General features: G+C 37.0%; 3 protein-coding genes across 3 annotated transcripts; all 3 read left to right on the top strand.

The window, feature by feature from the left end:
• Positions 1–24,024: 24,024 nt before the first annotated feature.
• Positions 24,025–25,473, top strand: LOC118279277 (serine protease inhibitor 77Ba). Its single transcript, XM_035598920.2, has one exon. It carries the CDS (start codon positions 24,074–24,076, stop codon positions 25,259–25,261), a length of 1,188 nt encoding a protein of 395 aa, XP_035454813.1. The 5' UTR covers positions 24,025–24,073; the 3' UTR covers positions 25,262–25,473.
• Positions 25,474–29,383: 3,910 nt separating this feature from the next.
• On the top strand, positions 29,384–59,858 carry LOC118279161 (ATP-dependent RNA helicase DHX30-like). Its single transcript, XM_035598703.2, has 22 exons — positions 29,384–29,718; positions 30,258–30,416; positions 30,928–31,126; positions 33,269–33,489; positions 33,994–34,083; positions 34,743–34,793; positions 35,398–35,542; positions 41,831–42,026; positions 42,348–42,465; positions 43,024–43,180; positions 43,946–44,105; positions 44,794–44,948; positions 45,615–45,778; positions 46,234–46,314; positions 46,633–46,705; positions 47,282–47,418; positions 48,745–48,933; positions 49,787–49,951; positions 50,634–50,835; positions 51,590–51,782; positions 52,702–52,769; positions 59,600–59,858. Exons 1-22 carry the CDS (start codon positions 29,616–29,618, stop codon positions 59,820–59,822), a joined length of 3,249 nt encoding a protein of 1,082 aa, XP_035454596.2. The 5' UTR covers positions 29,384–29,615; the 3' UTR covers positions 59,823–59,858.
• Positions 59,859–68,328: 8,470 nt separating this feature from the next.
• LOC118279162 (serine protease inhibitor 77Ba) lies at positions 68,329–71,653 on the top strand. The gene has a single exon (XM_035598704.2). The coding sequence runs from the start codon at positions 68,757–68,759 to the stop codon at positions 70,005–70,007; it is 1,251 nt and encodes a 416-aa protein (XP_035454597.1). The 5' UTR covers positions 68,329–68,756; the 3' UTR covers positions 70,008–71,653.
• Positions 71,654–72,011: the final 358 nt, after the last annotated feature.

Consider the following 72,011-nt stretch of genomic DNA (forward strand, 5'->3'; position numbering starts at 1 on the left):
TCCTAACCTTGAAATGTTAAGGAGGATTGTTAAATGAAAGGTCAATTTATACTGGTGGTATAGTTTATATTTTTTTTATATATAAATGTTAACAAGACTTGCATTCTGATGTTTTTGAAGGTGATGCGTGGAATGTTGAACTATTTACTTATAATTTGTAGTTTATTGCACAAAGTTTGTTAATTTTAAAGGGCAGAAATTTCAGTCACTTATGTTATTCCTGGATTCTACGAAATAAATCTCACTAATATCAGATTTGCCATAGTCACACAGGTGTTGCTCATAATCTTACGGTCCCTGCTGTGAATTGAACCTAGGCTAGTTACCTATAAGAACAGTTACATGTAGAGTGAGCTTTATAAATATTAATCGTATAAATAATCCTTGATAATTAAATTATTAAATACAATACGGGCCGTGTACAGAAATGCTGCTTTCTGCAACAGGCCCTTGACCCAATCATCTCTTGAACGTTAACCTATTTATTATTACGGAAATAGAACGAAAATGTCAATACATATTACATGGATAACAACACTTATGGCTTACCATCAAACTACCCATCTGTTTGCTTACCACCTGTTCCATAAAAAAATGTAATACAGCCATACTAAAAACCACAATATCGATAGGAATAAACCCTAACAACCAATAAACTCGACCAATAAGGTAAACATAATTATGTTTACAACGGAAAACATGATAAAAATATATTTCGCTTTACTTAATATGCCAAAGTTCCGGAATCCGCATTCAAAATATACTTAAAAGTAGTTCAATACATATAAAAATAATGACATTCTTTACTTAATTAATATTTCCTACACAAAATATTTAACCAAAATACCTTTTGAATACGTTTACATATTCAAAATTGTGTATGTCTGTCTGCTACGCTTTTACGCTGAAACAACTGGATTGGTTTTGATGAATTGTGTCATGGAGATACATAGCATATAAGGATGGCTAACTATGTAGACTTAAGCGCTTTCGCGGAATTGGTATATTTGCCCAAGCGGGAGGATTTAGGAGGGGTAATTGGGCTAGTAACCTCACTCACACAACGAAACACAGAGCAAGCGTTGTTTCACGTCGGTTTTCTGTGAAGCCGTGGTATCACTCCTGTCGACCCTTCGCATTGGTGCCGAAGCATGGCTCTCCCACACATAAAGTACAGACTCGAGCATAAAAACTGCTTAAAACCATACAAAAATAGCAATTGTATTATTATTTTTTATTTCACACACGAATTACATTAGGTATACGTGTTGAAATGACGTCATAATATTATGTAGGTATAAAAACTCCGTTTATTTTTAACAAAATTATGTATAACGCCTTGAATGCCGGACCTAAGAACTTATATGAGCATTCTACCTAAGGATTTTTGTAGAAATACCCATTATTTGTTTTATTTTTTTAGTCTAATTTAATCGCTGGTGCTAAGGAAAAAGGATAATGTATTTTTTTTTTTAATATATAATAGGTACCTAACACAGAATTAACGGAAAAGTCATTCTACTACTTTATTATGTCGTTTTTGAGCCATTAATGGAGATGAGGACGGGAAAGATGAAAGAGGATTATTCAATTTTTACTAACTTAAAGCTATTCAGTAACCTTCTTTTTTGAGGTGGGAAAATCATCCAATGACGTCTCCCGCCTTGGACGAGGCGAGAGGGAGTGTCAGACTCTTACTGACTAAAAACCACCCCGTTCCTACTCCTGCCTGTCGAGCCTGAGCCCCGGTAAACCCGCTAGTTAGTCCGCAGCTTCGGATTAGGCATTAGCCCATCTGTGGTGGTCTTATAGCTCTTTGAGGCGCGCGCAGAACGCAAAGCACCGCACGCACGGGTCTGGTTCTGGTCGGGCAGACTATCGACAACCAAATCAATGGATGACGTCATAAATATCCTGCATCGGTTAGAAAATCCCAACGAACAACAGTTGGGCAGAAAGCCCACCAGCCACGATCACCTCGCCTGGTCAGAGGATCCTTCTTGTCTTAGGGAACTTTACTCTCTGTTCCCTAAATAGGTTTATAATTGGCAATATCTTCTACACACTAGTAGGTATATCACAGTAGGTAGCGCGTGGCATTATACAGTTTTTACCGACCAAAAACACGTGAGTTTATGCAGGTTTAAGCTAAAAACAAAACTAAATAATTTAATGAACATTCCGTCGTCGTCACGCCTTTAATCCCCGAAGGGGTAGGCAGAGGTGCACATTATGGCACATAATGCCAATATACACCCACATTTCATAATTTATGTTGTAAGTCCCATGTAATAGGTGGTGAGCCTATTGCCATATACCGGGCACATTTCCAGACTCCGTGCTACCACTGAGAAATTTTCAAAAAACCGAAAAAAGCCCAGCAATACTTCGCCGGACCCGGGAATCGAACCTGAGACCCCTTAGCCGGCAGTCGCACTTGTAACCACTCGGCCAACGAGCTAGTTCCTTCAGTATAAAATCTCGCAAGCTTGCAATAAATTGATGTTAATATCAGTACATGGTCGTTTACATAACAATAAAAGAATTTTATGATGACGAGGACTATACATCGTTTGTTATTGTATTTATCACGTAGGTATTATGTACAGAGACCTATGTAAGATTTCCTGTATCGTATAGACGTGTTATATCCGATATGTTCTGCTAATAAGTGCTAGCAAATGCGAAGTTCTGACGTGCCTGATTTTTTTGAGGGTGGAAAATCGTCCAATGACTTTTTCTGCCTTGCAGCAGCTAAGCTATTCTGTAACTTTCAAGTCGCATGATCCAAGTGTACTCGATTGCGGTATAGTTATAGAATATCCTAGCAACAGTAAGAACAACATGGTTCTTAGTCAGTAAGAGATTGACACTCCGTTTCGCCTCACGCAAAGCAGTAGGAGTCATTTAATGGTTTTCTCTCTCAAAAAAGGTACCTGCTGGATGCAGGTTACTTTCAGCTTCGATTTACACTAATCTGGAAGTCGCAGGGGAGGAAGGCTTATATTCATCATATGATGGTGATATATGGGGATATGATAATGATATATGAGGTTTATATGAGGTTTACATGAGGTCGCCGCGTCATGTGTCGACAGTCGCATCGACATAATAATTAGTTTACTATGTCTCACCAAAGTTATAATATAAAAATAACAGTGTCTTCTGTGGGAGAGAAACCCTTCTTGGGTAAATCCTCTGGTGTTGCGAGTTGCCTATGGACGCCGTCGATTGCTTAATATCAAGCCCGTCTGTTAGCTAGCCATATAAAATTGTAACAATATTTCTTCCCATGTACATTACAATACATAGCAATATCGTAAACTATATTGGACCTACTTATTAACAATCACACATGACTGAACATCGAGCTATACATAACCAGTTTATCATGGACTCGCTTTGTATAATCTTTTCAAACATTCGACGGTCAGTTTATACTGGTCAATCTTAATATGTATGTACATAACCAATTTATCATGGTCTCGCTTTGTTTTTTTTTTTATGAAACACGCCGGTAATCGAGTAGACGTATCACCTGATGGTAAGCAATCGCTGCCGCCCATGGACACTTGAAACACCAGAGGCGTTACAAGTACGTTGCCGGCCTTTTGGGGGTTGGGTATTTAAGGGTAAGGAATCGTAGATTGGGAAGATTGGGAAGGGAGGAATTGGGCCTCCGGTAACCTCATTCACACAATGAAACACAACGCAAGTGTTGTTTCACGTGGACTTTCGGTGAGGCCGTGGTATCAATCCGGTCAATTCTTGTATAGTCTTTTAAAAAATTCGACGGTCAATTTATACTGGTTTTGCTTAACTTGATGTGTATGTGTGTGTACGTGAAACAAAGCTATCTAAACGTGCATATATCTTAAAACAAAAGCCATGGGATTTTACGAGGGTATTATCTTTCAATTGTTAGCCGTTATGGTTGAGGAGGCCGCGTACTAAATTGAATTAGCATCTTTTAGAGTGATGTAAAAAAAATTTAGGTAGGTTAAGATTTTTTTGTCAATGTTGTTTCGTTATGTAATGGTACCTATTTATATGTAGTTTTATGTGTGTTTGCTCTGTTTCCATGTTTCGTAAATTCCTTCTTAGCTTTATTCTAGTTACCTACTAAAATGATAGAGTGTAATCATAGATCATAGTAGTAAGTATCATTTATCAGTAAGTACCTAAATGAATTTATTTATTTTATTTAATTCAAAAGTTACAACGGTAGACAACCAATTAAAGCAACTTATATACATAACTAAAACATAATTAAACAGGAATTAACAGCATTCATAAGTTCGCCTCGCAGTACTTCAGGCATTCCGACAAAATCTCCTTCCATCCATCCACGAACAGATCATTTGTTGGATTTGATGATGAAAGTCATATCTTCCTTGTTATTTAAAAAACACTTTAATACATAATTAAACTATAATTGATAAGTAATGTAAGTACTTATCAATAGTTATGTTATTATCAAATGCCAACGCAAATAAATAAAATCTAATTGAAAAAAAAAAACAAAATATCAGTCTTTAGAAGAAGAAAATCAGTTTGCTGTTTATAATATAAAAACATTTGCTCATTTTTATAATACCTTTTGGACTTAGGCTCCTAAACTACACGCCACACATAATGCCATTGAAAAGGGAACGGCTCCAATTTGTTAAATCGCGATAAATGCCCGTACTTACACCGCAGGCGTTTGAGCAATGAGTTCCTACCATACAGACACGATGGTGAACACAACAGCTATTGTATGGGTTTTGCAATGCTTTTTGTTCTTTAAGAAGTTAATAAGTAATTGGTTTACCTTGGAAAATCACTTGTATTTAAGGATAATACTTGGAATAATTTGTATTCACTAAAAATCCGATAGTTTCCTTCTAGCTGATTTTAATTTGATAAAAACCTATAAAAGTAGCGTAGTTGAGAAAATATTGTATTTATCCATGTGTCGTATTTAAATATTTTCAAAATATTAATTAAAACGTGGACTATTTAAAAAAATAAGTGATTGAGCTTACATTAAATTGTAAATAAATAATTGCGATCAACGCCATCTATTGATTATATCATGAACTATTCTGGAGGTGTGAATATTGCTAATGAACTTTGTAGTCTAGACTTCGGATGTGTAATTAGTTATTATATTATTCATAGATGTCGCTGTTAACGTTAAATCGTTTTACAAATTATAATAGGAGGCGCTTGATGCTTCTAGCGTAGCAGGTGTACTCAGACCACGGTGACGAATTTCCACTAGGTGATCTGATTAGTATAGTAATATTTTTATTTCTTGCTTAGATTCTTTGTCCTACTCGTAGGTCTGTATGAAGAAGAATTTTTTGGGGGCGAGAAAATGTATAATGTTTTTGCATGGACTGGAAATCGAACTCAAGACTCGGCTTGACAGTCGTACTCACTCAACCAATGCGGCAGTTTCGGCAAAAATACATTATTGCTTTTTCTGTCAAAAATATCGTTGTGTGAGTGAGGTTACCGGAGGCCCAATTACACCCCTTCCCAATCCCCGATTCCCCAACAACCCTTAAATTCCTAACCCCCAAAAAGTTAGCAACGCACTTGTAACGCCTCTGGTGTTTCAAATGTCCATGGTCGGCGGCGATTGCTTACCATCAATCAGGTGATCCGTCTGCTCGTTTACCGGCTTATTCCATAACGCGAGAGACACTCTGGACGTCGGGGATCGCGAGACAATCACCGGCCACCGTAAGTATGGGCCTAGACGCAAGTAAGGGTAGCTCGCCGCCCGACCAGATCCAGACCCGTGTTTAAGTTACGTCGCGTTTTGCGCGCGCCTCAAACAGTCATCAGACTACCACGGATGGGGCCCAGTAGAGCTGATGCCTGATCCGAAGCTGCGGACTACCTAACGGGTTTACCGGGGCTCCGGCTCGAAAAACAGGAGTAGGAACGGGGTGGTTTTAGTCAGTAAGAGTCTGACACTCCCTCTCACCTCGCCCAAGGCGGGAGAAGTCATTGGATGAAGTTCCCCCCCTCAAAAAAAAATCCATAAAAAAATCACAGATACGATCTAACACACACGTTTTTAAATACCAACTTCCACGCGGGTTTTTCCGTATCATCGAATGTAGGTACTTATAATAGGTAACATAATAACAACAAGGAAATAACAATTAATATTCTAAAATTATGATTAGGTATGAGAACGTGACTGCATCGATGTTTTAGTGATTGTAAACACGATCAGCTGTGTGTGTGATGACAGCAGTACTTGCCCTTCTTAGTACGATTTTGATTAACGTTGAACGAAAACAAACTGAGAGCGCGTTCGGCGCTCTGATAGGTTGGTTCACTCACACCGGCCAATCACAGTGCCGAATGCGATCTAACTAAGCTGTGAGACTATGTGACTGTTTCCACTGATACTAAGCTATGTAGCTGTGCGAATAAGATGCGCCGCCGCTAGTAGGTGTGCGAGGAAGATGCGCAGCTTGAGTATCCGATGTATCGATGTATGCCATGCCATCCCTAGCACACATCTAGGTATAGCACGCATTCATACCACACACATTTCCATATAAAAAAAGGTATCTTAGTGGCGCCCATTTTCACCAGTGCTAAGCTATATGTACTAATGAATATGATTGGTGGAAGCCAAACGCATCCACAGCAACGTAGCATAGCACATATTTGGTGGAAAAGCGCTTTTGAGTAAAGGAAGCCTATTATAAGCCACATTGCGCACCCCCTATTCCATGCGACTTACTTATAACACAAATGGTGAAAAGTGTGTGTACATTGTATAGCGGCATTACGTGCCGTAATGTTCACCTCTGCCTACCCCTTCGGGGATAGAAGGCGTGACGTTGCTTAGATTATCACAGTTAATGTTGCAACCACTCAGACAACAAGACAGTGTACCTATTATCTTATATGAACATCTCACCATAACCTCATTAATTATGTGGTCGGTACTGTGACTGTCTTAATACTTACCCATGTATAAGTACTATATTTGGGTCAAGATTTCTGTAAAACGTTTGTAAATAGACAACAAAGATAAGTCTATATGTTGCCTCACCAAATAGTACTTCTATGATTGTTCTTTTTTCATGGTATAAGCCTGTAAACGAGCAGACGAATCACCGAAACACCAGAGGCGATATAAGTTGGTTGCCTTTTGGGAAGTTAGGAATTCAAGGGTTGTTGAGGAAACAGGGATTTAGAATATCTCCTGTATTTGGGCTTCTTGTAACCTCACTCACTCAACAGTTTTCTGTGAGGCCGTGGTATCACTCCGGTCAAGCCGGCCCATTCATGACGAAGCATGGCTTTCCCATACTTAAAATTTAATTGTGTTTCTATGCTTTTGCTATTATTCAGTTGGACGGAATGAAAAATAGGTAATTACACCCTTAGCTTATAGTTTGTTTACAAATATTTCAATCGAGATTTAATGAATTTATACCCCTTGTTCGAATGAAGGGGCTTCAATTATTCTCCGGATTGATTTCGATCATGGTAGCCAATCTGTCTAGGTAGATCGACTTGCTACGACGGAGATTATTATAGTGCACAAGTGTGTGCGCAAACATAGATGCACTCGCTGTTCTATCACTCTCTAAACCCGATGGGACGAACGGTATGACCAAAGAGAAGTCAAACGCAGGATCAGCGGCTTTAAGTGGTTTCCGAGCCACGGGGGTGAAACATGTTAGATGTCCAGTGTTGCATATTCATAGCACGCTTATTTCCATAGAAAAAACTTAGCTGTGTGAAGGAGCATAAGTATCAATCTACTTATTTCCTCAAGGCGGAGTAGTAGGTTCAAACTAATAATATTAATATGTTATCAGGAAATATCACTCGTCACTGTCAACTAAAAACAACTTTGGGTTTTACCAAAGATAATCCCAATCCCAATATACGCTTTCAAAAAACCTTTTAAAAACAAATATCTACCTACATGAAGAGCCTACCTACAATTTTATTTGAACACGTTCTGTTTATCTGGGGCGGACATTGCACTTTGTTGCAACTTTCACAAAGAATTTGCATACTGAAAGCGAAACGAATGACAGGAAATAGTTAATTATATTGTTTATACTTTAATGTTGTATATTAGAGTTTTGTTGACCCTATTTATTTCAGTGTGCAATAAAATCGGTCACTATCATACTCAGAATCATTTAATAATTACTTAACCCAGTCCCTAGTAGTTTTTACTAAGGAATTGTTTAGGTTTAAGTAATAATTAACTGTCTCTGACAAGGCAGGAAACGCCCGGTTTAGACACGGTAGAGCATACGGTGGTAGTGTACCCTGTGTGGACTGAGCACCGCCGTGTCCTCAGGGATGTGGTCGGCGACGGCGACTTCTAGCATCCAATCCAAAGTCATTGAATGATTTTCCCCGATATTTTTTGGCGTAATGTCAGCTAAAAATTCAAGGGTTGACTTGTAACCAATACATGTCTTGAGACATTTGCGCCCTAATGTATCCTTGGCTTAAACTGGCGTATCATGCAGTACACACAATCTTCACGGTAAAATCCAAACTGACGTATTGGTAATACCAGCAGAAACCCCTATGTCCCCAATACATGGATTTACTTATGTGACGCGGTTTTGGTTTAAAGTGTATGCATAGGTATGTGTACATTGTATACATAACACTTTGTTGTTAAAAATTGCAACAAAATAGTTTAAGTTCAACTTGCACTTGAAAACATTTTCGTCAGTTCCCATATACCTATCTATTTTAACCTCTCGTATGCCGTGTATAAGATAACAATAGAAAACACATTGTGTCTCGCGTGAATCCGCGTTTGGGCCCTCGAAGGCTTAAAAAGAATATGAGTTTTATGGAGTACTAGTTTTTGCCAGCGGCTTCAACCACGGTCTCATTGGATAAAACGTAACCAGACTATACCTACGCCTGTTCCAAATTACACCCTGATCCCTTCAGCCATTTTGACATGATTGAGTAACAAACATACACACAAGCACATAAACACGCAAACTCACAAACATTCGCATTTATAATATTAAGTAAGATTTATAATTAAATATCCAAGAAGACATTATGTAACAGGAAAATTAAACTACAGGTAACTCAGAAACATTAATGAATGATTACTTAAACTATACCTTAGTAACGATTTTGTTCCGAAAACAATTGCTTGGGTTAAGTAATCATTTAATGACTCTGAGTACGGCAGATAAAGATAAATATCTGGTTTCCAAAACATGTTTATAGTTTAAAGGTCGAACGTGCAGAAATCTAAGATCGAATTCTACTTTTTGGATATCAAAATATTTAAAGTACACAAAAAAATCTTAAAGATGTAATTTGTGATCGTTTGTCGAGATGGCTCCTTCAAGGACGAAGTTTTATGGAGATCAATGGTTTTTAGTACTGTATTGATTATATAGTATAGTCTTATCATAGTCATATTATAATAGTCGCGAATCTAATGACAAACAATGATTGTCATCAGATTGAATGAAAACATCGCGTTATCATGACGCACAGTAATTTCTCTGCGTAGCCTGTAAAGCTCTAAAAAAAGATGTCTCGTTCTATAATAATTTCTTTCGAGTCTTGCATACAAAACGTACCTACTTTTTTCTGGAAGTAAAAAAGGTAGTTGACACCCATTAACTCAAAGGAAACAAAAATGGTAAGAACTGTATGGCAAGATCGTAAAATTCGATCGCCCAATGGAAATAATTCCTTTTATTATCCTTCAATGATATCTTTAATAATTTCATTGCGGGATACAAGAGAGTGGGTAATTGTAGAACAAGACAAGAATAACGGGCCTGTCCCAAAAATATCCATCGCAGAAACCGATATATTTCCAAAAACCACGATGCAGTAATATTATTACTGTTAACATAAGTCAACAACAATAAATGAACGGAACGTTTAAAACATTAATCGACACAGTACATTTACATGTTACGATTATTTCTTACGAGCTACCCATATTATTATACACATACTACATAAACACAAACTTAAATATGCAGTCCACAGCGGCGCTAGTTTCTTCACAACGGATTAAGAGTGCTTTTCCACTAGAGATGTGCTATACTACGTTGCTGTGGATGCGTTTGACTTCCACCAATCATATTCATTGGTACACATAGCTTAGCACAGGTGGAAACGGACTCGGCTAAACTATGTTTTTTATATGGAAAGATGCGTGCTACGGATGTGTGCTATGGATGCGTACTATGAATGCGTGCTATGGTTGTGTGCTATGACAAGGGACTCGACTAATTTCAAGCCATGCTAGGAGTAGCAGTGTGACAATCGCCGCGTCGTGTGTCGCAGAATACTGCTCATGAATATGAGCCTCTAGCATGGCTTGAAACTAGTCGAGTTCCTCGTCAAACAGTTACGTGAGTAAGCCGATAACATAATAATTAATTTAGTATGTCTCACGAAAGTTATAATAACATTATCAAGGATACAGGATATACTTCGTCAATCCATACATAAGAGATGTACTGCCTGCTTTGTAAGTCCTTCGTGACTAATATTATAAATGAACATGGATGAACAATACATTACGAGTATAATGTAGTCACGACTTCATTTTGTTTTAATCTAAATGACTAAGCTATATTTTAGTATTATTTTGCTCTTCGTACTATGGATGGACCAAAGTTCTTGAATGAGGTAATGAGACTTAATGAACTGGCCTTCTGGTAATTAAGGTTTTCCCAAAAAAGTCACTATCAGAATTTGGTAAATACGTACGATTGTATGTTGTATATAGGTGAGAGAGAGACGACCAATCTAATAATCATTAAAGAAGGCTATATAAAACAGGAGACGTCTTGAGGCTGAGATGATAGTGGTGTTACTTTTTGAAGTCCTTCGTCATGATCTTTGAACATAAACTGGTGGATAAATCAATAAATAAATGTAACTGAAAGTTTATTTAATAGATGAACCCCAGAACTGTTTTATGCAGTACTAGCAAACCCGGCGAACTCCGTTTCACCACCAGTGATTTTACTCGTTTCCCTGCCTTTCTCTTAAATTTTTCCTGAATTTTCTTTGCTCTAAACCTCACGTAGCTCGAGACATTTAAACGAATGCAAAACTGTAATTTCGGTTCGTGCGTTCTGGACTATTTTTTTTTTTTTTTTATTGTTAAATGGGACGACGTTTGGCCGCTATCTCACCTGATGGTAAGTGATGATGTGGCCTACGATGGAGCACGTCTGCCCATTAGCAACCTATTCACTCGGATATACTTATGACGTCAGGAAAGAAAATCCGACTTATTTTTAAATTATAGATAGAAGATAATCCCCTATAGATATATGTCCCTAGATAGATTTAGTCCCTATTTTAAATGAGATCCGGAGTGAAAAAAAAACATTTGAATAATGCCAATTGTTCTCATAGCTTAATGCACGATTCCGACACATCTCCGTCGGTATAGGAGCAAAAAAACTGAATTTCCACCTCGCATCACGACCATGACCTTCGAATAGCATATGCAAATATCTCAAGGTTAAACTTGTTACGAACAATTTAACATCCTATTGTAATAGTAATAAACTTGATTTTGGTTAATAATAGCAACAAATTCAATAAAAACATAAGAATCTGAACATTTGTTTATCAAGTGGAGTTCCACAGGGTTACATCGTTCGTCCAACTTTTTTTTTGCAACGTCACGCCACTTATTCCCATAAGGCACATTACGGCACGTAATGCTGCTATACAATATACACCCATTTTTTACCATTTATGTTTTAAGTCCCATGTAATAAGGGGTGAACCTTATACCGAGCACAATTGAAAAAAAAGCCTGTAATTCTTTGTCCGACCCGGCAATCGAATCCGAGATCCCTTGTCCGGTCGCGCTTGCGACCACTCGACCAACAAGGCAACGTCTCAGATTTTCCACTGTACTCATATTTTCTATTTATAGCCTATTTACATAACAAAATAACTATTGATTCAACATTTCCTTGAACTTAATGTTGAATCCTTAACAGGATATAAATTATAACTTGCATTCGCATGTGATAAAAGATCACCACCTTGGATAAGTAGCAAAAAATACTAATATTCAGCTATAAGTATAGCTGAGTAGTTTGTTTATTCCGATTTGAATAATTATTGTGTGTTGGATAGTGCTTAGAAAGGCTATAGAACATCACACTATTCTATAGGTCAAGAAGCTAAGCAGTGGGTGATAAATTATGGAAATACAAATATAACTCATGTCTCGGTCTCTCATTTACACTTAAACCACTGTATCGATTTGAATATTTATATTTGTGTTGGATAGTCTATTTATTGACAAAGCAAATAATGTATATTACATCACGCTACGATCAATAGGAGCCGAGGAGAGCGTGTAAAACCGCATGAAAGAAGCTAGTGGCTTATAAACTTCGAAAACCAATGCCATTACAAGACTTTAATCTAAAAAAAAAAAAAAAACTAGTAGACAGAGGTGCAAATTACGGCACGTTATACCGCTATACAATGTACACCAATTTTTCACCATTTTTGTTCTAAGTCTCATGTAACAGGGGGTGAGCCAATTGCAATATACTGAGCACAATTAAATACCACTCCGTGCTACTACTGAGATATTTACGAAAAACTAAAAAAAGCCCAGTAATACTTTGCCCGACCCGGGAATCGAACCCGAGACCCGTTGTCCGGCAGTCGTATCATTCGCGACCACTCGATAACGAGGCAGTCTTTTAACCTTTTCAAGATTTTAATCATATTGACCGTAACCTAATTGGCAGAAAGCCAGGAGAAATACCTTAAGAGAATACAAACGACCAAGGAGGTCTAAAGCCTATCCAAGGTCTTTGCAACAAAGAATGTTTCCTCCCATACTTAGGCCGATCATTTACGTTATTATAAGATTGCTTCCATTGTGTTTTTCTTAGATAATGAATGAATACAAATTGGTTTGTCGACAGATTAATTGGATCACGTTAAGGTCAATGATTTCTTTAATGTGTATCTTCCGATTTTGGCTGTTATATGAATGACTGTAAGTGTCATTTTTAATCTAGGTGTAAGAAGTGCGAAAGTGGGATGTTTATGTGTAACTCTTATCTAAATTATTGCATTTTATTTAGTGGCTTCTGCCCGTGGCTAAGCTCGCGTTCCCGTAGGATGGGCTAAAGTAAAAGATGAAAAAGAAGTAGCCAATGTGTTATTCCAGACCACAAAGGTTAACTATCCCTGTTCCAAATTGTATAACGATCCTTGTAGCAGTTTTGACGTAGACTTAATAACAAACATGCACACAATCACACAATTAATGGATTTTTGGTATTAGTAATATTCACTCAGTCAAAATATTTGTCACTTAAGACGAAACAGTTTAATCATAGCACAAATAGAGAGGTCCCGGAGCTCCGGCTCAAAGCAGGAGAAGAAACGGGGTGGTTTTTAGTCAGTAAGAGTCTGACACTCCCTCTCGCCTCGTCCCAGGCGGGAGAAGTAATTGGATGATTTTCCCCCTCAAAAAATAAATACAGCTAGAGGTAGGTATACATTTTATTATTAGCCACAATAACACATAGAACATATACGGACAATCGTTTTATTTCTGTTTAACTCGGCTCGTAAAAACCGTGGCTAATATTAACACTACATGGAATCATAATTAGGGATTCCAGTTCATTAGAAATACTCAAATTGCCGTGACGTGAGCGACGGGCGCGAGCTCACGTTCTACCTGGTGGGCAAAACCAATGCAATCATTATTATAAAGGTCATAGCAGTAGGGCCATAGGGCTGACTGTAGATTGAATTAAAAGAAAAGATACATATCAACAGCCACTGTTAGTTTCCACCGCTGACCGAAGGCCTATTCTCACAATAAAGAAGGTTTGAACATTAATCACCACGCTAGCTCCATGCTCCATGCTGCATCTATGGGTAATAGTAATAGCGGTAATAGCGATTTCAAACTTATATGGCTTTTTTAAATACACGGTTTCCTCGCCGTTTCTCTCTGGTGTCTAAATAATTTTTAAAAGTACATATAGCTGTTGGTAGGTTTTGAACTCGCACCTTCATGCTTAAGAAGCAGTCGCCATCAGGACATTTTTAAAAAGATAACATGACGTGATTTCTTTTTAATACAAGCTCTACTAGTTTCGAGTAACAGAGGGACTCTTCATGAACAGCTTGTGCAGACGTCGTACATCGTCAGTAGGCTGCGCGACGTCGCCGCATCTGTGCATTACTCAACCGTGATTTTTAGTTGACTATGTGAATCGCTTCAATTTGCAAAGTAAGTAATTGACGTAAATCACGTAATAACACTTGCGTTTCCGCGAATGCTATTATGACTACACCCTCATTTTGCAAAGTTATTATGAGTCCTATTGTGATTAGGGACAAACCTACCACTGGGGTATAGTGCATGAGTAATCGCCACGGGAAACGTTAATACGAAAATGACTAGACTATTTATGTATGACATGTAGTAGTAGAAAAAATAGTTCGACTATCTTAATATATGGGTTGAAAAAACCAGTGGCCTGAAGGTTAAGTTGCTCGCTTCTTAGCATGACGGAGTGGGTTAAGAACCTGTCAATCCTCAGATTATATATAATATCATTGCTGTCAATTTACTAATGTGACATTTTCCAAATTATAACTCGATCAATTTTTGTCTTAGCAACCTCAATAAAGGAAAATATTATCGTAAAGTAACCTAGACTTACACCCGAATACTGAAATGCTACTCAATTTTAAGTTGTACTTAAATATCGTGCTATCTCTGTCATTTTATAAAGAATTGATAGGGACAGAACTAGTTTTAAGAGAGTCTTAAAATTGAGTAACGTTTGAGTATTCGGACATTAGAATTTCAAATACTTTTTTCGGTCTAAAGATCCCCATAGTATCTTATTCTACCCTAGGATCAAACCTTCTTCATACAGTGAGAACATCTTTAATCTTCATTGTCATTATAATCAGCCCTATCCACTACTACACATGGGTCTTCTCCAATAACTTTCAGATATGTGTTGTGCTGTCTCTTCGCGCCGTTAAGGCTTGAATAATTCTGTCTTCTACAGTATATTCACCAAAGAATATGATGCTGGTTAAAAGCAACCTTTTTAAGTGTTTAGGAATTTAAGAGTTGTTGGGGAATCGGGAACTGGGAAGGTAACCTCATGCACACAACGAAACACAACGCAAGCGTTGTTTCACGTCGGATTTCAGTGAGGTCGTGGTATCATTCCGGTCGAGCCTACCCATGCGGGGCTCTCCCACACCTACATCTAGCTGATCTTTGGACATCCTTAAACATAATTATTTTAATGTCTATCAACCTAGAAACATTACTATAAAGTATTCAATAAATAATGACTATGATCATTTTGTGGTCACAGATCGTTCAATCGATGTAATTATAAAATCATACGACTAACGTAAATAACCTGCATTCTTCGTATTTTCCCATATTCATACGTTTTCTAGCGAAGATGATATTACTTAGTAGAAGATCAGAATAATATACGACAGTGACTTCGCTATTTTTAGGTCTGTACGAATACATGACATTCTAGTCGGTTTTCCTCAAATTTCTAATAATAATTTGGGAAAAACCCAAAAATCCAATAACACTTTTCCTAATCTTGGAAATCTGAGATTGAGACTTATGTTTCCTCTTTGGCAGTTGACCTTTAAATTTTGACCAACAAGGCAGAATTAAAGGGTTGTTGGGAAATCGGCGATTGGGAAGGGGGATAATTGGATCTCCGGTAACCTCACTCATACAACGACATACAACGCAAGCGTTGTTTCACGTCGGTTTTCTGTAAGGCCGTGGTATCACTCCGGTCGAGCCGGCCCATTCGTGCCGAAGCATGGCTCTCCCACACTTATGTCTTGTACTTGACCATTCGGCACTGTCTGTTGGTAAATAGTAGGTACCTATACTACTGCCTACCCAACTCAAAACAACAACACACATAACCTAATCCTTATTAAACCAACATTCATTTAACCAGAATTGCTCAACAAAAACTTCTAACTAAACTCAAATTCCAAAAACAGTTTGAAAAGCCGAAAAAAACCCAAAAGTATACAATCAGAACAAAATATTCTCATTTACATACAATGCCATACAATACGCATTGTGACATTCAAATCTGGTAAATACCCATACAACTAAGTTCCATTAGCTGAACAAAAAACTTCGTGAGCGTGAATCGGACTGGTTTGCTTAGGATTTGCGTTCCGTATCGTATTATGGAAGACACACCTTTTATTCTTAAGGAAGAATGCCTCTTAAAAATATCATAGATGTGACGTTAGCGGACAATTTACCTTCGACAGTTTTGTATCTAAAGAATGACGGTAATTTTCGAAGTGTAATACATTAGTAAATCGCTTTTAAAAAAAAAAAACATATGACATATAAACGAACAGAGGTAAATGATAAAAGTATGTGACAGACAAACAGACACAGTAATACAAAAACAAGTTTTTTGATCCATTGTTTACAAACGGTACTCCAAAAAATCGAAATACACAACCAACTTACCAAAACCAGTCGGCAAAATATGGAACTAAAAATATTGCGAACAACATTACTGCTTGAACATTATTTTACAAAGACACTAGCGCCATTATCAACAGCAAAAATAAGTTGGTTAAATCTCACAGTTATTATAGCGACACTCAATTTTCATCTTTATTTCTTGTATGTTAAAGGTGGTTTTCAAAATTTCAGTAATCTAGTACATTGGGCCCGTATATGTATTACTTTATAATGGATTTTATTTAGTCACATGCTTATTAGGGTCGGTACAGATGAAGATAGTTGTGAATTTCACACCGCACTAAAACATTTACATTAAAAAACATGAACAGTGAAATGTAGGTTAGTATATTAAGTTGCTACCTGATGAAGTTAATCATTAGTGCTACTGATCTTAATCAGAGGTTAGCGGAGGCCAAATTACCCCTCGCTTCCTAATCTTCCCAATCCCCTGATTCCCTAACAACCCTTCAATACCTAACCCCCAAAAGGCCGACAAAGCACTTGTAACACCTCTAGTGTTTTGGGTGTCCATGGACGGTGTCGCTTAATTCACTGGTCAACAAAATAATATTTTTTTTTTGCCGTTGCTCAAAAGTGGTATTTTTTCATACCTTGGTATGCAACTACCTACCTACATGTTCGTAAAAATTAAACACCCATTTTTTTCATAAAATACATTAATTAAGAAGTAACCAAAAATTACTGACGTTCGTAAATATTTTGTTAAAAGAATATATTCTGAGAATGTTTTTGTTCTTTTTGCTTGCCTCTTGTAATTATAAGACAGATGATCTCGTTTTAGTGTTCAACAAAAATCTGCAAGTATTCTCGGCGACCACTTTCTTTGGTATCTTCTTTCCATCGCCATGATGTCTTGATGCCCAACTAGCACTTAAGAGTTAAAATAAGCTATATAGAACCTGTATAGAGACTATAGCCGAAGTTAATAGTGTTAATGCAGTCCTGTAGTAGTGAGTTACAGCATTCTCTAACACACTTGTAACCTCAAAAGAGGCCCACGATTTTACAGGCAAGAGTAATATAAAGTGTATAGAATGGTGTTATACTAGCAGCAGTGTGCCTGCAATTAAGAGTCGAATATAGTCAATAACATACATAAGAGTGTTATTATGGTTATTTAAAACAGTTAGTTGACACCTTGGGTTATAAAAAGGATTTATAATGCTTTCAGATAAAGCTGTCACTGCTTTATTGATACTTTGTTAACTCCAGTGTATAGTTTTTAGTGTACGACACAAAGAAGAACGTTAAATTTTAATAGGTTAAATACTTATCCACGTAAAGTTTAGATATCGAAATATTATGGTGTCCATTTTATTAAGTATACCTAAATATAAATTTTATTTAAAATTACGTCTGCGTCTTTTGTGTATTGTGAATTATTCCTGCCCTTGTGAATTTACGGTAAGTGTATACCATATTTCTCATCTCATTTTTCACGCGCCTGGGATTTATCAACTATTTTAAAGAAATGTGACAAAGAATAATAAAAATTGCTTTAAATTTTTTAACCGAACATGATAAAGTATGTGAGATTCGTAAGTATTGAAATGTATTATGAGAGTATCATTCATTTTACCACCTTTAAAATATATATTATTTAGTATTTGGATGATAAATTTTGTATATACCTATTTGTTTGTAATGTTATGTTTACAAAAAAATGGCGAGCCCGCTTTAATGTTAAAATACTCTATTAACTCATTTATAGCACTCGTTGCGACACAATATCTGTAGTCAAGAATATTGTGCAGGCTTTGGTAGATATACCAGTGTAACAATACTCTTAGTCAATGAGATTTATTAGAATTAAGACATTATTAGTAGCTATAACGTACAAACCACATTAGGGTTCTTTGACAAATTATTGAAAACCATTTAAATATAAAATGAATAAGCAGTTTCCAGCTTTACATGTAGATTGTTATTTATTTAGTAGTTTAATATTTAACTAAGAAATTATGATCGAAAATGCTATGTTGCAAAACATTACTAAACAATCACTCCAACCTTTGACAAGGTCAATTACACACTATCAATTTTTTTCTTCTAGTGTCTTCTCTTTTACATCCATTGAAAACAGCTTGAGTTTGTTTGTTGCTGATGCAATTAAGAATCTATGTATCGTATTACCGATTTACGAGTATTATTATTCATTTGATGATTTTTTTATTTCAGAATGCCATTTAAAATAATTCAAACGATTGAAGGGAATAAAAAGAAATTATTTACTGTTCCATCGGTATGGGAGATCGATAATATTCTAAGATACCCTAACAAAGCTTCATCGAAGTACATTAAAGATGAAAATTCAAAACCTACGCCTGAGTGGGAGATTATGAAATGTACAGTAAAACGGATAAATATTTCAAGCTACGAGGCGGGTGATAAACAAATTTCTGAAATGTTGAAATACAGCGATACGGATGAAACCGATGATGATAATCGACTACAGCCACGACGTCCACATTTCAGTTTCCTCAATATGTTGCTCAACGGAACCCTGTTGTGTACAGCTCACTCTTTCTTGAGCAAACCATGTAAAATTATTCATTATATCTTGATTATGTGACAAATCATGTGTATTTTTTATGAAATCATCTGTATTTCTACAAACAGAACCCTGTCGAATATAGCTTATAGTGTTCATAACGCCCTACAACAGTTTTTAATAAAACTGGTATGACACCATAACCCTTAAGCAAGGCTAAAAAGAGTTATTAGATACTTTAAATATTTCGTGTTACTACATTCTCCAATAACTCTACCAAAGAACCAATTGCTGCACTTATAGTCGATATAGAACCTATACACGTACAAGACACTTCTTTGTGATAAATAAATAACAATAGAAGTTAATAGGTGTCAGTGAACACCGTTGTAAAACTTGAAGTGCTACCGACAGAGTAAAGCTTTAATATTTTAAGAATATTAGTTTCCAATACCACTATTCGGAGTATTAAAGTTGTTCTGCATCGTTTACTGAAGTTATAGTATCACTGTTGGTGTTTAATTTATTTCTTATCTCTTCTAATAGATTAAAATCTACTACTGAAAGCCTTCTAAGCCTGTAATACCTCTTGAAGTTACTTAATTACCTGTAACCAACGCTTAAATGTTAGTTGGGATGGAATCTTTCCCCGTGGTCATCGCTTACTGCACCCAAATTTTCGGGGAAAAAATCTACATGGGGATGAAGGAAATGTATCTTCAAAGACATATTACATCCTAAATCTTGTAGAAGCTTAGAAACTATCTCCTTATAGTTCGCAGACTTTGTGTTTCCCAAAAATTCTTTGACAGTTTTTCCTGTGGTGGAGGTTGCGGCAGTGGACAGTTTTCGGTATGAAGAAGCGGTTAAGTTACTGATTCCACATCAGGGTATACAATTTTATCTCTCGTTTTGTAGGAATGTCCTTTAAGTTTCGTTAAACAGAAATAACAATCAGTAATTTGATCTTTTTGTACTCTTCAAAGTGTAGGTTTAGAAAAAGGCATTGCTAGGTGGGTAGCTTTAAACTATCTCCTTAAATAACGAACACATCTTAAACAAAATAACTCAGAGCCCAACTTTTTTAATAGTTTTAGGAATTTTGAAACCAAAATACAAATTGTAGTAAATGTTATTAAGTAATGGTGTAGGTCGTTCTCGATTAGAACTTGAAGTAAACTCTCCACAAATAGAACAAATGAGGTCCGGTGAATATAAGCACTTTCGATTCATATTGTACTTCTACATTTTCTTTTAAACTGAAACTTATCAAAAAAATAACAGAAAAAAGCTAGTCACAATTTCAATAAACAGTTGAAAAAACACTGGAAATCGAACGTCGTCTAGTGTTGAATAGCGATATAATGCGATAAAAAACAAAGAATAACATACACTAAATGTGCACAAATGTGAGGGTATATCGTGTCCTTACAAATATCAGTTTTGTTTTTGTTAGAATGGCCAACCACAATACTTATTATCGATAGACCGTCAAAATTTTTCAAATTCAAAGTATATCGTTTATTTAGATATTTCGATGTAATAGATTGTTTTTATTATTATTATTTAAATACTTATATATGAGAGATACCGAAAATACATAAATTAATTAACGGCAAAAAATCATGTGTTACCGTCAGGTGATCACTTTACTTATTTATCGGCTTATCGCATAAAAAACTTGCATAACAAGTCAATTGATAGATCACTCTTTGAAACGTACCAATTCCACATACAATAGGGGGCGTGTCTTTCACCAATCACAAAACCCATTCTCCATAATATTACTACGCAGAAGAATCGTAAACAATAAATATCAATATGGGAAAATCCACACATTGTGTAAAACGCGTCTAATATTATGCATTTTTACATAAAATCAAACAGGAATAGTAAAAACCTTTACCTTCTATTGAGGTCGATGACTGCCCGCCTGCCTGTTATGAACTGAGAAAAACCCAGGGATTCACAACCGGATGATTCGCAAAGGACACTTGTACACTTGTATTCCCGTATTTGTGAAGACTTTCATGACACCTCATATACTTATTTTTTATCAAGAGCCAATAATAATCCCAAAAAACTGGGAGAAATGTAAAGGAGAAGGGGACTTTTGTGCCCAGCAGTTAAATAGTTGAAATATTTATTAAAAAAACCGTAATATTTTTCTAAAGGAAATCACAAAATATGGTACCTTGTTTCTATCTGGTACATATAACTTGATTCCTGGATAGCCAAATTTCACCAAATTTTCAGTGAGGCCTTGCTATTATATCCTCTTACAAATAAGGCTAGTTTGATTCAGTTAACACCTGGGCCCAGGAATGTATGGAGAAGTTCCCTTCTCCTTTAGTATTGTATTTTCATCTCCTCCAATAATATCTTCGGTTATCTTGGCTCGGCTCGACTGGAATGATACCATAGCTCCACTGAAAACCGACGTGAAACAACGCTTGCATTGTGTGGTGAAGTTACCGGAGGCCCAATTACCCCACTACCCAATTTTCCTCATCCCCGATTCCCCAACAACCCTTAAATTCCTAACCCCCAAAAGGCCTACAAAACACTTGTAACGCCTCTGTGTTTCGGGTGTCCATAGACGACGGTGATTGCTTATCATCAGGTGATCCGTCTACTCGTTTACCGACCGATAAATAAAAAAAAAAAGTAAAGTTTATCGTACTTGAAACTTAACTAAGTACTTAGCAACCAAACAATGAAATGACAAATGAGTGTCAAGTTCAAAGACCTTACCGTTCAATGGTGTAGATGATTGCTTAGAATTTTAAACGAAAACCATTATGGCAGTCTCTTGTTTAGATATGTGGTAGTAAACAATCGTGGAGATCTTTCTTTCTTTAGAAAAAAGGTTAAAATAATTTACTGCTTTTTCTATTCGCTAATGAAGACAGAGATAGGCTTCTCTCCAATAGAATTCTTATATTAGTAAGTGCAAATGAGTACATAACTAGCCCATAATAATTTTTAAAGGTTCTCATATTAAGAATTACCAAAAAATTCCATTCTTAGTGCTCCCCAAGGGAGGTTTTACCCTGATCCGGGTGGTCAGTAAGAATCTGATATTGCCTCTCGCCTCGCCCAAAGCGGGAGAAGTCATTGGGTGATTTTCCCCACTTAAAAGGGGAGATACTACTTGTCTAGCAGTCACTTGACAAAGGAAAAATAAATATTGGTTGATTCATGACTGCTAACCTAAATAATGATGTTGACACTGTGATTAACTTATTTAAAGACCACAAATGGCATACATTGACATGAGGTCTGACCTCATAAAAATCACAAAGAACTACTATAGATGCAGGTCATTTCCAACATAATTTTTTTTTTACTTTATTTATTATTTACACAAAACAATAATACAATAAATTGCAACCAAAAAACCACTAAGGTTTGATCCATGCTATGGAATCTGCCTTAAATGTTGCATCTGGGCGATCTGAATATCATTGAAGAAAGCCTTTTTGAGGGAGGCAAATAATCCAATGACTTCTCCCGCCTTGAAAAAGGCCTGAGGCATGAAGCGAGAGGGAGTGTCAGACTCATTTTTACTAAAAACCGCCCCGTTCAAGACTATTGTGTTGAGCCAGAGCCCTGGTATAGCCATGAGTCAAACGAGAGGAACTCTCAGACTCTTACTGACTACAAAACCACCCCGTTCCTAATCCTGCTTTTCGAGCCGGAGCCCCAGTAACCCTTGCGGTTCTCCGCAACCCTAATATTAGGGAAGGCCTATGTTCAGCTATGATCGATATACCTAAGGATGATACTCGTAATAAATAATATACCTAATGACAGCAATAATATAATAACTTTCTATCATAGACCGTTGAACACGTAAATTACAATAGCCGGGCATGACAAACCGTGATAAACTATCGAGGCCATTTCTAATGTGACGCATAAATAAAATAAAAACAATGCTACTAATATAATAAATACGAAAGTTTGTATGTTTGTTTGTTTGTTTGTTACTCCTTCACGTTCTGGAGTTATAGACAACGTAAAAGGTTACTGGGACTCCGGCTCAAAGTAGGAGAAGGAACAAAAGTTTTTAGTCAGTAATAGTCTGGCACTCCCTCCCTTCCCAGTCCACCCTATGTGGAAGAATTCAATAGAGGGTTCTCACCCCTCAAAAAAACTCCTTCACGTCAAAACGGTTCAATGGATGAAGATGGTATTTGGAACAGGGGTAGTTTATAGTCTGGAATAATACATAGGCACCTTTTTACCCCACGGGAACGTGAACGAAGCCGCTGATAGAACCTAGTAACAAATAAATATTTTTCTTTTAAAATAACTAACTAATATTATCGCATGAGTGATATCACTAAAAAGTCAAAAGATTATATTTTTGGCTAAAGTAGGTAACATAACAAATCTACTGTTAATTTGAAGTTTAAATTAGCAAAACAAATGTTGCCAAGTTTTTGCCGATGGATTCAAGTCAATATAAGTTGAACATTATGTTTTGAAATAATATTGTATACAGATTGTGACGAAGAGCAAAAATGATCAAATCAAAAAATATAAAAAACAGATTTTGTGTAGACAAAAAATTTAAATCTCAGTCACGTAACTCAAAACAGGATTGACAGAAATCTAGTAAAGCGATCAACTATTTGAAGAACAGGTTATTAATCGCTTATCTACAAAAACTTGAATTAATTACGAAAATAATATCATTAAGACTCCAACCAGCGACTGTGTTTATTATGTTTTGACTCATATGTAAGGACCGTAACGCGACATGATGCGAAACATCCAACAAAATGTTCAAGCATACCGGTTTTATACTTATTCACCTACCTACACAACTTGCTAGCATAACACAATTCATCAACCAGGAAATTGGACGTTAACAACATGAAATCAAAGTTCAAAATCTAATGAACGTGATTATAACATAAATGTCTATAAATTAGTCACATTCCCGTTTCGCATTATAGTTGTTCAGTGTGTAGCCAGACACGGCCGAGATCACAATGAAAGCTGTAGCGTTAGTGTTAGTTTTTGTTGGGACATGTTATTGTCAAGTGGAATTCAATGAACGACCTCGGAACTTCAGTATAGAGTTACTGTACTATACGCAAGCGGAGACAGGCGGTCATGTAGTGATATCACCGTTCGGAATATGGACTTTGATGACCGGGATTGCCCTGGGCGCTACGGGCAACAGTTACAACGAACTCGCCCGGGCATTCATCCTACCGAAGAACCAAAACACCCTCATTAAAGGATACAAGGACCTCACAAACGCAGTGCTTGCCCAAGGAAACAATGGAGTCAGTCTTACGAGCAAAAACTTCGTGTTCCTCGACAATGATTTCACCGTGTTCCCAGCCTTCAGAGGATCCCTACAAAACGATTTTGGTGCCTCACTAAAAGTGCTAGATTTCGACGATCCCAATTCTGCTCGCATCGCTAACACATACATCGAGAAGTCAGGCGGACGCGTCTCCAACGTGCTGCGGTCAGACGACTTCCAAGAATCAAGAATGATATTAACAAACGTGATATCCTTCAAAGGACTTTGGGCTTCACCGTTCAACAAATCCGATACAGTGCTAGAACCATTTTACGATGAAGACAAAAACGTGGTCGGTAGTGTGAACATGATGTTTCAGAAAGGACAGTTCGCGTTTTCGAATATGCAGTCGTTAAAGTCGTTTATTGTGGAATTGCCTTATGGGACGAATGGGAAGTATTCCATGATAGTGATCCTGCCGTATCCCTCAGTGAAGATAGCTGATATGTACAAGAACTTCGCTCAAGTGAGTTTGAAGGATGTATTTAAGAGGTTACAAGATGATGTTGATGCTTTTGGCATGGAGGATGTGGACGTGAAGATACCAAGGTTCCATATTAGTACGAACCTCGTGCTAAACAGGCCATTGAATTCTATGGGCGTATACGACATCTTCCAACCTGACCAGGCGAGTTTCCAGAAAGTTTCAAAGGACAACATCTTCGTGTCTGCGATCGTACACAAGGCTGACATTGAAGTGACTGAATCAGGAACCGTGGCGTCAGCAACATCCACAGCAACTTTCTCCGACAGAATATCAGCACCTTATTTCCATGCAAATCGGCCATTCCTTTACTTCGTTATGGAGAAAACGACGACAACTGTGATATTTAGTGGCATTTATTCTAAACCTACAGTTTACTAAACATAATTTAAAATACTCAAAAGACTTTCCTAGTTTTTAAGCAATGGATGTCACGAACTGTTGTTTTTTGTAAAGCATTTATTAGCAAGGATGTTTGTAATAGTGAATTTTATTCCGTTTTCCAATGGACATTCAGACATTAATATTAGTCATTGTGTGTGTAGCCTTAACATTTATGAGTCGTTTAATAAATTATAAGTGTTAATTAAAAATCGTTTTCCGTGATTTTCCTTCCTTATATTACACATATATGATACTCAGCTGGTAGATTATCAAATAGTGTTTTGTTATGCACAATTTTAAAAGTACAGTCGGTGTCAAAATAGAGATTATAGTGCTATTAAAGTAAATTAATGTGAAGTTTTGATATACTCTTGTCTCCTTTGACCAGTGTGCGATTGCTAAGTACGAGTGCGTGCTGTGAACAAAATAATAAAGAGATTTCCAATTTCAAAGTTTTGTTATTATGTCCAATAGTTGAGAAATCAGACTGATGCCATTCACTCACATATTATAATTATGTAAAAATTTCTAAAAAGAAAGTATATCACACTATCACACTAACCGTCGTACCCAGAGACATTTAATGCTTACCTAAACTATTCCTTAATAACAATTTTTTATGGAAAACAATTGCTAAGGACTAGGTTACGGCGGTAATGTTTTATGTTTGTCCGTTAAGAACGCTGAAACTATTGAACGAATTTTGTCAAAATTTGCCATACAGACAGGGTATAAGCTGACTTAGGTGGTATTATTGTAAAAAATAGTAAAAAGAAGATATATCACACTATTACACACTAGTTTGGATGTTTGAATGTTTGTCCGTCAATCACGCTGAAACTATTGATCGAATTTTGATGAAATTTGGTATACAGACAGGGTATGAGCTGATTTAGGTAATAGGATACTTTTTATCCCACAGAAACGCGGGTGAAGTCGCCAGCAGAAGCTAGTTAAAGATAAAGTGTAAATGCGGATACTGTCTGCCACTCCAAAGAAAATCAAACACAATGTTATAAAATATAAATAGTATACATTCTTGACATATTATATCAGGTATAATATCTAACAAAAAACTTGATTGTGTACATTTTAATGTCATAAATGTCAAAGATCAATGTTTATTGTTCTGAACACACAAACGTGATGTGTAGGTATGCTTATTATGTATGTAATAATAAACATAAGAGATCACATTTACATGTTATTCCTTTAAGAAGTAGACAAAGATGGACTGTATATATGTAAATATGTTTATACTGACTTTGGGCTAGGGTTCGCTCGCGCTTTTTTAAGGAGTTGGGTCAGATTTCCAAAAATCATTGACGATTTTATTGTTAGTCACATACTAATTTTTAGTTTTTTATCTAGCATATTGCCGAATGTTCCATACAAACTTCCACCCTCCCAATTTTTGGAAAGGTTAGAAAGAGATACAAAATAGCCCATGTCACGCTCTAGCATCCCGACGAATTGCATACACAAAATTAGTATTTATGCGTTTTTACTCGAGTATTTATCCAAAATATCTCCTATCTGTATTTGACATAGGTACACCAGATAACGATTCCAGAGGCTGTGCTAGCTAAGGAAACGGTGGAAGGCGTGTATCCCCCTTAAAAAAATCAGAAATTGGAATGCCCTACCCTGCTACGGAACATCGAGATCGGCACTAATATTAGAACTTGAAACGGGACATTTACCATGTTAATTGTGAATCATGTGATCATCAGTAACAGTTCATCTGTGATCATGGCGCTTGCAACAGTGCCGAAATATCGGAAACTCATAGACACAAATAAACATGGTAAATATCCCGTTTCAAGTTCTAATGATAGTGTTAGTGACCATGTCAGTTTAAAAACTTAGGTATATCGAGATCGGCAGTCACTCTTATATCCACTTGACCAACGATACTGTAGTTAAATTATAAACTACAAATAATTACTTTATTGACTCATTACGTTATAAGTACAAGTAGGTACCTATTCATAATAACATTAACTGCAACCTTCACAGTGATCTGAGATAATGATGTTGTTTGTTTAATCTTTACTTCTTTCCTATATCTTTATTCAAGTTAAACTTTAAATTAAAGTTTTTTTTTTCTAATAAGTAATAATAGATACTTACATGTATTTGCCAGAAACACAGTAAAAACAGAGGTGTTATCTATAATTTTTTTAAAAATGATTTACAGGTTTCGCTGTCATAGCAGCAAGCAAATTGCCAAGTTATTTTCCTTAAAAACGAATACATTAAACTTATTTTTCAAAAGTTAGTTATAAATAGTATGTATCAGTTAAACTGCCTCCTTGGTCGACTAGCTTCCGATAGGATGACTGCGCTTCAACAATTTCATTGATTATTATTCAATCATAACCCTTATTTGAAAATTATATTACATGCGACTCATCATATTATAACCCAACTAGAAAAATTTACATTAAAATTGATTTTGAACATGGAAACAAATAGTTATTTCTCTATATATTAGCAAATTTTATATATTAGCTATTTCTCAAAGAAATCTCAAAATGCTGTTCCTGCTGATAAAAAGTGTGTCTGTAAACGGCATGTTTATAATAATTATTTCCTGTAGAAAGTCGGGGAGCGGAAACACAGAGAGACGAAATACGGGCTTTTTAGACTTAATTAAGTTATTGTTTAGTTAGTTCAAATATGAAACAAGTTACACATACCTAATTATGAAATATGTACCATATTAAATGGTTTTGATGAGCTCTATTCTACCAATAAAGCCCTTTCGTTTAATGTCCATAATAGTAATGGTACCCAGTTGTGGAAAAACATAGATTATAACTGTCTGGTGAACAAGATTAAGAGTGTGTACCAAATATCAGATCGATCTGTCGTCAAAAAATAGGTACCTACAATACCAATTACCAAATTTAAACCAAAACATATGAACGGGGCCAGTTAAATACTGTTACTTTTTTAAAGTCTAGGTCATAAGTATAGTTATAAGCCTTATAACCTGAGAAAAGGTAAACAAACAGACTTTCGCATTTGTAACAATGGTTCGGATGGTCATTTGAGACAGCTATTGTATTTTATTTTCCCTAAGTTGTGATGATGAGTAGGTTGTAACGGTAATTGCTTTGTTTTGGAGTACAGTACCTAAGTACTTATATTTTAGGTCAACAAAAATGACTCAGCCTGTACTCATTGCCCTGTTGAATCAACTGACTATTACGATAAAAATTAATACCATGTACCTCTTTTAATACCAAATAAAATTAGGTGCTTTTGGTGCTAAATAAAACACAAATGTTTAGTGCTAACATGTTTTTGTTACTGACTGTACCGTATCTATACGATTATTTACAGAAATATACAAACTAGCGGAAATTTTGTTCATTTTAATCACCGTGATTAAATAAATCTAATTAATAGCTAATAGGAGCATTAGTGGAAAAATAATTAATTGGCTGTGTCATAAAATTGTCTTTATGGCAATAAAATGTTTAATGTTTCCAATAAAATTGCGAACTTGAAGGTAGGTGTTAACAAATATTCAAAATACTTACATTAGGAACACCGGTGGATTAAAAATAAAATAAGGTACATTTTTTTCTTTTCTTCTTCCATTATAATATACAAATTGTACAAAATATATTTAAATACTAATATTGTCGTCATGCTTAAAAAGGAATTATTTGAAAATATTATTAATTCAACTATAATACGTACTTAAACTTAAATTTCTATCCTACGGAACGCAGCCGTAAAGTCACAATGACAGAAATGACAGTACGTACCTATATGAAATTGACGTTGACGTTTCCGAGGTTATAAGTCTTAGTACGAGTTTTTCAAACTCAAACTCAAATAATTTATTGCATTCATGTGTACATTTAGATGATACATAATTAGGAGTATTTGTCTCAACATGAAACCCGGTTAGGGTTTGCATTACGTTGAACGAGACCAAAACGATAGTGAATTCGACGCTCTGTTTGACCAGCACTAATAAATTAACCAATAAGAACGCCGAACGCATCATCGATTCTATCGCTTAGAACATAAAATTAATTCGTTACTAAGCCCTCTGATATGTCAATTTGTCAGCTGACACATTGACTGGACTGTCAGTGTCAGTCTGTCAGTGCTATTTGTCAAATCAATGTGAATTCTATGGTAGGGAAATTACCGCAACTTATTTAAGACTTTATTTATAGAATTCTGTGAGAACTAAACCTCATTTTAGTTTATATAGAGGCTTACATAACTGTATTATTACGTGTATATCCAATTATGTGCAGAGTTATACAAGAATAGATCAAAACATAACCTCAAAGTTATTAAATGTTTACATTTGTTTTACGAAATGTTTCTGTGTAAAAACTTCGTTGGACAAGCGAATTTATGGAGGAAATTGTTGACAAATCATGCTGCTTCGAATATATTGCCGTCTTTTAATAATTACAGCGGTAAGTAAGTCGAAGTGTGCATTGAAAACTATTGAGCGCACGCATGATGCAAGACCCATTTGAAAATCCAATAAGAATATAAAAATTATATCAAACAAGGTGATCCTATTCTAATACTCCCTTTGGCTCAGCTTCCTACAGTGAATCTTGGCTTTTGATAAAAGATTCATGTAGTTATTTTTCGTGGGTCTTGGTAATTTCTCGCCAATAAGTACTACTCCCTCAAATACATTTCTGGCAATAGTTTAAATTAAGATCATAAACTTACTGCTATGTGTGCACGCCTTTTTTTTTGAAGGGGTATGCAGATGTACACATTATGGGCATATTACCACTGTACAATATGCACCCATTTGTCACAATTTATGTTATAAGTCCCATTTCCAAACTCCATGCTACAAGTGAGACATTTTCTAAAAACTGAAACAAATCCAGCAATATTTACCTGACCAGGGAATCAAACCTGAGACCCCTTGCCAGATTTATCACACCTGATCAACAAGGCAGTCTACTTACTACTGTATTGCTTATTTTTCCAGGTTTAGCAGTATGCTCTCAAAATAGATGCCTGTTTAGTCACAAAAATGAAAGGAACACATACCACATTACAAAGCTGACACCACTACACAGAAAATGGTGTTCCAGAGGCTTATTAGACGGTGATGCTGGGGATTTGTTGACGGTTCAGCATAATAGAGGTAAAGGAAAATATAAAAAGATAACAAAATATATGATGGTGTTGGCGATAGAAGAATGATTGAACTAAGTGATGACCTGTGGAGAGAGCAGAAATAATAAAAATTGATTAATTTAATAATGAGTTGACAAATGTATCTGTTACTGACAAGCTAAAAAACTTAGTGTGATTATGAACTTTAGATTCATACTCTAATAATTTTACATTTATTCAATATGTCGCACTAATATCATAAAATATATGAAATGTTTGTCCATCAATCATGCTGAAACTACTGAACGGATTTTGATGAAAATTGATATATAGTTAAATAGGATATGAGCTGACTTGGGTGATATAATAGTTTTCATCCTAAGGGGAAGCGGGCAAAGCTACTGTTAGAAGTTAGTGAAAACTATTTATTGTCAAGTCTGGATTCATAAGAGCCTGATTGAGGCACAGACAGTAACTAAGTTAAATTAGTTATTATAGAATAGATGCATAGCGGAATATAATAAACATTCTACTTTCAGTGCAAAAGAAAATCACAGATCTGTTCCCGATGCCCCGAGCGACACTAAATGAGCTTACGAGTAAGACACCAAACCAGATATTTGAGATACACTACAAACAAAACACTGTCGCACCTAAAGGAAGAAAGAAAGTAGTTCAGAACAATGACTGGACTTGTACTTATACATTTGTTTGGCCCGAGAAGAAGAAGTTTGAAAGGTAAATATAATAAATATTTTTTGTATGGTATAAGCCGGTAAACGAGCTGACGGATCACCTGATGGTAAGCAATCGCTGCCGCCTGTGGACACCCGAGACACCAGAGGCGTTACAAGTGCGTCGCCGGCTTTTAGTCAGCAGTAACGCAAATGCACCGAATACCGTCCGGTGATCGGCGCGGCGAACAAAATCCTCCAAAAGATAAACAAAATATTCAAGATCGTATAATAAAAAATGCTTTTCCGAAAGTATATTAACTATGAATGAGAAATAGGTTCATTATTTTGCCCTTTAACGACTATTTTGTACCTATATTTCGATTTAAACTCATACGCTTGGAAAAATACTAAAGTCCCCGTATACCGACCGACTGCCGACAGATGTTCGTGATACCGACTCCTCAGGAACCTAATTCCGACCGACCCAAACGCACATTGTAAAATCAACTCTATATCTTAGCAGTAGAGTAGAAATTCGTAAAACAACAATCTTTCTAAAACTATTCGCATTGTTTTTGGATTCGATACTGAAATTACGATTATGAATTTTAAAATTTAACAAAACATTACGTTTTTTAATACTCGGAGATGTAAGCAGAGAACATACGATGTGACGCCTACTTTTCAACCTACCGTGTAGGTAGTTACTTATTTTTTAATTAAGTTTCCTAGTACTTCAGCATAAGATTTACCAACACCATGTCGATCTTAATTTATTATGCCTAATAAAGAAATTGTTCGTATTGGTTAAATGCGAATGGTCTTTAAGTACCTATAGGTAGATACCTATTGTTAAGATACGTAATTAGGTAAATTCGTGACTAAACTTTTGTATGTATCTACCTACCTATACATTACATACTATGTATCGTACATATGGTAGGTACTTATTTTATTTACTTTACTACTTGTAGGTTGTAGGTACAATAAACCTCCGTAGTTATTTTCGGAACATTATGTGTCGTAGGTATTACGTACAAGTACTATACCTATTACTAACGTTTTTGTCGTTCATCCCGATGACTTACCGATGATGTGCTTATCATGTAATTTAAAAAAAACACCAAAACCTATATTCCCTTAGTTAGTCGGAACAAGGGACAGGGAAACAAATCGTATCCAGACTACGACCAAACCTGTATTTGTATAATAAAACGTCTTAACTGAAATTTATACAATTTTTTTAGTTACTTTCTACTCTACTATTACTTATTAAGTTGTAACAATATCGTATTCATGAAATTCTTCGAAATAAACATAAAATATAAAGGTTTACTTCTAGCAAGTCTTTGTGAAGGAATCGTAAATATATCGGAAATATGTCAATTGGAAACGTAAATTATAAAGAATCCATTATAGTTAGCATAGGTCGAATACCGGTCTAATATCTAAGGATAGCTTTAAGAATAAGAAACTAATCACAAAACACTCCTAAAACAACCCACGTTACAGAAAATTAGTGTCATTCATAAACTTTAAAATTCCGTTTACCGACCAATTTGGTCGGTATTCGGTACGTCGTCATTTTGTAGGGCTCCTTATTCCGTCCAACATTAATTTATCGATAAATCTATAAAAACATGGAATTTCTGTATGCATATTGAAATTATAAGGACTCAATGAACCAATAAATCACATAAAGTAAATACATTCTTAGTTTACCCGAGTGATCATCGTCAAAATCGAGATCTTTTATTTCACTGATTTATGTTTTTTTCGCATGAAAATTTACGCAAACTGCACCTTTTTTATATTTCGCAGGACAGTCGGAATGTGCGTTAACCCCACAAACCCAAGTTTTGACTGAAGGTGAATGATGAATTAATGTATTGAATAAGGCGTATTTCAAGACTTTCGCGCGATAAATACACAAATTAGCGTAAATAAACTAAAATGGTCGGATAGAGGAGGCCGGTCGGTAACCGGTACCTTTGCGTTAGTAAGCGTCCACAGGCCCGCATCGGACGCATCGTACGCAATTCCGTATGACGTCATCAGTACGCATCGCATGTAGGCATTGCTGATGGTGCGGTGCGTACGATGTGGATCAGTGGACGCAGTTGTATGAGTTTCTATACAAGACAAACTAAAATCCGTTGCGTGTGAATATATGTATTAATAATGTTTTTTCTTAAAATTACAGTACAGCAATATCAAAACGGAAAGCAGCAGATAAAGCAGCGACGCAAGCTATACACTGGCTCTTCATAAACAAACGAATAGATGCCAAAGGCTGTCCCGTATATGACAAGAATGTTCTAGATGATATTAAGAAAGATTTCAATGAACCTTTGGAAGCGGCCATTAGTGATAAATCTGTGAAACTAATTGAGAAGATTTGGAAGGAATATGAGAGTGGTATAAGTAGGTTTGTCTTTTATATACATTTAATAGTAAAGTTTACTGTCTCATTGAACGTAAAATCAGAGCCCCGTTAACTACCCATTTCATTAATAATTTTTCAACAATATCCTCTATTTTTTTGTATCTATTTGTGATCACAAGGGGTTTTAAGTATGATATGTGTTTACAATTTTTGTATCTGCTACATTATCCTCTACTAACTTCTACCAGTCCCAAGTCTTCTACCAAACCCTTTTACCCAAGTCAGCTTATACCCGGTCTGTATACCAAATTAAGTATGATGAGTATAAAGTACAATTTTATTCCTTCTACTTTATCTCTTAATAACTTCAAACAGCAGCTTCTCCCACTTTCTCCTAGGATTAAAAGTATCATATCACCCAATTCAGCTCATACCCTGTCTGTATACCAAAATTTATCAAAATTCGTTCAGTAGTTTCACCATTATTGACAGACACACAACAAACAAACTTTCTCGTTATAATATTACTGTGATGTTTGCAGAGGATATCTACGAAGCTACATTCAAGGAAGCCAGACAGAAGATGATAGAAATGCCTGCTGTAGTGACCAAAGATTCCACTATAGATGAAGGTTAGTTGATAAGACATTTATCATTTATTTTATTTTTATTTTATTCAATTTACCAGTAATAGTAGTATTTGGGGCAAACATGCTCCATCGTATGCCGCATCATCGCTTACCATCAGGCGAGATAGTGACCAAACATCGACCCATCTTATCTTATCTCTAATATAAAAGTGTGGGAGAGCCGTGCTTCGGCACGAATGGGCCGGCTCGACCGGAGTGATACTACGGCCTCACAGATAACCGACGTGAAACAACCCTTGCGTTGTGTTATTAAGGTTACCAGAGGTCCAATTACTAGCCTTCCCAATCCCCGATTCCCCAACAACCCTTAAATTCCTTACCCCCAAAAGGTCGGCAACGCACTTGTAACGCCTCTGGTGTTTCGGGCGTCTATGGGTGGCGGCGATTGCTTACCGATGATCCGGATGCTCGTTTACTGGCTTATAACATAAAAAAAATACTAGTAGAGATAGTATTAAGGATTAAGGGCAGGCATGCTCTGAGATAGTGACCAAACGTCGACCCATCACAATAAAAAAAGTTTTACCATCACCTATTTGCGGCGTTTGGGAGCGTTCCGTTTACACCCTATTATAACTACCTTACCTACTCTTATTTTCCAATTTTTTGCAGAAACTGATAATTATTTGTCTTTGTTTTAGATGATTTCTCCGAAGAAGAAACTGATGCAGTTGAATTAGAGGATGATTCAGGCAAGTAGCAACTTTTTTATGTTTAGTACCTGTATCTTACATACGTATAAATAACATAAATAGAATCCAGTAGTAACAACTGTCGGGTTGAACAAGTGATCAGCACAGTGTCATCAATAGCACAGTGTCTGATATTGTTTCCTGCCAAGTATATGACATAAGCACGTTCAAAACCTACCAACGGTGTACTTACTGTGTGACTTGTTCTGAGTTATATGTACTTTCTATAAGTATTTAGATACCACTGACAAACGGTGAAGGAAAATATCGTGAGGAAACCTGGGCTTATAATTTCTAATTATACCCATTCCATTCCGCACTACCCATTCCCAGATCATATGATATATTCCATCCAAAGGTTGTCTGGAAGAAATCGCCGTGTGTGATAAGACCGCCCATTGTACTTTAATTACTATTAATTACAATGTAAATGTGTTTTATGTATGTGTGCAATAAAGTATAAATAAATAAAAAAATATTATAAATAGACAGAATATTTGTAATAGTCTGTTGATATGATGTGATGTGATATGACAATCTCTGCCTATCCCTTCAGGGATTAAAAGTCGTTTAACTATATAAATATTTATGTTTATTAATACAGAATTAAAACAGCACGTCCACCCAGTATACGGTAGGAATGTGCCGCCACCAACAAAAGCCGCCCTGGAGAGACGGGACCGCGCCCTCACTCGCAAGTTCAAAGCGTACGATGAAGACCTCACTCCGTTACCCATTGATGAGTATCGGTGAGTCTATTTTATTATCTTTCCTTCCTTTTTTTTTTCTTCTCTAATATTATTAGAGATCTCTTATTATCTTCTGATTTATTTTGTTGCTGGATCTAAGACAGCCATTCATTTCGCTGGGACGCGTCGGTCTTCAAATTTTTACGCGCGTTTAAACTGCACTTTTTGACTGCACGGTTGGCGCGGTGGCTGGGCAACTGGTTGCCGTGCAACGTGTAGCGGGTTCGATTCCCGCACGGAGCAACTCTTTCTGTGATCCATGAATTGTTGTTTCGGGTCTGGGTGTCATGTGTATGTGAAATTGTATGTTTGTAAACGCACCCACGACACAGGAGAAAATCCTAGTGTGGGGCAAAGTTTTTTTAAAAAAAAAAAACAAGCTTTTGACCACATTCACAGTATAAATAATTCCACGGACCCCTATCAAAATATATCTTAACATTTAGTAAAGAAAACAAGCTAATTTATAATTTATTGAAAAATCACTTTTATTACTTAATAGTATTATTGGAACTACTCTTATCGGTGCAATGTACCAATCAGAAACAAAAAATGTAATAACTGCCCTGCTAAGAAACTCTGTCCAGTTTAGTCTTTGTTCAATTAACTCATGTTTTGTGACTGTTTTTTAACTGACCTACTGCGGACCCCTGGTACACATGCTACGGACCCCCTAGGGGTCCATGGACCCCACTTTAAGAAACCCTGATCTTAAGTTATGGTAGATTAAGTACTATCCACGACGCGTCATTTGATGAAAGCATGCATCCTAAAATTTTTGTTTTACAATGTTGGTGCTATTACAAACATACAATTTCACATACACATGACAACCAGACCCGGAACAACAATCTGGATGGATCACATAAAGAGTTGCTCCGTACGGGAAACGAATCTGCTACACGTTGCACGTTAAAGATTGCCTAAACTATTTTGGGATAGGCCGGTAAACCAGCAGACGGATCATCTGATGGTAAGCAATCGCCCCCACCCATTGCCACCCGACTGATTTATATTAAGGGTGAGTGACGCAACGTTGCCGCGTCTTGGACAGCATTTGTACCAAAATCTGTAACATTCAAATTAAGGTTATAGAAAATAATATCTACACGCTAAATACTTAAATGTAAAATACATTTTTTTTTAACGTCACGCCTTTTATCCTCGAAAGGTAGGCAGAGTAATGCCACTGCACAATGTACACCCACTTTTCACCAATTGTTTTATAAGTCCCATGTATTAGGGGTGAGCCCTAACTTATTTCCCTTATATTCCCATATACCGGACACAATTCCAGACTCCGTGTTACCAATGAGAAATTTTCGAAAATCCAAAAAAAACAGCCCAGTAATTTTTTACCATACATGGGATTCGAACCCGAGACCTCTAGCCCAGCAGTTGCAATTGTGACCACTCGACTAACGAGGCAGTCTCAGTTAAAATAAGATAGTTATAGAAAAAATATATATATATAATAATAATATACCTATAGAATAAAATTGAAATAAAAAAATAATCTAACAACATTCTGACGTCACCCCAAATACTACGTCACACCACATTACGTATACACCCATCACTACGTAACAACCACACACACACACTTACAAAACACGAACTCTGTCCTCGAACTCTCAAAACCCAATCTTGTCCCGATTACAAAAACCTTGTGCCCGTTACCTACTTCCCTGTCGAAGTAACCTCGTTGTCCCATAACCGACAATAAATAACCTTGGGACCTGAATACGCGGCCGCGACCTCCTCCCGTGCCCTCGAAACCCCGAGATTGACCTTGAGTTCTATTCTGTGACCTTCCAAACGACTGTCGGTACAGATTAGTTTATTTCGAGTTCATAATGTAGGTCGTTTGTTAGGGAAGTTTGAAATACATTTGTGGTAATATTTTGTAGTAAATTAGTGTTTTAAGTTAGTTATATGGGATTATGACTGTTATTACATAAGTAAATAAGGTTAATTTCGCATTACCGCAGCTAATATACCGGATTTATTATTAATCCTATTGTGATAATGCCAAATATCGGTAACTTTCCAAGTTCTTTTAAAGTTAAAATCGTTATAATACCTATTATATGCGATAGCTGGGCATTTTTCGGATTTTCGAAAATTTCACGGAGTCTGAAAACGTGTCCGGTATATGGCAATAGGATCACCACGGACTTACAACATAAAATGGTGAAATGTGTGTGTACATTGGCATTATGTGCCATAATATGCACCTCTGCCTACCCTTTTGGGGATAAAAGGCGTGACGTTATAAAAATAATGTCAACCAGCTTCACCATAATCATATACATACGGGGAAAATGATTCGCAATATTTTTGGGTTCTCCATTTTTTTTGTACGCGGGAAAACGAATACACATTCTGTATAATAAGGAAGTAAAATTTGTTCACCAAAAATACCGATTTTCTATGACTAAGTAACAAAAGTGGCTTAATTTTTTGAATAAAGGAAAAAGTATTGTTTGGGCGTTTCCTCAATTCTTTGGTTTTTCTCATAATTTAAATTACTATTAATCAGTACTTCTAGCCTCCAAATATGTAGGTATATCTCCTTATAAGAAGATTTACTGTTATCTCTAGCGTTGGCAGATGGCTTGGACATCACAGCTCAAGGAGCTGTTTTCCGGGTCCTGGTAAATGTGTAATCTCTTCACTTCTTAATGCAAAGTACATTTGCAACTAAATAAAATATTTTTTCTTTACGATACACGAAATTTTATAGTTTAACTAGCTTCTGCCAGCGGCTTTCCTCGCTCATCATCATCAGACCATAATCTACCCCGTTTGAAATGTCATCTCGTTCCTTTCAGCCGTTTTAACGTGATGGAAAGAGTTACGAGTTGTGACAGATATTCTCTTCTACCATTACAACACTTTTTTTTGAGGGAGGAAAGTCATCTAATATCTTCTCCCGTCTCAGGCGAGGCGAGTATTACACCACGCTATTGTCTGGAAGAGTTAAAAAATATTCCTTAAAAATATCTAAAAACTTTCCTTTGTAACCGCTCATCTTTTAAACCATTCCAAGGCCATTGAAAGTGTTAAGTGAACGGCATTATAACCTCAATACACCATCTTGTAGATACCGCGACCTCCTTTCATCAGTTAACTCGACGACCAAAGAGTTTCTATGCCACTTTCAAACTTAGAATGCATGTTTTCGAAAGTGTGGCGCTGCAAGCGTTTATGGAGCAGTTAAATGCATTTTAAACGTATGACCTATATTTGTTAAGAATTTAAATGATATTTTGTTTGTTATTACTTGTGTTATACTTAAATTTTTCGACAATTCATATGACAAATGCGCTTTTGGGCGTTTATATTAAAAGTGTATGTAGACAGTGGTGACTTTTAGACTAGAACAAAAAATAATACGTGATTTTTTTTTTTTGGAATTGGGCTGGAACTCATTAAAACTCATAAAGAAAGTATAATATATATTTACAATTGCTTAAACTTTAATACGTAGATTAAATAAAAATAAAAATTAAGACTAAAATTTTTACAATTTAAAATTAATTCATTCATAAATAGGTAATGTGTAAAAAATACATAAAATAAAATTGACTACAAATGTCACATAATAATCTAGTTACTAGATGTTACAGCAAATAATGTACATCTCTACTTGTCCGTTTTCAAAACAAAACGCGTGATATTATTAGGGACTACACAACACACACATTTATTCTATACATACATAAAACACGCACACTCTAACACCTACGTCACACGGCTCGACGACACAACAATGGTTTGACGTCATTTGCGTCACGAACGAAATCGAAAGTCAAATGAAATCGACAGTTTCACTCTCGATTTCTACAGTCAGCTGTCAACTGTCAGCTGTCACTACGTCACAGCGACGTATCGCATACGTCACGTTCAGATAGAACGGTCTTTCACGATCACTCTCGGTTTCGTTGCTGCCAAACTTTCGCGGTACGTCATTGTGACGTGTAATAAGTAAAAGTATCGAATGTATTTTGTGAAACTGTAACTTTTCGATTTGTTTTGGTATTTTCTCTAGAAAATGCCATTTCACTGAGCTATATTTTTATAATAACTATCATGGACTCTTCATCATGTCATTGTTTGTTATTGTCTGTTAAATTCTTTCCCAATTTATAATGAAGCTTTGCCAAATATCATGCAAAGATTGTATTCAAACTATTTAGGAATTCAATAATATATTATAATGTTCGTACTGTTGATACGTGGTTAAAACCTATCTCATCATCCAGCATCCCCACCATTGGGGCAATTCCAATGCCTACAACAGCTGTCACTACGTCAGTATGACGTATCGTCGAGATAGGATGGCCTTGGCCACAATCACTCTCGATTTCGTTGCTGCCAAACTTTCGCTATACGTCATTGTGACGTGTGATTTTTAGTGAGAGTGAAATTGCCACGCCTCTGTCGCCTTTCATCTATCGCTGGGGTAGACTAACGTTGTAGATTTTACGGTGAACGTTTAGGTAAATCAATTAATCTTGTATTTCAGCGCCTCGAAGAATTAACCTGAAGTCTTTACAAAATGATAAATGAGACTTTACACGTAGTATAATATCAGAACGCAAGACAATGTGTTTTCTATTGTGTCTTATATACCGGTATACAAGCGGGTTATGTGCAAATATGCTAAAAAAATTACCGTTACACGTCAGCTCCAAAATATTACTAAAGACAATTCTATGTTTAGAGAATCGGCTCTCAGAGTCTCAGCTTCCCTTAGACAACTCTGTAGTTGTCTTATGAAGAAGACTTGATTCTATTCTGCCATTCAGTTTCACTCTCAATAGCTATCATCTGTCTCTACGTCACACGTAACTGACGTATCGTGTACGTCGCGTAGACTTTCTTGATCACTCTCGTTTTCGTTGCTGCCAAACTTTCACAGTACAATCATACGTCACTGTGACGTGTAAGTAAGAGTGTTCGAGATATTCGGTGGTCGTGGGTTTAAAGTAGGACGTTTGAAGATGTCTTCTAATATCTACGTACTGGCTACTCTCGCGCGGTTTCATCCGCTGATTTGTCTCTTCTCAATTGAGTAGCAAACCGTTTCACCACCAATGATTTTCCTTGTTTCCCTGTTTTCCTGCTTTTCTTTTGAATTTGCTCCTCACGGAGAGCGAGACCTTTCCATCGAATGCAAAACCGTGGAAATCGGTTCGTGCGTTCTGGAGTTATAACTCCAGTCGTTATAGCGTCAGGAAGGAAAACCCGACAAATTTTTATATTACCTATAGATAAACTTCCTTGATTTACGCTCAATTTCAATAACCTATCTACATATCTGTAGATTTGCTTACTAGAGATAGTATTTTGATATAAGCTCCATAGAAAAAGTAAGCAAAGCAAAGCAAATCTACAGATAGATAGATTATTGAAACTGGCCGTTAATGGACAATCGTGGGATACAACAACATGTAATAATGTTTCAATTCGAAGCACCGATTTGCGCCTCTAACCAATTTGATGATTGATAAATTCCCATTTGATGATTTCTCCATAAAAAACCCAAACAAAGTATTCAGCTTTAAACTTAAAATGTAAATCTAAACTAATTAGATTCAAATATAACCAATGAGTTGATTGTATGACTCAGACGAGCGTAAAATGACGCAAATGCGGGTAAAACGTGCGACCCATGGTATGACCAAAAGCGCGTAAACGCGCGTTCTAAATACGTCGTATGATGGGAACAATGAGTGTGCTAAATATGCACATTTCCAAGTTTGTCGTATAACAAAGTCGCGCGTTATAAATACGTGGTGTGATAAGGATGTGCGTAATCTAACTTATTCTTAAATCGCTTATTCATAGAGTCTAGAATGTAATGTATTCTGCGTGTCTTCAAGGCCCAAGTGAATACGTAGGTTATATTACTTTATTCATAATTTAACTACAATATATAAAGTTAACACTAAATCGTCTACATGATTTTTAAATTACATTTCTATAAAGCAAAATAAAATCTAATACAATTAATCCAAACACAAATACATTACTTACAAATCTCTCAATTAAAATTACAGTTAGGTAAAATAAATCAATTTCCCAATTAATTTAAAAATACTTAATTAAAATTCTTTATAATTATGTATTTAAATAACACTTCAGGTTGTTCATGTGTCGGCGTTAAGTACTAGGCCGCATTATCGCTTACAATACAATCAGACGAGAGCAGGCCAAACGCCGATCCTTTTCCAATTTAAAAAGAAATGTGTATAATTTATCCTTTCTACAATTTTCCAGGGACCAAATAATATCGACGTTAGAACAGAATAGGGTGGCAGTGATAGTTGGTGCCGCCGGTTGTGGCAAGTCGACGCGCGCGCCGGCCGCCATACTGCGGCATTATGGGGCAACTACTAGCGCTATAGTGTCTGAACCGCGACGCGTAGCTGCCATGGGATTGGCGGAGAGAGTGGCTAGCGAATTGGGGGAAGAGGTATGTAGTAAGAAATGTTTTGAATGAGATTCTTTAGGGGTCATTTCTTGTGATATATTTATTTCTATAGATGGGCTACAAAATAGCCCAACATGGCTTTGCAAGTCAATATATTGCTTCCATACATTATGATGATAATTGAGGTGCAAGTAAAAATTAAGCAGTTTTCCAACTAGATCAAGAGTCGAGGAGAAACATTGGATGTAATGGTGAATTGTTTTGTGAAAGCCCAAGGACCCCAAAAAGGTCTAAAGTGCCTTTTGTTCAGCAGTTGCCATTTTAATAATGAAGAATTTGCTCATGGCTTGCTTTATCTTACAGGTAGGAGAATCAATAGGTTATCAAGTTAGACTGCACTCGAAACCACCGAAGCCGCCTGGAGGGTCGATCCTGTACTGCACGTCAGGAGTCCTGCTGCGAAGGTTGCAGGCCAATCCAGGTACGGAAGTGTAACAGCATATCGCTTGCCACTTATCCACCATGGATCATTAGTTCCAGAGATTCCCCTACATACAAACTTACAAACTTTACCTCTTTATAATATTAGTATAGATAACCAAAAATACACGTGCCTTCTACAGTCATACATGCAACGTCACGCCTTTTACCCCCGAAGGGGTAGGCAGATGTACACATTACGGCACGTAATGCCGCTATACAATGTACACCCACTCTTCACCATTTGTGTTATAAGTCCCATGTAATAGGGGGTGAGCCTATTGCCATATACTGGGCAAGATTCCAGACTCCGTGCTACTACTGAGAAATTTTCGAATAACCGAAAAAATGTCCAATAATACTTTGCCCGACCCAAGAATAAAACCCGATACCCCTTTTCCGGTAATCGCACCAGCGACCAACGAGGCAGTCTTCGCACTTCTTCAGTCTTCTGTCTAAGATCTAATCTAAGACTACTGTCTTAGCCTTCTACCACAGAGTCCTCCAATAAAAATTAAACCTTCCACGCACATAAATAGAGTTCAATCTCCCATTCCAGGTTTAGAAGGCTGTACCCACGTGATAATAGACGAGGCCCACGAGCGTGACGTGAACACTGACGTCACGCTACTGCTGCTGAAGCGGGCGTTGGACATCAATCCGACGCTCAAAGTGATCATCATGAGCGCTACTCTCGATACTGGGGTGTTTACTAAGTAAGTTTTATTTTATACTAGCTACTTCCTCGCGGTTTCACCCGCTCTGCTCAGCTCCTATTGGTCATAGCGTGATGTTTTATAGCCTATCCTTCCTCGGTAAATAGACTATCCAACACAATCATTATTGAGATTGGACCAGTAGTTTCGAAGATTAGCGCGTTCAAACAAACAAACAATCAAACAAACAATTCTTCAGCTTTATAATATTAGTATAGATACATCTAAAAGTACTTAAAGAGTTGAACCCGTTGTATAATCTCTTGGCGGGCTAAACACACTTTACCTGATTTAAATGAAAGTCCATTGTTGAAAATAATAATTGTGACAATGAGAATAATAATGTATTGTAAATTAATAGACTAGACAATCGGCTAAGCATCACCGCTTCATGGTAGATATACCACCCACTCGCACACTTCGCTTCAAGCTTCCTTGTGCGAACTGCTAGGAGTGGAATTCTTTGCCGGAGTCTGTGTTTCCTGATGGGTATAACCTGAGTGTCTTCAAAGTCCGAGTGAATAGGTTGCTTATGGGCAGACATGCTCCATCGTAGGCCGCATCATCACTTACCATCAGGCGAGGTAACGGCCAAACGTCGAATTTTGAGAACGCACGGCGGATTTGATTGCTGGATACGAACTGAATTGATAGGTACATTCATTACGCTGCATAAAATGTTGATTTTAAATGTGTACGATAACATCTTACACCCATAGAGACTTATAGGCTGATGATGTTATTGTTTATTATTATCTTCCACAGATATTTCAACGAATGCCCTATAGTGGAAGTCCCAGGTCGTACGTTCCCTGTAGAAGTCTCATATCTAGAAGATATACAAAAGAGGTTTGGTTTAACCCTCCCGTATACTACTGAGATGTCTAACAAGGAGGATGGGAGACCACAGGTGAAATGTCAAGAGGTAACTATACTGGATTTAACTCTTATTTTTTTTATAAATCGTAACCCCACACTAGGATTTTCTCCTGTATTTTTTTAACATGACCTGAAAATAGTCGAGTTCCCCGTCGAACAGTTTGTTTAATAAGCCTATAATACAATAATTAATTTCTTACGAATACTTCTAATTCTTGTATCGTCATAAAACCTAATGTAAGTAGGTATGTTCTTAGTATCGAAGACTAGAACAAGATCTTTAGGATTATATTCCTATTGTTTTTCCGCTAGAGATGTGCTATGAGACGTTGTTATGGATACGTCTGGCTTCCACCTATGATATTCATTGGTTCCCATAGCTTAGCACTGGTGGAAACGGACTCAGCTAAGCTATGTTTTTATATGGAAAGATGTGTGCTATGGATGACTTCCCTGCTATCGATACATCGCATACTCAAGCTGCGCATCTTCCTCACACAGCTTAGTATCAGTGGAAACGGTCACATAGTTTCACAGCTTAGCTATTACATCTTCGTAGCATAGCTACATAGTACATAGCACACCCTAAGCTTGGTACTTTCCCACTCGCCTCTCCCTTGGCGAGAGAAGACATTGGATGATTGTCCCCCTTTTAAAAAAAATACCTTGTTATTTCCTAATACTGCCTATACCTACTATCAAATCTATTTACATTTATCTTGCTATCATTTCAGGTAGCAGAATTAATAAAAGCAGTAGACAAAAAAGAGAAGGAAGGCGCAATACTAGTGTTTCTCCCGGGTTGGTCTGAGATTAAACTGACAAAACAATTGCTTGACGAACACTATGGACAGTCTTCTATGCATATGATATTGCCTGTGCATTCTAGGTAAGTGAGATTTAAGTTTTTATATCTAAATCTGAAGAAAATTGTCTCGTTTCTACTGATGCATGTGAGTTCATCATGGTTCACTGGCTCGATCTCTAAGTCCAAAGGAAGTTTTTACATCAGTATCTTCTCTTTCCCTTCCTAGTCAAGTTTTATTTCAATAATAAAGGTTTTTATGCAATATTCAAAACAATTTTAATTTAATTTGAATAAATATCTTTAAATACTTTAAATATTAAAACCTATATTAAGTGTGGGAGAGCCATGCTTCGGCACGAACGGGCCGGCTCGACCGGAGTGATACCACGGCCTCACAGAAAACCGACGTGAAACAACGCTTACGTTGTGTGAATGAGGCCCAATTACCCTCCTTCCCAATCCCCGATTCCCCAACAACTCTTAAATTCCTAACCCCCAAAAGACCGGCAATGAATTTGTAATGCCTCAGGTGTTTTAGTTGTCCATGGACGGCGGGGATTGCTTACCATCAAGTGATCCGTCTGCTCGTTTACCGGCGGATAAAACAGAAGAAGAAAAGTTAAAAATATTTTCCACACACATTTAACTCTTTATACAAACTTAATATCACATATAACTGCTTGCTTAATGTGATTGTTCGCAAAATATAATTGATTTTTATACCATCCTTACTTTCCTATTTTCCAGGTTATCGACAACAGACCAAGCGAAAATGTTCGCGACGCCGTCCCCGGGTATTCGCAAAATAGTGCTAGCTACTAATGTAGCGGAGACCTCTATCACTATACCTGATGTAGTGTACGTGATCGACAGTGGAGCTCATAAGGAGAATAGAATCAAAGATGGGACTGGTACGTATGTGGTAGTTTGGTCTACGCTAGGATTTTCTCCTGTGTCGTAAGTGCGTTTACGCGCGTTTTAGCGCGTTCGGTGCTCTGATTGGCCGGCTTGAATAAATCAACCAATCAGAGTGTTAAACGCGCTCTCGTTTGGTAAACTCATAATAAGGGCATTGATTATGGCCACATTGTCTTGATTGTGACAATAGGCTCGTTTGCAAAGCAATAACATCTGTATATCATGTGGACATAACTATCTGTAAAATCGGGTTTGTTTGGTCTTAGGAAGTAATTTTGACCGAAACTTTTAAACTAAAGAAAAACTAATGTACACTTCCAGATTCCTATTGATACCTACCTTACCTATAGGATTTGGATCAGAGTTACCCCAGTGGGTTAAAATAACCCAAATTTACCCGGTATGTAGTTAAACTGCCCTTAAATAAAATGTTATGTGTATATTACAGGTACAGCAAGCTTGGAAACAGTGTGGGTGTCCTTAGCAGGCGCTAAACAAAGGACAGGTCGAGCCGGGAGAGTACAACCAGGTATGTTCATAAAGAATATATTTTTGACGTCACAACTGTGTGGCTAGCGGGTAACTGGGGCTCCCGGCTTGAAAAGCAGCAGTAGTAATTGTGGTTTTAGTCAGTACGAGTCCGACTCTCCCTGTCGCTTCGCCTAAGGTGGGAGAAGTCATTGCCTCCTCAAAAAATTTTTAATCATCAATGGAGAAAAGCTCTGTCAGTTTCGAGTCACAGAGGGACTCTTCATCAACGTCGGCATTCGGCGACGTCGCGCAGCCTACTCGGACACGCGCTGTTGAAAGTCACCGTAATCTTGTAAACATTCCTGAATTGTTTCAGGCCACTGTTACAGAATGTATTCCAAAGAAAAAGAGGCTGACTTCGTACCGCATACTACACCAGAAATATTGAGGTAAGACCCGGGTCCCTTGCTTAAAAAAAGATTTCTATTCTGAAGTAAACATACTTGTGAATTTTATCAATACTATTTTACAGACTTCGGCAACCGATATCATTTGCTCAGTAGTTGCAATTAATCAACTACAGTACGTTCCTAGCAACCACATTTAATTAACAAAAAAACACGGTTTACTCATGTAAATTAATGGAGAAAAGCTCTACTAGTTTCGAGTCACAGTACTCTTTACCTAGGCTGTGCGACGTCGCCGCGTCCGCTGCTCATGATGAAGAGTCTCTCTGTGACTGGAAACTAATAAACCGTGATTTTCAGTTGATTTAGTATGTCTCACGATAGTTATCTATAATATAAAAATAAGTCGCGTTTCCTTCCTGACGCTATAACTCCAGAAAACACGAACCGATTTCAACGGTTTTGCATTCGTTGGAAACGTCTCGGGCTCCGTTAGCAAAGAACATTGGTGGCGGAACGGAGTTCGCCGGGTTTACTAGTCTATTATAAAAATCATTATTTAATGGGATTTTTCTTCTTTTCAGAACCATTATTTAAGTTTATTTATCTTATTTCCAGAATTCCCCTCGTCCAAACAGTATTAGATTGTAAATCGTACGCTCCGCACGAGAAGATCGCCAGCTTCCTGTCACAGCTGCCGGAGCCGCCGTCCGACAAGTCGATACGGTTCGCTGTCAATGATCTCGTGGAATTGGGTGAGATTTTCTATTATATATGAATATATTAATATGAGAATAGGAGGTCTCTGGCACGATTTGCGTGTCAGAAAATAATTACACACACACGAACGTCACGCCTTTTATCCCCAAAGGGGAAGGCAGAGGTGCACATTACAACATGTAATGCTGATATACAATGTACACCCACTTTTCACCATTTGTGTTATAAGTCCCGTGTAATAGGAGGTGAGCCTATTGCCATATACTGGGCACAATTTCAGACTCTGTTACTACTGAGTTATCTAAAAACCGAAAAAAAACCTGTAATTCTTTGCCCGACACCCGAGACCCCCTGTCCAGCAGTCACACTTACGACCATTGGACCAATAGGGCAGTCAAATCCACGATTGTATAATAAATAGTTAATAAACTATGAGTTCCACTCTTGGATTTGTGCGTCTTCCTGGAGTCTTCTACCTTTTTATGACTGCGTGGTTGGCGCAGTGGCTGGGCAACTGGCTGCCGCGCCACGTGTAGCGGGTGTGTTGTGTGATCCACAAATTGTTGTTTCGGATCTGGGTGTCATGTGTATGTGAAATTGTATGTTTGTTAACGCACCCACGACGCAAGAATCAGTGTGAGTCAATGTTTTTCCAGAAACTCAGTAGATGCCCGATATATGATAAGTTGAACCCCTATCACACGGGACCCATAACATAAACTGGTAAAAGGTTGATGTGACATTATATATGTGCATCTCTGCCTATTTCTTCAGAGATTAAAAGGCCGATTTTGAGAGAGTAGAAACTATCAATTGATTTCTCCCGCCTCGGGTAAAGCAAAAATGAGTCTTAGACTCTTACTGACTAAAAACCCATTACCGACCTTAATCCAAAGCGGGGCCACGTTAGCAAAACCATATAATATTATGGCGACTTTACCCGCAACTCTGATGGGGAAGTATATACCCACGTGTTTTAAATCAATTAATTAATATCTATAACTAGCTACTTCCGCGCGGTTTCACCCGCTCTGCTTGGCTCCTATTGGTCATAGCGTGATGTTTTATAGCCTATAGCCTTCCTCGATAAATGCGCTATCCAACACAAAAATAATTATTCAAATCGGACCAGTAGTTCTGGAGATTAGCGCGTTCAAACAAACAAACAAACTCTTCAGCTTTATAATATTAAATTAATAACTAGCGACCCGCCCCGGCTTCGCACAGGTGCAATGCTGATATACTAAATACGCTACAGAAAACTGTGAACGTTGTTTATAAAAAAACATAGCGGCCCGCTCCGGCTTTGCACGGGTTTAAAATATGTATCTCTACTCACTGAAAAAATAATGTTGTTACAGGCGCCCTAACCCCCTCGGAACAGTTGACCCGGCTCGGCAGTATCCTATCCTCCGTATCCCTCCACCCTCGCCTGGCCCACAGCGTGCTACAATCTACAATACTGGGCAACGTAGTAGCAGCCACGTACATGGCGGCGCATTGTTCCACGCATACCGAGCTGTTCTGGAACGCTGCTGATAGGAGGGATGGTGAGTTAATCAATCTATCTATAATATAAAAATAAGTCGGGTTTTCCTTCCTGACGATATAACTCCAGAACGCACGAACCGATTTCTACGGTTTTGCATTCGTTGGAAAGGTCTCGGGCTCCGTGAGGTTTATAAGCAAAGAAAATTCAAGAGAAAAGCAGGAAAACAGAGAAAATCATTGGTGGCGAAACGGAGTTCGCCGGGTTTGCTAGTTAGTTAATAATGGCCAATTTCAATAACCTATCTATCTATAGATTTATATAGAGATAGTATTTTGACATAAGCTCCATACAAAATGTGTCAAAATTCTATCTCTAGTAGGCAAATGTACAGATAGATAGGTTATTGGAATTGGCCGTAAACCTTCAACAGTTTTCTATTGGCAATCAAATTGTCAATAGAAAACTGTTGAAGGCAAATACTTAACTGCTGCTAACATCAGTCACCGGTGACCACTACGGCGTTCAATGAGGTAAGGGAACCTATGTGTAAAGTACTCTAAGATAGTCCGACCAGGCGAGTTAATCATGCTTGATCGCCTTCAATCGTGTGCAAAATTCGCTCATGTGATGTATTATGTTGTGTTTAGCACCATCTACCGGTATGTCTTCGTACTAAGTAGTTACTGTACTAATAATAATTATGAAACTGAAGTCTTGCTCCATCCAGTGAATGGAGCACTGATGAATTAAAACACAGCGTGTTTTAATTAAAAACATTGGTGAAATACATGAGTCTTATAATCTATTATTTACAATTTTCAAATCTACAACCATTTATTTACCATATTAAATAGATTTAAAATAATCCAAAAACACTTAACTGAAACTGAACATAACCGTTTCTTTTACAGAAATCCGCGAGATAAAACGTAGTTACAGTCAGACTTCCGACTACGGCGCCCTCTACTGGATACAAGAGGAGTTTGACAGAATATCGCAGGAGAGTGGCAGGGAAGGTTCTGACAAGTACTGTGAGAAGTACGGACTTAGAGGAGACAGACTTGCTTATATTAGATGTAAGTACTTAATTTTTACGTCCGATTTGGTTCCCGGGGCGGGCAAAGTATTACTAGGTTTTTTTCGATTTTTCGAAAATTTCTCAGTAGTAGCACGGAGTCTGGAATTGTGTCCAGTATATGATAATAGACTCACTCCCTATTACGTGGGACTTATAACACATATAGTGAAAATTGGGGTGTACATTGTATAGCGGCATTACGTGCCGTAATGAGCACCTTTGCCTACCCTTTCGGGGATAAAAGGCGTGACGTTATATAGTACTTAATTTTTAAAAGCCGACAAAGTACTAATTATTACTTTCTGGTGTTGCGGGTGTCCATAGGTGGCGCTGATCGCTTCTCATCAAGTGATCCGCCTGCTCGGCGCTAGTATGGCAACTCAAGACTACGAAATTTGTTTTTAAAGTTTGCGCTGTGTTTTGTTGATTCATTGCAACCGGCCAATCACCGAACGCGGTCTCGTTTCTACCACATGAAACGTAAAACAAAACTCGTACTAATACTAATTCTATGTTTAATATCAAAAAAAAACTAAAAAATATTACTTTATTGTAACTTTCGTGAGACATACTAAATTAATTATTATGTTATCGGCTCCTCGTCAAACATTTACGTGAGTAAGCCAATAACATAATAATTAAAATATTACTGGAATAAAACAATAATCCCTTTCTTCCAGCCCTAGCCTACCTCCACCTAGAACAGATACTCAACACCTCAATAATAGCCCCCACGACTGAAGCTGAAGAATTGAACCGGTTCTCCGACATTGACGAGTTGCTGTGTGGCTCACTGATCGCCGGCGCTGATGCTTTGCTTACCACGAGGAAGCATGTCAAGACTAAGGGGAAACTGAAGACTGTTGTTGATGTTGTTACTAGGTAAGTAAAATTATCTTGAGGTGAATGACATGTCCTAGTGGCCCGGAGGTTTAAAACGCCCATTTCTCAAGCATGAGGGTGCGGGATCAAAACATTAAACATGAAGTATCACTGTGACTTTTCGGTGTTAAGGTAAGCATCCACAGGCCCGCATCGCACGCATCGTATGACGTGGACGCAGTTGTATGTGTTTCTATACAAGACAAACTAAAATCCGTTGCGTGCGATGCGTACAATGCGGGCCTGAGGACGCTTACCTTTATATGTGCTTTCTATGATTATTTAGTCACTACAGACAAACGGTGAAAGAAAACATGGGAAGAACGATGTTTTCGGCTTACTCACGTAACTGTTTGACGAAAAACGGCGATTGTGGCGGAATGCTGCTCATCAATATGAGCGTGGGGTGAAATTGGTCGAGTTCCACGTCAAAAAGTTGCGTGTAACAGTTGCGTACGGATAACATTTTTTTATGGAATAAGCTGGTAAACAACCAGACGGATTACCTGATGGACACTTGAAACACCAGAGGCGTTATAAGTGCGTTGCCGGCCTTTTGGGGGTTAGGAATTTAGGGGTTGTTGGGGTATGGGGGATCGGTACGATTGGGAAGGGGGATAATTGGGCCTCCGGTAACCTCATTGACACAACGCAAGCGTTGTTTCACGTCGGTTTTCTGTGAGGCAGTGCTATCACTCTGACACTCACACATAATAATTAATTAACAAACATTAAAATGTTTCTTCCACCCCAGCACAGGCGACCGAGCCCACATAGGCACAGAGAGCGTGAACTACAACGTGAGCAAACAGCCCCACTCCCGCCCGCATCTACTGGCGTACTTCGGCGGCACTCACTCCGTGGAGAGGAGGGCACTCGTCGTCTATAGAACGTGTCTCGTCCCACCACATACACCCTTGTTGTTCTGTCTTGGAGATGTTAAAAAGGTGAGTGCAATTAATTCGTAAGGTCCGTACTCACATACGGTATTACTCGATCGAGCTAAACTGTTGAGTAAAACCCATGGCGTGGGCTTTCGTCACATTCAGCATTAATCTATCGAGTGAGGCGCGCCGTGCAGTATTTACCGAACAGTTTGAGCCAAAGGATGTCTATGGAACATAGTAAACGATGAAAGATCGACGACTCGCTTCGAGTAGGTTCGAAGGAAATTACTTTCATTTAATTCCATCGAGCTAGCTCGATGCGAGCCATCGAACTGTGAGTTTTGCGGTCCACACGTTGATTTTTACTCGACTTCGAGTAAAACTATCGAGTAATACCGTATGTGAGTACGGACCATAAAATAACTGAACAACGCTTTTAATTATGTGTCCTCGTCATAAGGAGAAATGGACATATCTAAAGAGCTGAAACTTAATATGTTTCTTAATAAATTTTACGTTATATCGTGCTATCTTTGTCATTTTATAAAGAGTTATCATTTTATAAGAGTTATGTTAGCCACAGGTCTATTCTTGAGAGCGTCTTAAAATTTAGTGTTATTTGAGTACTTTAGTATATTTTTTTTTATTGAACATTTTATGCTGTTAAACGAGCATACGGATCACCTGATGGTAAGCAATCGCCGCCGCCCATAGACACTTGAGTTGCGACGTCGCTGCGTCTGAATGTACATAAGTAAACCGTGACTTTTAGTAAATTTTGATGTTGATATAATTTTAGGGAGTCCCAAATTGAGATTTTTACCTCTTAACCATAATTTTAAGGAAAACCCAATGAACATTAACTGTAAAAAAACACAAACACGGGTAAAATAATTGGAAAATTTGACAGGATAATAATATTTGGAAATATCCGTTTTATAGAGGTACCTAATTAAAAAAATGTCCTTATGTGTGACAGGAAGAAAATGGCGACACCACAATGCTGACTTTGCCGAAACATCACCTGCACATTCATGTACCAAACAGGTAAATATGAATTTTATAATCTAATTTAACAAAACTAAGTAAAAAAGGATTTATTTCGGGTTTTAAAAAAATCTCAGTAGTAGCACGTTGACTGCACAGTTGGCACGGTGGCTGGTCAACTGGTTACCGTGCAACGTATCGCGGGTTCGACCCCGCACGGAACAACTCTTTGTGTGATGCACAGATTGTTGTTCCGGTCTGGGTGGGTGTCATGTGTATACGAAATCGTATGTTTGTAAATGCACCCACGACACAGAAGAAAATCCTAATGTGGGGCAACGTTTAAAAAAAAAGCACGGAGTTTGGATTGTGCCCAGTATATGGCAATAGGTTCATCCCCTATATATAATCCCATGTAGGGACATATATTTTAATGGTGAAAAGTTGTTGTACATTGTATAGAGCGAAATTACGTGCCGTAATGTGCACCTCTGTTTTGAGTTATGCGGTCCATTGATTTTTACTCGACTTCAAGTACAACTATCGAGTAATACCGTATGTTAGTACGGACGGACCATAAGAGTCTGACACTCCCTTTCGCCTCAACCAGATCGGAGATATTTGATGGTCCCCCCCCTCCCCTTCATAAAAAGTGAAACTATATAGGGTGACGGGTAATTATTGAAGGATATTTATTTAAACACGTGATTGTACTCATGATTGCAAACAACTTTCCGAAAGAAACTTTTTGTATACTCATTAGTTTTATTTTTATCACAATTAAATAACATTATACACAATTAAATATCCTTCACTAATTACCAGTCACCCAATATACAGGTCGCTTCAACCAGCCGGGATGGGCTTCGATGGGCTCATCGAAGATATATTTAAAGTAATATATTTAAAATACATATATATTTAAAGTTTTCCATAACTTCGCCGCGTCGTTTGGTCAGCCAAATGCCTTGTTTACCTACAACAAAAATTAATACCCGAAAGTCCCTAAACTCATTGCCTACATAAATAAAATATTTCCCTACAGTGAAAATACGTTATGTACCTACGTATGTATGTGGTATTATTGGGTCTCCCCGGAATTTGCATGTACAGATTGAGCTATACATAACCAATTTAACATGGTCTCGCTTTGTATGATGCTTAAGCACATTCGAAGATCAGTTTATACTGGTTTTCGTATGTGTACCTAGTACCTTCCTATAATAAATAGGTTAAAAGGTAACAATACTCATTAGGTACTGTTTTCATTTTAGGTAAAGTACCTACGTTATATGGTACTTTCCAACTGGCTTTTACCAATAGTTTGGGTTTTGGTAATAGGTACTTTCTTTTTAATGTCGAAAATATGTTTTTCATTAATTTTGTTTGAAATTGCAGATTGTATTATGACAGTTGTGACGTTATTTTATTGTGTCAAATGTCATACCTATTGTGTCAAATGTCACACCTATTGTGTCAAATATCATACTTATTGCGTCAAATATCATATTTATTTCATTTTTACACCCTGGCTCCACTTGTCCGTGGTCGCCACAACGTAGTTTTCAATATATTTTTTATGACATGCCCATTTGTTAATGACATTTAGAGAGGTGGTATTGGTTATAAAATACGTATACTTAAAATTTTTTATATTAGTTAGGGATTTAAGAGTTGCTGGGGATTGTGAAAATGGGGAATTGGGCCTCTGGTAATCTCACTCACACAACGAAACAAACATGGCTCTCCCACCCTTTTTAAACCAAAAATAACCTATTTGTTAGCCTAAATTCCAGAAGGTACCTAACCGAAGCTACGGACTACTCTGGAGCTGCGGACTACCTAGCGGGTTTACCGGGGCTCCAGCTCGAAAAGCAGGAGTAGGAACGGGGTGGTTTTTAGTCAGAAACAGTCTGACACTCCCTCCCGTCTTGCCCAAGGCGGGAGAACTCATTGGATAATTTTTCCCCACAAAAAAAAGACAGTACCTAAGCTTAGTGGTTTTACATGACACGATAAAGTTCCTGGATCAGGCTGTAATTGGATTATCCTTTTGTATAGGTAGGTATGGCATCGAATTCACTATCAGTATACCACTGCTACCACTCGTACGAAACATACCTAATTGGGGAAAAGTAAATGTTTGGTACATTTCACATTTAAACCACAGTTTTATCTATTCCTGTAAATTAAAAGTTTAAAATAGCTGTAGGCACATAGGTATAAAAATAAATACATTTCCATGTAAAAAGGGCTTGGTACTTTTGTTTTTAGTTTAACAAGATCGAAAGTCCGTGTTCGATGCTCTGATTGGCCGGCTCGAATAAACCAACCGAGAGCCGAGCGCGTTCTCGTTTCGATTACTTTAAACGTGAAGCAAACTCGTACGAAGGGTACTGATTGGCTTTCTAAGATGAACCATCCAATCAGAGTGCCGAAAACAGAGTGCCCTAATACAAACTCGTACTAAGCTATCAAGTGTGTAGACCTCCTCAACTACCGGTAGTAGTGCTTTCCTACCTCCGCTGTTGATCTATAAATATCAACAACAACATCAACATATTATTATTAACAACTCGCTTTGCCCGCGGCTTCCCTCACTCCATTTTATTAAGATTAAGGGTTTGGAACAGATTCTCAAAAAAAAATGCTCGATTTTTTTTGATAATGACTAAAAATTTTTTGATCAGCTTTCTCTCTTACGAAATTACGAAATGCTCCATGCAAACATCAAAATGGGAAGTTAGAAAGATACGAAAAAGTAGACGAAAGAAAGAAATAAAACATATTTACTAAGCACCGGTCACAATGCACCAAAAAAAATTTTTTTCCAACCTGAGTAAACATACTAAATGTGACGACACACGACTCGATTAGTAGAACAGCCAAAATCCCGGATTACCTATGTACTTATATTTAATATTTAATTTTAATAAATTTGATTGTCACTCCCCCTCCTTTTTTAAAGGTTTAATTCTAATAAAGATTGACCCCACCCCCTCCTAGAGCTCGATCTCTCGCCTAGAGCGAGGCGAGAGGGAGTATCAGACTCTTACTGGCTAAAAACCAACCTGTTCTTACTCCTGCTTTTCGGAGCCCCCAGTAAACCCGCTAGATAGTCGCAGCTCCGGGGTACTCCCCATTCAGAAAATTATCTAAATCGTATTACCTATATGTACATATATGGTCCACGTTCAAAAACATCTATCTATAAGTATAACCGTAAGAGGAAAACGCGGGGACATCCGGAGTTATCCGAATTGAAACGGATAACCTCGAAACAAATGATTCGACGAATTGATTTTAAAGGAAATATAATAAAATGGTATTTTGTTTATCATTCAAATAGGAATCATGACGGGGTATAGTTTGAAATTCTATTTAGTCCATCAGTTTAGGTATTAAATAATACGAACGCATTTTCATTTTGCCATATAAGGTAACGTTTTTAGATAAAACGAATCAAAGTTTAGTAGTGGGAGCAAATACGTCAATTCTACGTATAAAACGTACCTAGAAGTGACGTGAAACGGCATTTTAAATCAATATATCTTCGAAAATATTTGTTTCCGTGAGAAAATAAAAAATACGTGTCTAATGTTTTAAAATAATCTACAAGACGGACATAGAAATAAGGAAAACATCGTGAGGAAACCTGGGCTTATAATTTCTAATTATAAGTTTGCAATCGCCAACGCGCATTGAGCAAGCGTGATGAATTAATCACCCCTTCTGTGTAAGAAGAGGCCTTTGGTCAGCAATGGCCACTTATAGGCTGTTGATGTATGTATGTATTGTGTAACTTGAATAGGCCGGCTTGACCGGGGAAGTTCTCTTTCACAGAATACCAATAATAGGTACTACGTTTCTTCTGATAAGTGAGAATTCCCAATGTTCAATTGCACCATCCATTTCGTCCCTGGAAAAGATGGTGAAATCAGGCAGTTTCCCACATAGTGTGCAACGCATTATAAGCCTATGATACCATACCATGATGTTGCAACCTTACTTTAGCTATGGTGACCGGACCATCTAGATCGTAAGCTGTTACTAAAAAACTTTGAGTTTCGGTAATCTTCATCACGCCCTCGGTTGAATCCATACTTTTAAGGACACTGTATAAGATTGAGATCCCTTTAAGTGTGGGAAAGCCATGCGTCGGCACGAATGGGCCGGCTCGACCGAAGTGATACCACGATCTCACAGAAAACCGACGTGAAACAACGCTTGTTTCGTTGTGTGAATGAGGTTACCGGAGGCCCAATTTTCCCAATCCCCGATTCCCCAACAACCCTTAAATTCCTCACCTCCAAAAGGCCGGCAACGCACTTGTAACGCCTCTGGTCCTCTGGTGTTTCGGGTGTCCATGGGCGGCGGCGATTGCTTACCATCAGGTGATCCGTCTACTCGTTTACCGGCTTATAACATAAAAAACCAAAAACAAAATTCGCTACAGGCCCCTCAGTCGATTATTCCCCCACTACCGATAGCAGCATTAAAACCTTTTTATCCTTGGTTTTTACCTTGGATTTCCCCATCATTTACCTTGCTCCAGTATAAAAATATTCACGTTACACGTATTTTTGTATAATTGATAAAAAATATAAAACAAAGCTGTACATACGGCTATACAAAACCAGTTTATTGTGGTCTCGCTTTGTTTGATCTCTTCGCACATTCGACGGTCAGTTTATACTGGTTTGTTTAGCTTGCTGCATGGACCTATACATAACCAGTTTATCGTGTCTCGCTTTGGTTTTTTTTTTTTTATGAAACTCGCCGATAACCAAGCAGACGTATCACCTGATGGTAAGCAATCGCCACCGCCTATGGACACTTGAAACACCAGAGGCGTTACAAGTGCGTTGCCAGCTTTTTGGGATTTAGGAATTTAAGGGTTGTTGTGGAATCGGGAATTAGATTGGGAAGGGGGGTAATTGGGCCTTCGGTAACCTCACTCACACAACGCAAGCGTTGTTTCACGTCGGTTTTCTGTGAGGCCGTGGTATCACTACGGTCGAGCCGGCCCATTCGTGCCGAAGCATGGCTCTCCCACACTTTGTATGATCTTTACACACATTCGACGGTCAGTTTATACTGGTTCTGTATAGCTTCATGTGTTACTATTGGACGTGTTTTAGAGCCCGCATCATGCCACAAGTTCCGTGATTCCGGTTTCTTGGTACCTGTATGACGTGTGCAGCGTCATATGTATTTATGTTGATTTTATTTGAAAACAAATAATAATGGACTTTGACCTTTAGCAATACGTAAATTGTAACGTCATGTTTATCTCGTCTCGTTTCCTCGTATACTTTGAATTAGGTTTTGACGTTGTACAACTACATAGTTTGCTTCTTTTGTTTATTTAGACGGCTTCGTCATCAACGTCTATTTAGGTAAGATAAAATAGTGATTCCCATGCTTCGGTACGTTTCGTTGTGTGAGTGAGGTTACTGGAGGCCAATTACCTCCCTCCCCAATCTTTGCAATCCTCGATTCCCCAAACAACCCCTTAAATTCCTAACCCCCAAAAAGCCGACAACGCACTTGTCGGGTGTCTATTGGCGGCGCCGATTGGCTACCATCAGATGACCCGTTTACTAGTTTACCGGTTTATATATTTAAAAAATGATTTTTTTACTAACAAGGGTATCGTCGTATCCGTCTCTAAACATCAACAGTACATTAATACTAATTTCAAACTCCATACCGAAGTTTTAATATAACTTTTGTGAGACATTATCGGCTTACTCACGTAACTGTGTGCCGCATGAGCCTCTAGCATGGCTTGCAACTAGTTGAGTTCCTCGTCAAACAGTGACGTGAGTATGCCGGTAACATAATAATTAATCCATACCGAAACTCAATCAAAAACCCAAAGACACTCTGTCCAAACCCCCACTATCAAAAAACTAACATTGCTACTCAATCAAAATTACCCAGGATCACGGAACAAACAATAATATATTCTATTTCGTCATATAAAAATCTAATTTCCCGTACCATTGAACAATGAACAATGGTCGTACTTTATCAGCTGTTTATTGAGAGAATGGGGGTAATACCTAAGTATCCCCAATTACGATAGCATGGAACGGGCAAACCCAGGCTTGAGGAAAAGATTTCTAAATTATTTAGTTACTACTTTTTTTTTGTTTTGTGCCTTAGGATATTCTTTGAAAACATGCTAAATCATGATTTTAATAGGATACCTTTTTTAATGGGGGGAAAAATCGTCCAATGGTTTCTCCCAACTTAGGTGTTAGGAGTTGATACTCCCTTTCACGGGGTGGTTTTTAATCAGTAAGAGTCATCAGACTCTACCGTACCTACTCCTGCTTTGAGCCGGAGCCCCGGTAACCCGTTAGGTAGTCCGCAGCTCCGGATCAGGCATCAGCCCTACTGGTTTCCATCTGTGGTAATGGGATTCCTACGTCGGCCAACGTGTAGACGGTATCATTTGATGGTAAGCAATTAGCGCCGCCCATGGATACCCGCAAAACCAGAATTGTAACGAGTAAGATCGAGGATTGGGGAAATTGGTGAGGGCAGAATTTTTGCCTCCGGTAACCTCCTCATGTAGCCATTACGGCAGAGGTGCACATTACGGCACGAACTACCACTGTACAATGTACACCCACTTTTCACCATTTGTGTTATAAAGGCCCATGTAATAAAGGGTGAGCCAAACAATTCCAGACTGCGTGCTACTACTGAGATTTATTTTTAAACCAAAAAAAAAAAATACAGTAATACTTTGCCAGACCCCTGACCCAGCAGTCGTACTTGCAAACACTAGACCAATACAGTAAAAAAGACCTTAAAGAAATCAGCAATAAAGTTCACATTCAAACTACACCGTATTAACTCTTACTTCTTTGTTGCAGCCAAGCTGATAGCCTGTTGAAACTACGAGAAATGCTTTGGAAGACATTTGAGTACCACATAGAAAGGGATTTACAGACTCTCGACTTTAATGACCACGAAATAGTGTCGAAATTCAAAGTACGGCTTGTCAAGACTATTGGGAGGGTACTTGTGGAAGCACATAAGCAGTATATTGAGGGCAAATCTGTGGTTGGAGAACTTAGTGATGTTGAATTTAGATAAAATATAAAAAAAGTCTAAATAAAGAAGGTTTTTTAATTTTCCTTTTATTTTTTATACAGTAGCATAATTATAAAATCTCCTGCCTCATTGGACGAGTGGTCGTAAGTGTGACTCCCGGGTCGGGCGAAGTATTGCTGGGCTCTTTTCGGATTTTCGAAAATTTCTCAGTAGTAGCATGGAGCATGGAATAAATAATTGTAATTCGATTTTGGCTTACAAAGGCTTACAGTGGCGGTAGGTAATAGGGAAAAAATATATATATATTTAAGATTTATCTTAATTTCGAACTTGAGACACTTGAACTACCTAATTCAGTTTTTTACCGACTTCAAAAAAAGGAAGAGGTACTCAGTTCGGATTATTGTTTTTTTTTATGCAACTCAATTTTGACGTTTCAGAAGTGCCCAATTAAGGATTATTAAAGAAATACATACAAATACAATGCTTTCACTTTTTTATTAGCAATTAGTAGCTTCTGCATATGTCCAGTAGTAGAAACGTGATCCCATGCATGTACCTCTATGTATTTCACACATAATGTAGGTACACACACAGTTTCGACGCAAAAGGAAATTTATATCAAACATAGCTCATATTTATTTCCGCGACAAACACACAGACGTAGCTCCGGGTTTTGACTAACAATTACCTATGTGTTTATAAAACAAAGTCGTACGTGTAATGTTAGACGTTCATTCATGGAGTTTAATGAATTATCCGTTCTAGGTAAACATGCTAGATAACATGTGAACCATTTTCTTTGTCGTCTAAGGACCCGCCCAGCCCCATTTGTTTGTTGCGCTGCGTTGCAAGGATGTGATGAGGCATCTCATAAAAAATATTACTACCACTAAGACTAGGAAAAAAATAGAAAGTTTAAAAAATACTAATCCAACTAATTAGTCAATGATTTCTGTTTGAATACAATTGGTTTCATTGATTACCTATAGGAAACGATGCACCGGACAAGAAGTGAGACGTCGCTCTAAATTATTAATTTTAACAATTATTTAAAAAACAGTGTAAAGAAAGTTGTAAAAATTGAGATATCATTTTATTATAACTTTCGTGAAACATACAAAATTAATTATTATGTTATCGTCTTACTCACATACACATGAATAGTTACAAGACATGCTAGAGGCTCATATAGGTACATGAGCAGCATTCCGCGACACACGACGCGGCGATTGATTGTCGCGCTGCTACAAAATTAATTGAGATATTACATTTTCTAGGCCTTTCATTCAGAGGCATCAGTGTGACCCTCCTCTATAATGATTTTGTCGTTGTACGGTAGGTAACTTTACGTAGAATCGTGACTGAATTTTGAGAAGTGCGACGGCCAAAACACCATGTTATGGCACCTCTGTCTCTGTCTATTTTATATCTTAGGCAAACAACTAGCAAGTCTAATAAATAAAACTTGCCCCACATTTTTCTCCCTACATCAGCTAAGCCATACAATCCAAAAATGCAATAACAACCATTTGTGGTTCACATTCAAAAGTTGTTACATGGGCATGAAAACCACTATTAGTACCTACCTATAATACATATAAGTAGGTATAGATTTCCCAGCCACCGCGCCAAACTACAAATCACTGTAAAAAACCCATACAATTAATACATATAGGTAACCTATGTAAGTACTAAAATATCTAACACTAAAACAGGTACACAATCTAGGAATACCCAATTAGGAAAAAAGTCTGTGTAGTTAGGTACGCAGGAAAAACCTAGGTAATACCTAGCTAATGTTTTCCCGATACTGAAAACCACTTTCTTCGAAAAAACCCAATCGATTATATCGGTTATAAATAAGTAGGTAGAACATTTGAAGGCAATGATTGGATACGGTACTTACGTTGCGGTAATCACGACTTGATCGTTTACGCATCGTGGTATTTCACAAAAACTTACAACTCCTTATTCATGGAAACTATGCAACGTCACGCCTTTAATCCCCGAAGGGGTAGGCAGAGATACCGCTATACAATGAAGTTTATACACACACTTTTTACCATTAGTGTTACAAGTCCCATATACCTAATAGGGGGTGAGCCTATTGCCATATACTGGGCACAATTCCAGACTCCGTGCTACTACTGACAAATTTTCGAAAAACCAAAAAAGCCCAGTAATTCTTTGCCCGACCCGGGAACCGAACCCGAGACCCTTTGTCCGGCAGTCGCACTTGCGATCACTCGACCAACGAGGCAGTCATTGAAACTACAAAACCGATTCTACTACTAAACTCATACGCAATAACTCACTTGGTAAAAGGTACTTTTCTCGTGACCGTCATGTAGGTACCTATCTCATATTTTTAAGAATTAGATTATTTACTACGAACTGTTTAAATAGGTAGATAGATACTGTAGTTGTGAACATTGGTACTTACTCATTTAGAGGCTGTGAATCCCCTAAGTTTTTAAATTTTTATAAATTAAATATTTAGGTAATTACTGTTGTTTCATTAAGTATATATAAATTAATGGAATTGAGATAAGTCAACGATCTACTTGATACCTGCTAATATAAAGCGTCGCACACACGCACGATCTTACTTTTGAGCGGCATCCAGCAGTGCTCTTGGCTCTTTGGTAAACCTGAACTTTTTAAACAGCAATCTCCAACCAACCAGGGGCCTGTAGTCTGCTATTACAAATGTGTCAGACAGACTAAGGCCCCTGTCAAGCGTGCAGATGATGTCATTGATTCAGCCTATTCTTCGCAGTCTCACACTATTTCGTAAGTTCTTGAGATACTTACTTATTATATTTTAGGTATAATCCATTACAACTAATTTTATTTTTACTTGATATGACTTAGGAATCTCTTATAACAGCAACAGCAACCGATCTTTTTACCTCTCACTACATGGCAAGTGACTGACTTCTTAGATTGTGCGTAGGTAGGTACCTACTATAGGTAATTAGGTACATACCTAATTGATTATAAAATTCGATCTTTTTTTAATGGGACACGCCCGCCATAACCTCCCATACCGCTGCAACTCCTGTAAGCCAGGATCTACAGTAGACACAACCATGAAAACACCGGAACACTGAAGTCTGGCGCGTCACAGGGACATGAATGACTGTCTTGGATCCCGCAACGAAATAAATCAGAAGATATTATTATTAGAGAAGAAAATAAATGAATTTCGACCTATTGCAAATGCGTCAATTGAAATATTGAAAATTTGAAATTCCCGATGCGATGCTGCACGCTGCACGTCATATTTTGTTTACACAAACCTTTAGACTTTGTACCGCGTTTAAACGAATTTAATTTGGTATTTTGTTCAGATGTTCCATAAGTAATGACTAAGATTTTCTATTTAATTTTAATGAATATAATAATATTTCTCATTTATTTTTGTTAGTAAACATAAACATGTTGGTTTTCTAAGAAATTGCAGTGATACAACAAAACGTAAGGCAACCACGCCATGTGTTGTCGGTTTATTAAGTTTTCCCATTTTATCGGGTAATTGTTGGAAAGGATGAATCTATTTTACGCCGTCAGGGATGACGTGCAGTCGCATCACCTGATGCAATACCAGAGAGTCAGAAGTTATTATGCAATTAATTATTATTAGCTGCCTCTATATGACTGCCTCGTTGGCAGAGTGGTTGCAAGTGCGACTGCCGGGCAAGGGTTCTCGGGTTCGATTCCCGGGTCGGGCGAAGTATTACTGGGCTTTTTTTTTATTTTCGAAAATTTCTCAGTAGTAGCACGGAGTCTGGAAATGTGCCTGGTATATAGCAATAGGCTCACCACCTATTACATGGGACTTACAACATAAATTGTGAAATGTGGGTGTACATTGTACAGTGCCATAATGTGCACCTCTGCCTACCGCTTCGGGGATTAAAGGCGTGACGTCATAAAAAAAATATTAGACGCTCTGCATCACACCTTTCATCTGTGAAAGAGTTGATTACGATGCAAGAGGTAGATATAAAATGAAACACTCACTTTTCACTAGATGGGATTAGCGCCATTACCTAGGTAGTTGATACCGGGACAATATTTTTATTAATATATTTGAAGAACCGAAAATATCTAAGACCCAAATGGGGTCTTAACAACTTACACATTTACTTTATGCAAAAAAACCCCACCCCCCACTCGTCAGTTACGCTTGTGATTAACGTTGCAGGTTTATAATCTTCATTTGTAACTTGCTGACCCAGCAAACTTCGTTACGCCTTAAACATTTTTTTCTCACATTTTAAACCTTCCCGGGACTTCCACAAATAATTCTAGACCAAAATTTGCCACATCGGTCAAGCGAGTTTTAGCGATACTAACGAACAGCATTTGATTTTTATAGTATAGAGATATGAATATCTTAATCAGTTATTAGTTATTAATCACTTTTTCATGAATTATGATGAATAAAACAAATGTCATTGGATGCGAACATATCCATTTTATTGATAAATCTATTTTGAATTTATATTATAACTTATTTTGTAGTATATCTGTATTGAACCACAATTCCAATTTAACTAATAATACAACTAGCGGAAAACTCGTTCCCATAATACAAAATATTATTATCATTACCTTTTACGTTTAATATCGTGTGTTAATTCCAATATAAATCTCACTATCCCTATAGCGACAATATAATTTTAGAATTACTTTATTCGTATTACACTACTTATAGTTTTTTTTTTTACATTTAATGGGTCGACGTTGGCCGCTATCTCACCTGATGGTAAGTGATGATGCAGCCTACGATGGAGCACGTCTGCCCATAAGCAACCTATTCACTCGGGCTTTGAAGACACCCAGGTTATGCCCATCAGGAAACACAGACTCCGGCAAGGAGTTCCACTCCCTAGCAGTTCGCACAAGGAAGCTTGAAGCGTAGCGCTTCGTGCGAGTGGGTGGGATATCTACCACGAAGTTATATTTATATATCGTTATTACCAACCCGCAATGAGCAAGCGTGGTGATTAATGCTGAAACCTTCTTCCTGTGAGAAGAAGGCGTTGGTCAGCAGTGGCCACTTATAGGCTATTATTAAATTATGAACGTTTAATTTAGATCTTTACGTTCCTTTGACGTCATTATAAAGTGGTTCGATTTGTAAGACGAAATGGAAATTGAGTATTGACATCATAGAGAAAAATAAATAGGTGAATAATACAATTACGTTAGCATTTGTACTTTATTTATACAAGCCAGCATATCAAGCTACACCAATATATTACAATTCGTCATTCGATTTTCGACTTTAAAGTACAAATAATGACGTTGAAAATTTGTGTGTACATGAATTTTACGCGTAATGAGATACGTGACCAAACGCAGCTTTATTTTTGTGTTTTTTTTAATTACTCACATAATTACTACTTGGTACCATTAGTTTGCATTTTTAATGAATGATCTGGTTTCGAATTCTAGTAATGCACATTAACATTCAACAATAGTACCTAAAAAGTTTATAATTAGGTGTGCTTTTCCATCAGAGATGTGGTATGTAGCTATGCTGCGAGGATATAATAGCTAAGCTATGAAACTAGGTGACCGTTTCCACTGATACTAAGCTATGTAGCTGTGCGAATTAGATATGCTATGAAGTTGCGCTACCGCAAAGTAAATGGGCGAACGTTTTGAACTGCATTGATCTCCACCCCGTTTGCCTAGTACAGAAACTATAAAAAAACCCTTTTAGGCAGAGGAGGCCCTAAGTCCAGTAGTGGACTGCCACTGGTGATGTTAATAGTGACATGGGTGGGCGGGAATAGTGGAGTTTGTTACAATTTAATAAAGGATTTTTTTTTCAATAATAGCAAATTGTTTTATTAGCCCAGTGGTCGCAAGCTCAATTGCTCAACTTCTAGAGATTGGTAAAAATTGTGACGCGAAGCCTGAAAATGAGTCAGGTGTATCGTTCTTTTATACTCTTGTTACAGACAGTTTGTTTCCAATCATTACTGGACTCTGACCTCTCCAATAGCCACATACAAACAAACAGTTAATTGTTATTGGTTTTAATAATAGGTTGTGTGTGGTTGACAATACACTCCGATAATAATAATTGTGACGTCAGCATGCCCATCATACCATTATTTCCAGAAGTTTCCGTACAACAATAGGGATGAGTCTTATTAAATTTAAGTTATACGAATATGATATTGTTTAGTCTATCTGTACTATATCTGTAAGATCATGAATATTTCAATTACAGTTCATACATGATTCATTCTGTAGACTCACAATGTATTCATATTTGTATTTTAGTTGTGTCTATCACTACTGTGGACTACTAATTAATTACAAGATGTTTTGATAAGGTTTATATGTATTTGGTGCCTTGAAAATATTATAAAGTTCGGGTGCACTACAAGGTCTTAAATTGAAAATTATATTAGATAGGTACACCATAAGACTCGATAATGGCTGATATGGTTTAGGTATACTAGATATATCTAATTAACTTTTAAAACACTAAAAAACCATTTGTACTTTATACTAATAATTTTCCCATAAAGTTTAACATACATGTTTCATGGCACGGAGGAAATAATACATTGTTTACTAAAACAACTAGTACCTATACCTAATTAAATATTTTTTTAGGTATAACAATTGGTAGTTAAAATAACCTCGTCGTTGTGGTGATCTAGAGCTTAACGGCGCATTCCAATAAACTACGGATCGGTAGATGTGCCTACGACCCGTAGAATTTTGACACATTTTGTATGGAGCTTATGTCAAAATTCTACGGCTCGTAAGCAAATTTACCGATCGGTAGTTTATTGGAATGCGCCGTAAGACTTTTTATGGTATTTAATGCTCGTACAGTCGTACCTTTTCCGTGTGAGAGGAAGCTCAGCAGTTGGCATTTTCAGTCTGATAGTGATGATTAATCAAAATATCGCTCGAAATCAATATTTCAATCAAAAATGTTTATTAAAATTACAATTGATTTTTAAATTAAATGAGTCATATGGATTTCCGTCTAAAACCTAGAACGATCCAGGATTTTTATATGTATATGGTCATAAGTCATTTAGTAATGTGTCCTTTACTTAAAATGGACTGAAAACTCCAAAATATATTTATACACACGTAATTATATTATATGTAATTTTGTCTCACAAATTCATACATTGGTTTTAACTATACAAACCACAGATAAGAAGTACGATTCCTTTCTCGATTTTCCTTCCGCCTAGTCTGCCCAGTAACACACTTATAACAAGTTCTAGTCTCAGACTTTTCCGTTCCCGTAGGAGCTTTGGAAAACCCTTAATTAGTGGTTTCTACCATTATAATTTTCAGTTGTCAATCACATGCATAATTAATGGAAATATTTGAAGCCTTTTCATTAATTAATTTAACGTATATACCGTGGAAATTTTATGTACATACATACATAGTGTAGACTATTGAAGTCTGTGTGTACCTAACACACAATTGCACATTAAGATATACAAAACCAGTAAATATCATGCTCTCGCTTGGAATGACTTTTCCACACATTATGATTTGTAGTAATTTGCAATAAAATTATATTGTAAATCTAATATATGAAATTTCCATGTCACAATGTTAGTTATCGTACTCCTCCGAAACGGCTTTACCGGATTTTACCAAATTCTAAATTCGTTTTGATTAGGTCTGAGAATCGGATACTATTTATTTTCCATACCCCTAAGTGATAAGGGTTTTTCACCCTTAAATTTTTAGACGAAATAATGTATAAGGCAAAACAACGTTTGCCGGGTCAGCTATATAATAATATGACTAGCTGTATTATATGCCAGGCCAAGTAAATATGCTAAGGCTGAAACGGTTATAAGTCCATATGGACGAGCAAATCCTTTAAAATAGCAATCTAAAAATATGACTAATATTCATCAAGGAAATTGTAACACAGGTTACTTTCTAGGTCTAGTCTAGGTTACAGTGCTAAGAAAAGTAACATGCAGAAATCCCACGAAAAATGCTGGTATTCCATAAACAGCCGGTTTACGATAAGGCGAATTTAATGACTGCGAGTCATTTAAACAACATAGGTATGTCATCAAATTTCAATTAACAAACGTCTTATCGTTTACTGATCGTAAAGGTATGACATCATAGTTCTTTTAAAATGGTAGGTCACTATTTTGGCATGTGTGATTTATTTAGGTACTATTGTTTCGATTGAATGCTAGTGCTATGTGCTTTGAATAAAATAAAATTATTTGTTAGTTTGTATTCTAATGTTAAACCATTCTAATAACTTGAATTAATATTGTCATAAATTAAAAAGCATGAAGAAAGAAAAATAGTAGATAAGTAATAAAGGCCAAATAAACGATGTCATATATTTCGTAATAATTGTGAAACTCAACATATTTCAATAAACCTTTCATAATAAAATTAATTAAAAGGCCGGGTCAATTTTAAGTTAGTCACTTGCAACCCTGACGAGCACCAAAATAAAAATAAACAAACAAACGTCAAACTTTTTAAACAACAAATTATTTCTACTAATTCACACTTCACAATCACAGTTTCACGAAATTATCAATTTTAAAATAAACAGTTGAACTATCTTTAACGTTTAAACTACAGTCTCTTCGTCCGCGTGTTGTTTAAAACTAGTATTGTAAACAAATAATCGGTCGGCTGTACCTACAAGAGTAGGTAGGCATGACATAACCGGCGCCGGTTTTCCTTCTACTACTTCACAACGTATAAATACGCCGCATTCACGTATTTACCGGTCAGTCAGTAATTTTCCTCGTTTCGAGTAGTCGTTAGTGTATAACACAAACGCGTCATAGGCATAATAATTATATTTTAAAAAATGCCAAACGCGAGGTAGCATCAGTGTTCTAAATTCAAGTGCTTTAAATTTTGCAAATTCAAACATTGGTTGTGACAAGTGTGTGTAAGAACTGAACAAAAGCGAAAATGCCTAAATTAATGAAATTAGTGCTTTGTGTGGCGTTTGTGGCGTTGTGCTGCGGACAACCCTTACAGAAGCCAGTAGAAAACAACACGGGTCTCCACAATGGATTGTCGGAGAAAATCGGAAACTTTTCGATAGAAATATTGTTCCACACATCGAAAACTTTGAAGGAGGGTGACAATTTCATAATGTCGCCGATTACCGTTTGGAGCGTACTTGCTGTGATCGCGGAAGGTGCGGCCGGAGATACGAGAAACGAAATTAACAACGTACTTCGTCTCTCGGCGCGAAACAAGGAGTCGACGCGCACCGGCTTCAGAAACATCACACAATGGCTACAAGTAAACACTGGAACAGTGAAACTAGCCAAAATAAACGCCATTTTCGTCGACAAAGACCGACTTCCTCTACCAGAGTTCACAGAAGTCTCTAAGAATTACTACCAAACTGAAATGGTGACTTTAGACTTTAAGGACAGCGTGAGATCAGCAAACATACTCAACCAAGCCATCTCAAACATTACTCACGGGAAAATACCCAATATGGTTGACGCTAGTTACTTCCAAGACTCACAAATGGTGTTGACTAGTGCTCTGTACTTCAAGGGACAATGGTCAATGCCTTTTAATGCGTCATCGACATCAAAAATGCCTTTCTACGATTCCAAGGGCCAAAAGATTGGTGATGTCAACATGATGTACAACAGACACACATACCCATTCTCAAACATCAGGGAACTTCAAGCCAGAGTTATTGAGCTGCCGTACGGCAATGAAAACAGGCTTTCAATGTTGATAATGTTACCAAACCCTGGTGTTTCCCTAGAAGACATGTTCTCAAACTTTAAGAACGTAAACCTGGACACATTCTTTGAGGAACTAAGAGTATCTAAGGAAGAATATTCAGACGACGAGGTAGACTGCTACATCCCAAGGTTTAAGATCCAGTCTGACATTGATCTGACAAATGTATTGAAGAATCGTTTGGGCATCCAGGAGCTGTTTGACCAATCCAGGGCCAAGTTACCCTTCATGGCTCGTACACCTTTATATGTATCCAAAGTGGTACACAAAGCTGAGATAGAGGTCACTGAAGAGGGAACAGAGGCTGCAGGAGTAACAGTAGCTGAGTTCAGCAACAGAATAGGAGTAGTACAGTTCCAAGCCAACCGACCATTCACATACATGATCATAGAAAAAGTAACAAATTCAATCGTTTTCGGAGGTTTCTACAAAACTCCCTCTTTGTATTGAGCATTAGGAAAAATGTAATTGAGCGTACAAAGTCTGCATTTAGACACGAAAACTCATTGGTGGCTTAACCGTTTTGTTGAATAGAACACGCAGAATAAAAATTCAAATTGTATAAAAAAACAACATCGACTTTTTAATTACACCAGAACGAGGAAATAATTATGATGAGATGTCATGGGTTATTCCATAAACATAAACTTGTTAAGGAAGCTTGTAGTTGCTGTGTGTTCAACAAATAAAGACTTGACTACAAATATAATTTATCAATATAACTGTGTACATAATTATACACACAGATAGTGGAAATACAACTTCTTGAATGTCACTAGTTGACTGACTCTGACCTTATGAATATTTTATTGTTCAACATGTGGCCATATTGCGATGCCAGTACATAAAAAATACTGTTTTTGCATTAATACCTTATCAATTTTAGTTGCAAGTACGAGACGAACCACAATTAACCACATTTAATTGAAACCCTATTAAGCAATCTTAATACTCATATTTCAATGTAACTTGCTATTGTAAAGCATACTCAATTGTGTTGGCATAAGGTTGTAATTTGTATAGCAGAATGCTCTCTAATTGACTTGTAAATAAGTTGTTTTGCTGGTTGAAAACAACATGTCTGGGTATGTTTTAGGGAAAAATGTAATGTTTTCCTCATTGGACTTGCAGACAGAATGATTTATTGGAAGAATTAATTTGCTGTTATAACTGAAACCGTTTGACTGCCCTCATGGGGGATTTTACCAACAAAATGTCCTTAAAAAATACACTGTGGTCTTCCGCAACAATTGTTTTAGTTTTTATCCTTAAGAACTCTGAATATGGTTGTTATTTTTGTAAATATTTAGCTTTGTTTACGGTTATGAATGTTGATAAGAACAATGTGTTATTATTTTACTGTTTGTGGGTATATTGACGTGTTTGGAGACATGAGATTGGTTCTAAATTATTATTTGTATGTTTCAATATAATGTAAGGACTGTAGGTAGTAAGATTTTGATAAGAAATTCTACATTTTGTTTATTAGTTAACATGTCTCTATTCCCATGGAAACCATAATATGTAAGTACTTTGTAAAATATCTCACAATTGCATCCTTTAAAGTCTAATTTATTAGGGGAAAATGTGAATCAAACAAAATTTGATTTTGCTTGGGAACTACCCACTATAAAATACTGCTAGTATTTCTTAAATGTGAATCAAATGTTGAAGTAATCTCCTAATAAATTCAAAGATTAAGTGTGTTGTAAATAGTTCCATTAATTTTACATTTAGAAAGAATTCTTAGAAAGGATTGAACAGAAACTAGTTTTTAAATTTAAAACAAGTATCATAGCATTATGTTTTTTTGTTATTCTGACACAAAAATTATGTTGTGTACTCTGTCACTCATTATTGCTATTTCACCTATGATTTCTAAGCATTTCATACTGGATAGATTACAAAAAGATAGTTTGTTTTAAAGATTTTGATATAGGTAAATAGGAAGAATGAGTGATCTCCATGAAGGCAGTCTAATTTATTATAATTTCACAATAATTGTGAATCATGTGATAGATCTGAAATTATAATTTACGATTTTAATTTAAGTAAAAAAAACGAAAGATTATTGATTAAATTTTTTTTTGGTATGACATTTGTATTTTTTTTTCATTGTTTCTTATTTATTGTCTGTGATATTAAGTTGTAAGGTCATATTTGTTATTTATTTCTCTGATTGATAATTATTTGATTTTGGTTTAAGTAATGAAAATAAAATAGTTATGAAAAATATTTTAAAACTGTCTATATTTGCTATATCCTTTTGAAGCATAAAATCGTTGAGGTAGAATAGGTATTCCTTTTATATTTGAACATTTTATTCTCTCGAGTCTTGAAATCATCAGTAGAATATAAAGTATAAAATCGCTTTCTCTGTCCCTATGTCCGTTTGTATGCTTAAATCTTTAAAACAACGCAACTGATTTTGATGCTGTTTTTTTAACAGAGTGA

The sequence above is a fragment of the Spodoptera frugiperda genome, chromosome 14 (genome assembly GCF_023101765.2).
Source record: "Spodoptera frugiperda isolate SF20-4 chromosome 14, AGI-APGP_CSIRO_Sfru_2.0, whole genome shotgun sequence".
NCBI lineage: Eukaryota > Metazoa > Arthropoda > Insecta > Lepidoptera > Noctuidae > Spodoptera > Spodoptera frugiperda.

Bases quoted from the DNA above. Each gene is read 5' to 3' on its own strand.
- LOC118279277 (XM_035598920.2), top strand. From the start codon at position 24,074: ATGAAAGCTGTAGCGTTAGTGTTAGTTTTTGTTGGGACATGTTATTGT.
- LOC118279161 (XM_035598703.2), top strand. From the start codon at position 29,616: ATGTTTCTGTGTAAAAACTTCGTTGGACAAGCGAATTTATGGAGGAAA. The intron at 31,127-33,268 runs GTAAATATAATA...TTAAAATTACAG, and splicing joins GAGAAGAAGAAGTTTGAAAG to TACAGCAATATCAAAACGGA. The intron at 43,181-43,945 runs GTAAGTTTTATT...TATCTTCCACAG, and splicing joins GATACTGGGGTGTTTACTAA to ATATTTCAACGAATGCCCTA.
- LOC118279162 (XM_035598704.2), top strand. From the start codon at position 68,757: ATGCCTAAATTAATGAAATTAGTGCTTTGTGTGGCGTTTGTGGCGTTG.